Raw genomic sequence first — 61,280 nt, 5'->3', positions numbered from 1 at the left:
CTTGATTCTCATCCTGATAAGTTTTGCTACAGATTTCACGCTTGTCACGGATCTCTTTTTTTTTTTTTTTTTTACAAGGTCTAGCCTTTCTTAAAGCCCTTGAATGATTGTGGTGTGTCTACTCTGTTCTTTCTCTATTTTCACTGGTAAAAGGTTTTCCTAACAAATCCCTCTTGCAGCAGATTAACCTCACAATCTCTTTGCTTATATGCCAGATAAAAAGAAAACAAATTCCTTCTCTTCCTTGGAGGAGCTTTCTCGACATTTAAAGACTGTCATCATGTCTTCCATCAATCTTTTCAATGTAAAATAGAGACAGAAAGAACTCAGATAAATCCCACAATTCCTTGGATGTTTTCTCGTAAGTTATGTTTTTATTGCTGTGGTCTGAATTCTTTCCAGGTGGCCCTCGTATTTTTGAAATGTAGTACCCAGGTTGGACATACTGCTCCAAATAGAAGAGTAGAAGATCATTTCCCAAATTTATAAATCCAAAGTACTTGCTTTTTTTTTTTTTTTCTTTTTGCAAGACTGAGAGTTTTCACTCTTTCCTGGAGAGCTATTTGTGGGGTTTTGTTCCTCATTCTGTAATTTTTCAGTTGTTTATTCTTGCCTGAATATAAAACTTAACGCTTGTATCTCTTGAATTGCATAATTTTTGAGACCGTTTTGTTATTTGTCAGGATTCTAATACTGTCCTCCTGTTTACCTCTAGCCCTTCCAGTTTAATGTCATCTGCAAAGCTAGCAAACATCTTTCTCAGTCATCTAGATCACCATGAATAATTTAGCAGTATGGTAAGTGTTTTAAGTAGCATGAGGGTAAGAGGTGTCAGGAATTTCTTTAGATTCGGTGTATTTCATTAAATGTATACTACTGACAAGATTAAATGTATACTATTTACTAGAAGAAAAAGCTCCCTTTTCTCTCCTCTACCCCCCTTTGCTCTTTAAATGAAAAGAAAACCAAACAACTATTTCATTTTAGAGCATAAGCTTCTGATTTTTTTTAAAAGATGAAAGTTCATAGAGGAGTATTAACGTATTTTTCAAACTACAGCAAATACCTCAGTAACCTATACTTTGGTCGAAGTTGCTCACTCTTATAATTTTGGGACAGATTTTATTTAAAATTCAATTAATCTTTTCAGCAAAGAAAGTGGAAATATGCCAATGTAATTTGCTCCTATCTCAAAGTTGGGAGGCATTGTCAAAGAAGGAGCAAGCTATTATACCGAAAGGACTAGATGAGTTTGATGACGGGTTTTGCTGGAATGAGATGAAATTCAGAACTATAAATGAAAAGTCATGCACTTAGGGACAATTCTGATCTAGTACAGGAACACACAGCTGGAGAGTAAAAGGATCACAAAACCACAGAATGTTGGCAAGTTGCCACTTGTGCATTTTAATGCTCCAATTTAACATTGAACAAAGACAGTTAATTTTTACAGATTTCTGAGGAGAAGCTGGTAATCTGTTTTCCTTCTGATTTTATTAATCAGGACTGTCTGTAGATGAAGGGCTCCTAGAGAGCCAGGAAAAGACTGAAGTTCCTCTCAGCTCTGTCCCATCAAAAATCATTCACCCTCATGTAGAGTTTCTTTACGTGTGACACTGAACACTTCCTCAACTCTACCCTTTTACCCTTGAGTGAGTGTTTCAGCAAAGGATTAAAAGACAAAGTGCACTTCATGCTTTCAGACGTGCCATACCAGTGGGAAAGGGGATACCACTGGTGATAAAATTGCCATAAAAGGTACCCATGGCTTTAGGCAGGAAGCTAGACAGCAGTTGGAAGCTACCTATTACCAGAATTCTTCTTATTCTGTGTTTATATTTCAGGAAAATTTTGACCATGTTTGAACATTAGTCTTTAAATGTAGGTTACGTTGGATTGGGTTTTGATTGGGATATACTATTTGATTTGATCATTTTCCCTTCCTATCTCTACTGATTTTATCTATTACATTTGCTATAGCTATGTAGTATCTAATTATTTTAATATATTTTAAGGTTTGTTACTAGCTTCTCTAGATGTGGTCTCCTCTTTAGAAGTGTATATATTTCTCTTTTAGACTGCAAAGATCATATTGCATTTGCTGCCTTTTCTTTCTAAAATACTTGTTCTTTTCACCTTTCAGCCTAGTAAGACTGTAGATCCAAGCATTGGGATACAATGTCCCATTGGCTATTTCCTTTGTATATTTACTTTTCACTGTCCTTCCTAACACTATGCATGTGGATTGTATGGCACTGGTGGAATTAAAATTGAGAGCTTGGGTAATTTCATATCCATATGATAAGAAACAACTAATCATACACTTCAAGTTAATATGCCATTAACAGCAGAATGAAGGTCCTTTTCCATGTTGTGTGAATTAGCCCAGCTTTTCAGGTACTTGTTTTATTGCAACTTCAATATGCAGCTGCATAAACACGTAGTTAGAAGGTCCTTTACCCCTTCTGTGAATCTGTTCTGTCTCATAATCCTCTTATTTTGAAACTGCAGAGCAGCTCCAAGTAAACCACAGTCCCAAAAGTTTTCATCCAAAGCATTTTAACAACAAAAAATATTGGTTACATGGAATTGTTTTCAAAATTTCTACTGATTCATTGAATCATTTGTGAAATTAGAAAACCCTATCAAATAAAATTCTTTTTTATAATATATATAATACATATATAATACTTTTAATGTTTTATAACATTAAATAGTGTAATATTTAAATGATTCAAAACCAAATAAATACTGCCGATGTCGTGAAATTATACTTCTCATTCAACACATTTTTTCTTACTTGCTGAAAATTTCATACCCATTATTTTGATCCAGTCAAACTGTTCTTTCTCTCACCACAATTACCAAATAACAAAATTATCGATATTTGCCCCTCTCTTCATTGTCCTTTTTCAAAGCCACAGTGGCGTTTCTTCAGCTACTCTATTCTTCCCTGCTCCAACCTTTCTCACTTTAGAGTGACCCTTTGCTTTTCATTACTTTCCGTAGCTTTTTTAGTCCTCTTCACGGCTGAAGTAAAGGAGATGGCAGAGGGACAGAAGTAAATGATTGCCTGAAGGTCTGAATCCATAGATACAGGAATGTGCTGCTTGAAAAGTTTGAAAGATACTTGGATATGTGTGAGAGAAGGAGGGAAGGGCAGAAGGTCGATAGTGGGGAAAGAGAGGCTAAAGAAGTTGTATTAGTGTAGTGGGAGAAAATGTATGAAAATCAGTAAGCATAGGAAACACAGAGAAAGCAGGAGAGTGAAAGAAGTAGGATGGCATTGAGGTGGGTGGTGCCCAAAGGTGATGTCTTATTGATTTGCCACATGGAGGGGGCTTGCAGCGCTCCCGATCATCTGGTCTGAATTCTTGTACAGAAATCCTGTTCCTGCAGTGAACATTCAAAACTGCCATCCTTCCCTCGTTGCTGGCTCTTCCGCATTTAGACAGCATGCACATCAAATATATTGTATACATTTATTTTAGAAAACAGTTGCAAACTGTAGTTTAAACTAATCCAGACTGCTGATAATCCAGTGTCAGCAGCTGCTCTGGTTGTACACTGCCAGTGCAACCTCCATTTTTCTATTTCTCTTACTTTGCTCTCCCTCCTACTTTTCGTTCTGTGTCACCTTCCCAGTTTTAACAGCTATGGTCTCATCAGCAGTGGCTGCTGTATATTCAAAAAATTTTTTGAGAATACTGAGACCTGGCTGGTTATATAAAATCGTGTATTTCGGTCTCTGTATTTGATCTCAGCTTAAGCATGCGAAAATTCCTTACCATGTCTGACAAGAATTTATGGATGTATATCAGTACCATCTAGTGGTAACGAGAGTTATAGCACTCAGTAGGCTCTTGCAGGAAGTGACAGATTTGACTTCAATAACCAGGATCCTTCAGCAGGAAGTTAGGTGTGGTCTATAGCAAGAGCATTAAAAAAAAAAAAAAAAGAAAAAAAAAAGAAAAAGGCAAAGACATGATGGAATTTTAGCTGCAGTCTTCCTTGGTGCCATTCCAAACCCACATAAGTGCAAGATTCTTCACTGGTAATGAATTTTTAATTGTTTCCTGCAGTATTAAGACAGGATTATGCTTTTTTTTTTTTTTTTTTTTTTTTTTGTAATTAACAATAACATCTAACAGGATTCCGCTGCAGGACTTCATTTTCCTAATTAACCCTTCTGCTGCTATTAGTCAGTGCAGCTTCCAGCAGCAGTTTGCTACAGACCATCCATGACAGAATGCACCAGGTTCATTTGCCCGCAATGGAAAAGCATGCTCATAGGGAAACCTGCAGGAGTTGGGACGTGTGTGGATGTCTGTGTAGGTGTAAGTGGCTATGTGCATATGGTAGAAAAGGAGGAGAAAGCACTGTGCTGCAGTTTATTTAGCAGGCTTCAAAAATATGAAATTTGTTGCAGCTGTGCTAGAGTATGTGTATTTAGTGAGACAGTAAAATAGGATCATGCTGATTGTATTCTAACTATTGTGTTGTTTTAATTTGATAATTGTTTATTCGGTATATTGTCTTACTCAAAAGTTGTTACTATTTATTGCCTTTGCTTTGTTTTTAATGTGCTTACTCAGGAGAAGGACTCTTGAGAAGAATTCTTGAAGGCTACGGCAGAGATCCCATTTATGTTTTCAGATCAAAGTATTTGCATTGGGAATATTTTCCACTTGTTCTTTTTAACAAAACCGTCTGGAGACATTAAGAAGAAATGGTTCTGCTCTTGTTAGTGAAAATTGTGAAAAATATATAAAATTGATACGGTATCAGATGTAAAAGATCTAAGTGCAGTATGCAAAGATTGAAGAACATTTTTGTTTAATTCAGCAATTCTTCCAGTGCACAGTGTGTTGCCAGGCAGGGGATCTGAATACAGGTGCTTATGCCTGAATCTTGTTTCCTGAGCTGGCAGCTCTGCAAGGGCAGCATATTTGTACCTGAACAGAAGGAGCATCTCACATCGCTTTCAACTGATCCCTCTGGCCTTACATGGCAGTAGTGGATTCTAGGAGTCATTTCTGGTCTTTCTGGCTGGAGGAGGGTTGATCCAAAGTGCAGCTTTGAGGGTAATATAGAGATGAATTGTCTGGACTCTCACTCCTCAACACCGAACAGAAACATTTCAGGACTGTTCATTCCTCATGCTGAATGTGGTGGGAAATACCTCCTACTTTATTTATGGGAACAGATAACGTTGCCCTTGATAAAGGCAAGAAGACGTTATTATATTGTATGTGACATTTTTTATACAGTCTATAGAATTTGCAATCTACCGTCACAAGCACTAGGTGAATTTTAAACTAAATGTTTTAAGAATTGATATGTTCAAGACAACTCTAAGATCAGCTGCAAAGGAGAATGGTTTGTCTTGAAATAAAAACAAATGAAAAAAACTGTTTCACAGCAGCCTCCCCTTGGATGGTAATTACTGAATTTAACAAGATGTCCCACAGAAAATTCTATGAAGGTATAGTCCTTTACATTGTTTGTAGCTATTTGTGTTGCTCTAATTTTTTTCTGTGTTTTTTATATTTTTAGCACTTTTTTGTGAGCGAGGCTAAGCAGTAATTAAGAGGTGCAGGATGAAAAGATGGCACAATCAGTGCTGGTACCACCAGGACCTGACAGCTTCCGCTATTTCACAAGAGAATCACTTGCAGCTATTGAGCAGCGTGTCAATGAAGAAAAAGCTCAAAAATCCAAACAAGAACGCAAAGATGATGATGATGAAGATGGCCCAAAACCCAATAGTGACTTGGAGGCAGGAAAGACACTGCCATTTATTTATGGCGACATACCTCCAGGAATGGTGTCTGAGCCGTTGGAAGACCTGGACCCATATTATATCAATAAAAAAGTGAGTGTGTTGTATATTTTTGTCAGACTTTAAGAAGATTAAAATAAACCAAACCCTCTCAAAGGCAGAGTATTTCCAGTATTTCAGACCCAGTCTTTACGTATAATACATTCCTCCAGCAGTTGATTTAATTGGCAGAAATCTCAATTGTAAGAACAGAAGTTAGTAATGAAAGTTTCTGAGTCCTGGTCTGTGGGTAGAAATGCATTTAGGTTTATTTTAATATACTTGGCATTTTACTAAAGTTTGTAATTTTTAGTGTTTTACACACAAGAGAATTTAAGAAGTAGCACAGGGGTTATATTTGGAATTATTATTTCATTAATTGCTCTATTATAGATGTGAAAGAAGTAGACCTGCGCTATGAAACCCATCTCAAAAGTAGCTAGACACCTTCTCACTACCTTTCTTCACTGTCACGTGGAAAGCCTAGGTTGCATTCTCTTGTTCCTGTGAAGGATAGGGAAGTATGTAAAGGTAATTTCTCAGGATATGCTGAAGATCTTCCTCTTCCATGGAGGCATCATATATGCGACTTAGATAGTCTCAGTGAAAAATTTTTCATATCCTGACTTATATTGTTCTACGATTGTTATCAAAGGGGATTTGTGTAAAAGAGGGAAATAAATAAAGAGGAGGTAGGAATTCCTCTTGGAGTGTCAACGGAATGTTATGTAATTTAAAAAATATTTTATAGAGATGTTTATTTTTTTAAAAATAAAACCACATATTTTCTTTTTCTTGAAAGTAACAGCAACAACTGTTGTGGCCAACCACTAAAGTTCTGCAATTTAGACTTTTGACCAGATGGCCTTTGGTTTCCTCCAGAATTCCAGTTCCTTGGGTTTTGGTATCATATGTATTGCATCATCATTATTCTAACAGGAAAGAAGAAATTACTGATATTTTTTTGTTTGTTTTTCTGTCTTCATAATTTTTTTCTTCTGCTTTCTTTTCTTTCCTGTGGAAATTAGCTACTGAATAAAAACAAGTGAATTTTTAAAAAAGCAGGAAAGTAAAAAAGCTACTTCAAAGAAAAAGGAAGAAATCCCCCAAGAATTGCTGGGAGTCAAACTTGAACTAAGTAAAAAAGTACAAATGAAGATATTTCCTCCAGGAATTAAGGATATGCCTCATCACTAATATGTTGAAACAATAATAATATAGGCATACCATGATAAACTAAACAGAGAGTACAGCTTTAAAAATAATCAGCTACACCTTAAATAGTCATTCCAAAATTTCTAAAACTCAATTTATGCTATGGTGAATTGTGAGTTAAATTTGAAGACAAGGTTTTCGATTAAATATCATGTTGTGCTCCCTTACTAAAGTGATTTACCCTGTTGAAGCCTGGAAGTAAGGCAAAAGGAATTTATGTCAAAGTGCTGATCCTGTTCCTTCCTTCTTTTCCAGTTCTGCAGTAGTAAAAATCTAAATTCAGTGCTGGAAATCCTAAAGTTAGCACATGTATTATCATGCTTTGGAAACTAGAAAAGTAATTATCCAATTAACTGTGTATGTGAAGTAAAATCCTGCTGAATTGCTTGTTCCTGATTGAGAAATGCATAGCAGTTCTCCTGATCTTTTCCAAATGCGTAGTGATTTCCAGTGGGAGATGTAAGACTCCAAACTATAGATGCATTGCAATCATAATTTTTCCTATTATGTTTCTTGGTGTTCTTGCATATATTTGCATATCTTTGAACATCCTTGTTTAGGTCAGGCTCCATTTTAATTTTTAATATGTCTTGATGAGTCAGCATCGCTTCATCAGAGGTTTTGTCAGAGTAAAGGGAACAGAAAGCATATGAAAAACTCTGATTTGGGGGCAGATTTTCTTCAACTCCAGAAGCAATGGTAGCAAAGATAGTACATTACAGACCAATCCTTTCTCCTCTACAATAAAGGACCAGAGTGTGGCTTGAGAATCAATGGGTATCTGGGAATGCAAATAAGTTCAGTTTGGAGGAGCCGAAATTTATGATTTCAGGCAGGGGAGGCATCGTGTTTTCAGGATTCCAGCTGCTGTATTTGGCACACCTGCTCAGAAAGTAGAGCATAATCTTTACAAATGCTGCCCTCTGACTCCAGCTGAGGCAGATCATGGCTACTGGCAGTGCTCCAGGTTTGCGTGGCTTATGTTCCCTTTGGGCTTTTTAGCGCTGCCACAATGCCTAGATCCACTTACCTTCAATGAGCATGAACTTTCACCCATGAGTAGAAAGAAGAGATGATAGAAATAGATAGGAATTTCCTCAGATGCATGGAAATCTAAATAATTTTAAAATTTACTGCATGTTCAATAAAGGCTTTAGTCTTCTGTATTTCCCAGGTTTTAAGAAAACTATTGAATTTATAAATGCTTTTTAAAACGTTGGTAGTATGCATGAGTTATTGCTGAAACTGTGGAGAGGCAGTGGAAATACATGGGTTATTGAACTCTGCATTCGGTACAAGTAAATCATGACATAAGAAAAATAGAGTTGCAGGTATGAAACTCACTAGAAATGGCTGAGAAGCAATATGTTATTCTTTTCTTAGAGTACAGCAAAAACTATCCAGTACATTAGTGTTATGTTGAAAAACTGGTTATTGAACGCTCTCAACTTCCTTGTTTTAATGAAGATCACTCTTGAAATTTAGATCACTTTGTAGTACTGTTGTCTTGGTACTTTGATGTGATAATGCTGGTAATTTGATTCAAGGAATGTTGAAGTTTTAACGGCTTTCATTTTTTTTACAGTTCATCAGTATATGTATTATAAGACACAAAAAGTATACTAATTCTTCAAATATTACATACATTTGTACCTTATATACCTGTCTTTGTTTTCCAGCTAGCAATATCAGGATTACTTACAATTTCTAAATAAACTTACTTAAGTGTTATCATGCAATTGTACTTATAGTAATTTGGCTGGACTCTACTATGTGGACAAAGAGATTGTGATTCTAGGGGAGGTATAAATGGAAGAAAAGTTTGATCAAATATGATTAATGATGAAATGAATATGATTTGGAGTTTGAACTTTAACTTGCTTGTAACTTGGTATCTTTAAATGCTATTTTTCATTCTGTGCTTTTTTTTTTTTTCCAGACCTTTATAGTATTGAACAAAGGGAAGGCAATATTTCGGTTCAGTGCCACCTCTGCCCTGTACATGTTAACTCCTTTCAATCCTCTTAGAAAAATAGCTATTAAGATTTTGGTACATTCATATCCTTTTCAAGTGGTTAGTCTAAACTGCAGTGAGTGAGATGTTAGTATTTAAATCGTTCTGTGGCACATGTCCCAGGATCAGTATAGTCTATAGTGCTTTGTTCCTCTTCTCTCTACTATTTCTGTCTTCTGTTCTTCTTATTATTCCCTTTTTACATTTATGTTCATTGCTGGATCTTAATATAGTAATATCAGAAGCCAGACAACCAGTCATCGTCTTTTGCAATTTCTTCCTGTGTCTTTTTTCTTCCCCCACCAGTTTTCTCCCTTCCCTCACTTTTCCTGTAATCATCACATCTTTTTTCATCTTTTCCCCTCCTCCACATTTTTCATAAACTGCAGATACATTGCTCAAAATACTTTCAGTTCTTCAGTGACGCTTTGTGTTAAAAATCAAATCTTTGATCCCAGGTTTGTGCTTGCATGAATTTTTAGTGAAAATATGGTTTCATTATTCCTTTTCATTTTCTGATTCAGATCACAATTGCAGAAGGATAGGTTGATAAAACAGCTTAGATTTCTTGTTTTGTTATATATTCTCAGTCCTGTATCTGTACCTGTCTATTTTATTTCTTGATCATTATTGCATTATGCACTCATAACCCTGTAGATGTTTTAATTTCAGTCTTCAAGTAGGTCATGAGATTTCCACATTGCAGGTAGAGATTTACAAAGCTAAAACATCATAACAACTGATGCATTATTTTGTCTTTTTCAGTGTTTTGATAGCGAACTATAGTAGGCATCCCACTGGTCTGATCCCAAATGCTGATATGAAAAATAAGGGCATTGACTTCAGCACGTCTGCTTACTTAAGGAACAAATACAAATGTTTATTCACTTACATTTTACAAAAGTCTAACATCAGCACACTGAAAGTAGTTTTGTGTAGCATTATATATAGGGATCCTAAGATCATGTAGAATAAATCTTGAAAGGATTTTATTCTGTCTTGGTATAATGGAAGTCTGATAATTGCAATGGTTGTTATGTGTTGGATGTTATTATCAATGGCTAGCCTACAAATGACTTCAGAATCAATCATGACATTACATAGCCTGTTTTATATTTGCTTGCTACAGATTCATTACAAATAATTATTTGTCGGTTATAATGACACTCCTTAGCACGTTACAGAGTATTGTTCAATTATGTGGAATAATGGAAGATCATGGGACTGAGATTGTGGTGAAGAGCTAGCGCCACCAAAGTCAGAATGTTAAAAAGCATCGTTTAAAATTGTGGGAAGGTATATTCTAGTTATTTGCCCACTGATGAAAGAACAGTAAGGATTTGCAAGTCTGAGAGAACATTTCATCAAAATGGATTTTGAAAGCTTCTGTAAAATACAGCCTTGTGAAACACTCTTGTAACATAATATTTTTTATGTTTTTTAAACTACCTTTCTCTTCTGCTCTATTCATATATGAATAATATAGTGAGAAGCTAGATTCTGAGTAAAGGATTTGAAGTACATTTACTCAGCAGAAAACCCAAAAAATTGTTGAGTATAATGACACAGTTGTTTGACAGTTCAGAAGGCAGAGATATTTACTATCGTTTGAAGTTATTTTTGCATTAATGTAGACATGCAAAGAAAACTTCATGAGGGGAATCTCACAGTACTTCCCACCCCATTATACTTGGGTTTCTATCTAGGAGCACCGTGTGAACCTGCATTTTAGTTACAGAAGCTAGAGGTCTTCTCAAAATCGAGCTTTGTCCTCTTTCTAGTTGTAGATGATGGTGCCATCGTGTGGGCATGTTGTGCATCAGCTGTGTGGTTTTCATTTTGGTGTTTGTATTTTCGTTTCTAACAATGTCGTCATTCCTGAGAGTGAAAGGTTGTAGATCCAGAGTAGTTCTGTTAAAATCAGGGAGTTATTTATGACTTGGGCCTGTTCTGGAATTCTTTTTAGATTTCTATTTTTGAGAATATAATGTGCCTTCCTCTCCACCAACATTTATATTACAAACGCTCTATATAAAGCAAATAATAATAAAATAATTTTCTCTTTAAAATTTCCCTATACTCTCTCCTACTATGTGATAACTAGGTTTCAATATATGTATTATAATCATAAGCAAAAATGTTGATATATGCCAAATTTTAGAAGACGAAAAGTGAAGAAAATCAATTTCTCACTGTTTTGTATGCATGAAGTAGATCAGATTTGTCTAGATCATACAAAAGAAATGCTTTTTGTGTTATTCCACGAAATTAGAAGCTACTACTTCAAACTTTCACATTTTTATTCAAAAAAACATCATTTAAGGTCTTCTTAAAATGAATTCATAAAAAATCTTTCAGATTTTCTGAGTTTTAGTATGTGATTGTTCTCTTTTAGCTATAAAGTAGTGACTATGGAAGCTTTAACATATTCAGGGCTTTTCACTGAATGTTAACAGAGCAGTGGAGGGATAAATACCTCCTGATAGTGGAAATCTGCCAAAGCAGCATGTTATTTGATACTCTTTTTATGAGATTTTCTGGCTTACATTCCTTAACTCTTAACTTACATTATTCAGCATGCTTATCATGTGCACTATTTTGACCAACTGTGTATTCATGACCATGAGTAACCCTCCAGACTGGACAAAGAATGTAGAGTAAGTTAAATGAATTTTCTTTGAACAATATTCAGTAATCTGAAATAAACTGCTGTAAATTATTTTGTATTAGGAACGCATCCACTGGCAGCATCTACCTTGTTGGCATATCCTTTCAACAGCTATTCTGATGCAAGTTTCTTCTGTATAATATTAAATACATGTAGTAGCTGAATTTTATTGGCATTTGTAAATATTTTTGGTTGTTCTTGCACAGGATTTTGCATCTGAAAACACTATGTAAAAAAACAGTACTGAAAACAGTACTATGCCTGTTTTGCTGAAGGTAAAGTACTGGATACACGTATGCTGTAACAAGGTCGATGAGGGTTGGCACATTGCCAGCTCATGATACTAAGCAACATTTCAGCATAAAGATAACATTGCAGAAAGACATTTTTAGTCTGGAAGCAGATTCTGAAATCCTAACATAATCCATCCATGTGTTTGGTTATAACATGGATTCAGATTGGACATAAACATGCACCAATGAAATAATCAGGAATTTTGCGACTGTCTCATTGGTATCAATTATAGAATTTGAACTTAAGCTATGGGTTGTCATTTATTCCTTCTTCCTTATGGTATAAATTCTGCAGGTGTTTAAAGTTGGTTGTAACTTCCATTAAATTCTTATGCCGCTTAAAGAAAAGAAGATGAGAATAAAGCAACTAGAGTGCATAATGTGTAATGATAACACATATGTGTTTCTATAAACTCTGTCTTGCATATTTTCCTCAGATACACATTCACTGGAATTTATACCTTTGAATCACTTATTAAAATTCTTGCAAGGGGCTTCTGTTTAGAAGATTTTACATTTCTTCGAGACCCATGGAATTGGCTAGATTTCACTGTCATTACATTTGCGTAAGTCTTCTACTTTTTTTTTTAAAAAAAACCCAACTTTCCGATAGCATGAAATTAGTGACTAAAAATTGCCTCATATTTTGTCAGCCAGAACATTTGGAGCCTGGACTTCCTGCGGTTTCAATATGTTTCTTGTACCTCTTTTACACATTTTAGTATTTCTAACTAAACATGTGCTGCAGAGGACAGCATGGTGTGCCAGCCCATTAGGATTGTGAATGCCATCAGCCTGAACTGTTCATATCCTGTCTTCTTTCTTCATAGCAGAATTAAAGGAATCCTTTTGACTTCCTGCTATAAACTGACCAAATTAGATTTCAAACATCAAGTCCCTGTGGTTTATTTTGATAAAACCTAATTTCATTTTATGGTCAGCAGCATATTTATAAGACAGGCAAAATACAGTGAACGGTGAAGAGGTCTTGATCAAAGACCCAAGCAAATAGGATAAAATCTGCCTCAATTCTGAGTAACTGTGATTTAATCCTACAGGTATGTAACAGAATTTGTAAACCTAGGCAATGTTTCAGCTCTTCGAACTTTCAGAGTATTGAGAGCTTTGAAAACTATTTCTGTAATTCCAGGTAAGAAGTAGTTGGTGTAAGGTGTTAGGCCCCTCGTAACTCCGATTGTTATTTGTGTGCTGTCATTGTGTTTGTGTGTGAACTCCCCTATTACAGATATGTGACAGAGTTTGTGGACCTGGGCAATGTCTCAGCGTTGAGAACATTCAGAGTTCTCCGAGCTTTGAAAACAATATCAGTCATTCCAGGTGAGAGCTAGGTTAAACACTGAGGCTGACTTTTGTTCCACAAAGGCTGCACTCATGTTTTTAAAGCATACGCCTTGTTTGCTACACTTTGTTAACAAAATAAAAAAGCAGGAATCAAGACATGTAATTTTATTTAAATTGGTTCTTGCTTTTCTTATATTAATTGTATTTTCTTTTTTAAAAAATCAGCCTTTGAGTTTAACAAATTCTTGCATGAGATATTTGCAGTTAACAGCCTATGTGATTTGCATCTTATGACATCCAGCTTTCCTTTACATTTTTTAAATATAACTTAATTTTAAGCTTTCATACTGATGCAAATTTTATCATTTATTGCAGGCACTTGATATAGCAACTTAATTCAGTTTTAAGTCATGTATAAAAAATTAAATTCTAAAGGATAGCATGGGCCATGCATGGGTTATTGTTTTCAAGATGTCTTTCTTCTCCAAACCATCACCCCTCTTATATTTTAAGAAGATTATTATGAGGATATCATTCAAATATGCACTTATAATGTCTTTATAATGGGTTTACTAATGCAGAATACTTTTTAAACGGTTCATGTAAGAAAGGTTTGGGCAAGAAGCATCAGCATTAGCAAACAATGCTTTTCTATGTAGGGTTGAGATACAGCATGAATAATAAAATCACTTGGTTTGGCATAAAAAAATGTGTTTGGTATTACCTGTTTTTTATTTCTGTACACTATAAAATAAGCATAAACTTACAGCTTTTCATTCATCTTCACAAATAATAAAGCTTTTCATGAAAATTACTGTATCACAAATATTAGACTCCTTTAGTTGTCATTTTGCATGAAATATTTATCTTGTCAGGAAAAATCATGTGATTTTTTGGTGTGTTTAGTATCTGTTTAACCTCATAATAAAAATCTTTTCCCTTTGCAGGCTTGAAGACTATCGTGGGAGCCCTGATTCAGTCTGTGAAGAAGCTCTCAGACGTTATGATCCTGACTGTGTTTTGTCTGAGTGTATTTGCACTAATAGGGCTGCAGCTGTTCATGGGCAACTTGAGGAATAAATGCCTGCAGTGGCCTCCAGACAATTCTACTTTTGAAACAACTGTTATTTCCTACTTTAATAGCTCTATAGGTGAAAATGGTACATTTATTAATACAACAATGACAACATTTAACTGGGACGAATACATCGAAGACAGAAGTAAGAGCTGATTATATAATCTACTGCATTGATTTTCTGGATTTTTTTTTTTAAACAGATAACAAAAGCATCAGTACCTTTCCATAACAATTAAAATGGTGTCATCTGGCCAAGAGACATAAAAGCACTCATTTTGTGTAGTAAATAAAAGAACAGTCATAGTGTAGTTTAATATACTCATAATATTGTACTTGGTACCAAAATATCTTTTTACCTTTTACTGAACGTTACTTTTAGAGGAAATCCACATTGCAGCACAAAGCACGAATTTCCATGCTACCTTCAAGCCTCCTGAAATAATGCAACAGTCCTAATGTGGGATCTGAAATCGTATAGCTACATTAGTGCAAGATAACACCCAATATCATAAATCCACATTTGAATGTCAGTTAGCTCATGAATTCTGCCATTGCATGTAAATGCAGCTGCGTTTTTTCTCCTAGAACTTGGTGAGTGTCTCTGCATCACACTCCCTTGCACAGCACAGGCATGCCTTTGTGAGAGTACTGGTAATTTATCCCATGCTTCTTATTCTAGCAAAATAAGAACTAGGTTCCATATTGCATATCTTTTAATTTGTTTCTTATCTGTGGAAAATCAAGAAATTAGCATTTTGGTCTCCTTTGTACCTCATAATATAGTATTTTGACTGGTTTAGGTAGTTTATGTTACTACTGTGTTAACAAAAATTGTTTTAAAATTCAGATAGAACTATTCTGAATGTTTCTATAGTATATTGTTACTCTGTCTTTCACAATGATAAATAGTTTCAGTCTCTCTTATTTATCTATTCAGTCTATCCTATTCATTTTAGTGTATTTAGGGGTTTAGCTTTGTAATTAGGAATAATCTTGGGTTTTTTATAAAGTCTATATAAATGTTGTAACTGATGCCTGTTTCACTGAAAGTTAGGAAACCTCAGTTTAATAGCTAAATGCTTTTGGATCCAAATCTCATTGACTTATAATCTTTTAATATACTTATCGTCTCAGCATACTTGTAGTATCATAGAAATGTCGTCTTGGAGAAGATTTTGAATGATACCTATTCTTAAAAATATCTGAAAAACAGATTTCATTCCATTACCCTTTAGGCACCTCTGGTACTACATCACATAAATAGAAAGCTTTTTCTAAATATCTGACCTAAATTTTCCTAATTTCAGATTTAATATATTATTACTTCTCCTGTGGACTTAGAAATAAGATAATCATACACTACTTTCTATTAATCTTTATGATACTTAAAAACTGCTATCTTCTTTATTTCTGGTCTTTTCTAAACCAAGCAAGCCTATTTTCTATTTTGCATTTTCTGTACCTATTTTCACATTTTGTTTTTCTTTTTTGGACTCTTTCCAGTTAGTCTGGGATTTTGGTTTTTATTTTTTGTTTGCATTTTTTGTTCTGTTTTTTGTTTGTTTTTTTTAATTGAGATGCTCAAATTTGGTACTTACTCCTGTAATAAAGGTACAAATTAGAAGTAATTACCTCATGTGCAATATATGGAACATTCCTATTAACACATCTCAAAACTACATCATTTTTATATCAGCCCTGTATTGTTCATTCACAGTCGAACTTGTGGTTCGTGACAGTCACTGCATCTTTTTGTACAGCAGTGACTGTGGCCAGATCCTGTCTATTTTGCATTTACGTATTTGATTTTGCCTTGTCAACTGCAGCATTTTCCACTTGTCTCTGTTGAAATAAATCCAATGGCTTTTGGACCAGCTTGTCAGTTTGTAAAGGTCATTCTAAATTTCAATCATCTTCTCTCTTAGCTTGATGTCTTCAGAATACTTGATGCATTTTTTCTACTATTTCATGTCTTGAGTTGGTAATGAAACTTGTTATGAAAACTCTGTATAGCACAGATCCCTGGAGGATCTTCAGAAAGATGCCCTTATGAATTGACATTGAGCCACTGGCAACTGCTCTCTGAGAATCTTTTTTCAAATGTTTTGTGATGATTCCAGCCAGAACATATCTTCTTTATTTGCTTCTGAAAGTGTCATGTAGGACTTGTACCCATGACTCTTGTCCTATTATTAAGTTGGCAGGAGACAGGAATAGTTTTATATGTAGCACAATTTTTATAAACTCATATTGACTATTTTTATTACTTCATCATTATCATCTTTGTGTTGAAAAATTTATTATTTAAATGTTTTCTAAAATAGTGGGCTGAGAGTTGAGCTGACTGGATAGTTTAACTGGATCCTCTGCTTACCAGAGGGGGAGCTGTGCCACACCAGAATGTGAATTAGACCCACAGACAATTTTGAAAATCCAGCTTGGTGCCTGTCTACATCTTCAAACTTTTTAAGCTTTTTGAGTAGGGGTTGGATCTGTCTCAGGGCATGACTATGTGAGCACCAGAATGCCTGAAAATCCACTGTTTTTGTATCAGATATCTGAGAAAAGATTGCAGATGCATAAATTATGCACGTAATGTCTCTCTTTCTTTTAAATAAGCAGATTTTATGCTGCCTCTATCGTATACTGGTGGTGACAGAGTAGAAGAAGTCAATACAAACTGGTTGCAATTCCCTGCTTGTCTCTTTAGCATTAGCCCTCGGTTAGTTCATGCCAGCTAAGCTAGTTCATGCCAGCTAAGCTAGCCCATGCCAGCTGGCAGTGCATCTCAAGGAACCATCTGCTTCCTGGGAACAGCCAGAATATACCTAATTTTGGCAACAGTAGCCTAATATGCCACCTGACCCAAAAATCTCTACTAGAGATTCCCATTTTACCATAAGAATCCCAAATTAGGAATTGATGGCAAATTGGTTTTCCCTTTCTGCCTCAAAGAACAAAGAAAATAATGTGCTGGGGCTTTTTAAGTCTTCCATCTCTTTAATTTATCTTTTACTTAATTTTAATCGTTAACCTGTTAACAAAATACATACTTCAAGTACATTCCTCTGCTATAGAATTTGGAGTAGTAATTTTTTGTAATTTACAGTAAAATCTTGGTTTCTCCCTCAGCTGCTCAAGTCAAGATCCAGTTAGCAATTTCTTGTGCATATTGTGTTGTGTTCTCATGCTGTAAAAATTTCAGTACTTTTTCAAGTAATATTTTGATAAAATAGCATGTAACGAATAATTATAAATTAATAACACTAAATGGTATATATCAAAATGCAGGAACAAAGGCAGGGAATTGCCCTCATCCTGTGTCTTGTTTTCCTGGTATTTGTTTGCTCATTTGCTGACATACACAATTTGGTAATCCCACTATTGTATCTTATTCGTTTGGGTAGGTTACTGAGAATTAGCTGTACAACTGCCTATTTTCTAGAGAAAGGCCAACTTCAAGACTCCATAGAATGTAATTTTCCTGTCAAAACAGTATTTTCCATGCTTTTTTCATTCCTAAACATTATATATTGCAGTTAAACTGTTTGTTAGCTCTGCTTATTTCTTTGAAGTGTAAAAGTCTATATCATTGCTCAATTTCCATTAGGTATAAACGATGTCTTTCTCATTTATTTTTTTTTAAATACAGATCATTTCTACTTCTTGGAAGGACAAAATGATGCTCTGCTATGTGGCAATAGCTCAGATGCAGGGTAAGAAAACAGTCATAATTTTTCATTATGCATCAAGAAAAAATAATTTGCTACTTAGAATAGCTCAGGTGTTTAAGTATCAGCTGTACTGTAGAGTTGCAAATTACTGATGTTTTGCAATTGAAGCTCTACCTAAATATAACCATCTATGTGATTTGAGTTTACACGGGCACTTCAGCATCTTAGGCTGATTTTGTAACGGTAACCACATGAACGTTGTGTGCATAAATGTTGCTGCCAGCTTGCTGACAACTGTTTATCATCAGCTATACTAGTTGACATTCTTCTCTTCTCCTGGTGGATATGTGTTGATATGATAAATTGTGGGGAAGGGTAGACTACTATTAGATATCTTATTAAAGCATTGAAATATCATTAGGACATAGAATTAAAAATTGAAGACCAAGAAGACATATTTTTTCTTAGGCATGTAGAATAAAATATTACTTGTTTGTAATTTCATTAGCAACGGGTACTCCTGAACAATTTTGTGATTTACTATAGCATATCGTAATTTAGAGTAGTTGTTAAAAATAGCATTTCCTCTTCTTTTGTAGTCAATGTCCAGAAGGATATATATGTGTGAAAGCTGGTAGAAACCCCAACTATGGCTACACAAGTTTTGATACATTCAGTTGGGCATTCTTGTCACTGTTTCGATTGATGACTCAGGACTTTTGGGAGAATCTTTACCAGCTGGTGAGGACTTATTAAAATAAACAGCACCATCACCAATACCATTACAACATAGTACTTGCATAGTTATTTTCATTCACGTGTCCCTAAGGCCTTTGGGACAGAAATCATCTTGTATTTCATATATGTAAGCTATCTAAAACAATAGAGGCCTTGTTCATGATTTAGGTCCCCATGTGCTACTCAAATACATAAGAAATAGCTGCTATTTTATGAAGGTGGTTAAGCATTATTGTTTCTATTCACAAATGAGTAAATGAACTTTAGTTGTTAAAGCTTCTTACCCAAACATGCTGTAAATAAATGTTAAATTGATTTGCATTCTAGTACAAATATGTTGTCTTTGAAAAGGTTACATCTTGTCCCTGAACTAAACATACCATAACCTGAAAGGTAAGACGCTGGTTAGTAGCCCCACTAGGCTATAATATAGACATATAGTGGGGGCAGCAACTGCTACTACAGATTCTCATTTGTAGAAGTTCTGAAGTATTCAAGCTACAGAATCTTATTTACCTTGACCGTAGTAAACACAAAACTTGGATTTTTGCACATGTGGCCAGGATATAATACTTTATATATATGGAAAAAGTAACTAAATAGTCTGGTGCTAACACAGAGCAATCTTACAATGTATTTCTAGATTATAACACAGAAGCTGCCATATTATGCAACAGTATTTAAAAGTCTGATAAAAACGCGTATTATCTCTTTTTCCCCAGACACTGCGTGCTGCTGGGAAAACATACATGATATTTTTTGTTTTGGTCATTTTCCTGGGCTCTTTCTACCTGATTAACTTGATCCTGGCTGTGGTTGCCATGGCCTATGAAGAACAGAATCAAGCAACCATGGAAGAAGCAGAACAGAAAGAAGCAGAATTTCAGCAAATGCTGGAACAACTGAAAAAGCAACAGGAAGAAGCTCAGGTATCCCTGTGAAGTAAAATTCCTTCTTCCATTCATGATAGTGATCACATGCTTTATGTCCACATATTAGACTTCTTTTACTCCTGTGCTCCTAACAATATATTGCCTCCAGTCTTACAAATTCCTTTGTTTTGCAAACAATCTTTAATGTTTTCCATTGCACCATTTATGCTGGCCTGAGTGAATCTGTTAATTTGTGACAAAAATTATAACCAATAAGCTGAAATACTGGATTTTAAAATTGGAGATGTAAATTAAGTTTTTTACTGAGCACTTGAACAAGTTGCCCAGAGTGCTTGAGGAATCACCATCCTTGGAGATAACCAAAAGCTATCTAGACATGGTCCTGGGCAACCTGCTTTGGGTGACCCTGTCTGTGCCAGAGTGTTGGACACAATGACCTCCAGAGGTTCCCTTCCAACCTCAACCGTTCTGTGATTCTGTGAAATGGAGACGGAGATGGAGATGTGGGGGAAAAAAAAAAACAAACAGGAATTCTTATTTAAGAAACAGAAGCAAAACTATTGTAGGTGCTGTGGGAGAAACATTTTGCTTCAGCAACATTTTGCTTTTTCCACTCCTTCCCCAGCAATCACAGTGGAAAGCCGTAGTGTTCCAGTTTTAAAGAAAACTGGAAAAAGTGGAGAAACTGGAGAAAACACTTCTGTGGTACAGAAATCACGATTACATACTGCTTTGAAATTCCTTTTCATTTTTGAAGACTATTAAATCTTTAATAGGATAATTGGTAACGTCTGCTTGGCATGTGGCCACATAGAGCAGAAGTTGAACTATGTCTCCCAAGTCAGCAATAGAGGTTTTTTGGTTGGTTGGTTAGTTGGTTTGTGGGTTTTTTCACTTGTATTTACTTGTATTTATTTAAACGTTAATCAAATGCTCCACAAATGTTCAAAACTTCTAACAGAAACAAGTCTCTGATAGCCTGCAATTTAACTCAAATCTCTGATTATGATTTGCAAAACTGAGATAAACAATGTTATACCAGATCTTTAATAGACTAGAGAGTATCCAAAATCCAGCAAAATGGTGTAAGAAAGTGTTGCTTCCTGTTAACAGGGATTTTTCCTGTTGTTTGATCCTTGATTCCTTACTCTCACACAGTATTTCAGGTGAAAAATTCATTGCAACATCTTGCTCTAATCTAAAACAGATGATTGTTAACTTAGTTCTCTGACAGCACAGTTTTTCCTTGGGCTGCTCTAACTCCTGGTTTATGGAGCAGTGGCAAATTATGGTTCCTGTGGTATTTCACAAATTATACTTTTTATGATATGCTGGGTTCAGTGAAGTGGAATCATTGCTTTTATTTCAAAATCACTACTTTTTAAGAATGGCAATAAATTTAAAATAGTGAGTGCTGTGTGTTTGTATAAATGTTGTAAATTGCATATGTGCTTGTATGTATAGGCAGCAGCAGCAGCTGCAGCAGCTGACTCAAGAGATTATAGTGGAGTAGGTGGAATAGGTGGATTCTCCGAAAGTTCTTCTGAGGCATCAAAACTGAGCTCAAAGAGTGCTAAAGAGAGGAGGAATAGAAGAAAGAAAAAAAAGCAAAAAGAACAATCTGAAGGCGAGGAGAAGGATGGGGAAGAATTTCACAAATCTGAATCAGAGGACAGCATCAAAAGGAAGGGTTTCCGATTTTCCATTGAGGGGAATAGACTGACATATGAAAAGAGATTCTCTTCCCCACACCAGGTACCATAGTATTATTACCTCTTTAACACCTTTGTTGTGTACTCATCATATAAACAAAACCCTGTAGTTTTGTCAATTCTTGCAAAAGATACCACAGATTCTTTAATATCTTAAATCAAAGTATGACCAAGTTAATACTTTCAGCCAAAGATGAAACTGTAAGAATTTAAGAGATTTTGGTTTTATTCTGAATTTGTGTGAAAAAATCAAAATGTAGGTGTGAAAAATCAAAATAATGTGTATTAATTAAAATGAGTTGTATTTCAAGTTACGTAATGAAAATGGACCTATCTCCCCATCAAGATATATGTATTCAGCATGATCAGTGGCTTCAAAATTCAGTGCACCCATACAAAGGAATTTCATGTTTTAAATGAGAAAAGTACGAAATTTGGGATCAAAAAAAAACCCAGTAGAAATTGCATAAATGTTCATGTGAAATTTGACAAATTAATTGATGTGAGACCATTAATTGTGTTATCTAAGAAGGTGGAAATATCTGTGGCAATGTGCCCTTGCATGTGTTCTCTTACACTGAAACACCAGTGACTCAGACTGCCATCTGCATCTCCCATCCAGACACTTATTTCATTTGATAGTTTCGTTATGTTATCCCTTACACAGTTTTCAGAGCTCCTTTTCATTTGCCCACCTCCAGCTCTCCCCTCAGCACTTCAAGTCCAGATCTCACATCCATTCTGTCCTTTTTCTGCCCCTTTGTGTCCCTTAATATGCTTCTTCCTTTTATCCCCACCTTCTCGATTCTCCCTGGTCTTTATGACTTGCTTTCTTCCTCTTTTTAGTCACTATTACTAAACTTATTCCTTCCTTTTTAACCCTCTTCTGTTACCGTCTCTGGAAAGCCTGTTTCATCCCTAAATGGATCATGAGCATCCATATTTTCTTCATGTATCACTTCCTCGAGCTCACATTCTCAAAGAAGCTCAGACCTCTTCATCCAATATTTTGTTATTAAGGACTGTCCTCCTTAGACCAGACTGTGGTGGGAATATAATGTTTCTAGCTGCCTTTTTCTGCCAAGTTAACTCCTCCTTTCACTTACTTCCTAATGTACTTCCTTTTTTAATAGTACTACATCGTGGGTTTTTTTTTCCCTCTGGGTCTGCCACTGTTTTATGTTGTTAACTGTCTAACTAGTCTCTGTAAGACGTCATTGCTGAATTTAGTTAGTTCGTGATTCATTCTGTTCCTTATACAAATTTTCACACCTATATCTGTTGACTTCAGCTTTATGTTGAAGACCCACCTGATCCCTTAGGTGCATATTCTTGTTTGTGTCTTCATGCAGACTGCAACCTTATTCAACTACAGTTCAATTCATCCACCTTGTAAGAAATGAAGCATTCCTCATACAACTTGTTTCTCTTAGTTTTTAATCTCCAAGTTCATTTACAGCTTTTTACTATGACAGTCTAGAAATCTCCTCCCCTCTGGTTTTCCAGCCCTAGTTCCTTTTTGCTCTGGGTTCTAGCCACTGAACAGAAATTCCACTCACCAGTTTTTAATAACCTTTTCCTATACAAAACTCAGGTTTATATCTCATCTTTGACATTTTCCTTGACATTTCACTTGCCTTCAATGTAACTGACTATTATGTTCTTGAAAAATTATTCTTCCTAACATTCATGATTTCATCTCCTCTGAATTCTCCTGGTTTAGTTGTGCTTTAGGAGATCCTTTTACGCCTTTGACAATTCTCTAAGGGATTTCCACAAGGCCTTTTGCTAGTTCACTTCTCTCTATTTTTTTTTTTTAAACTCTACTCTAGACACACAACTGTGAATAATTTTTAACTTGGACCTCTTTCCATGTCCCAGTTACTGCTTTATTCATCAAGAATGTTGTTGCAAAAAGCACTAACCTATCTCATTGCTTTTATCTAAAGATATTTTTTTAATACCATAAAGCATATGTGCCTAAAGTTCTTCCCAACCCACCTTGTCTACTTACAGTAAATAAATCAAGTCCCAGCTTTGACTGACCCATGCCAGCATCCATAACCTCCTGTTAAATTTTCAAACTAGTTTCTTTGAGATCTTTCTGGTATGCTGCTCCCCTCATGCTTGGAAGAAGCTCCCATGAGTTTCTACAGAACTCTTCATTGCTTTCCTCAAATCCCTCTTTAAAACTCTCTTTTACCATGCTGCCTACAGAAAGCTTGACAGGGAAGTGACTTCAGGTGAGCTAAGACCACTGTTTATCATACCCATCAATTTTGCCTCCTTGTATTCCCTCTCTTTTGTATCCATCTGTTGTGTTACACGTAGATGATAAGTTCTTTGCAGATTGCCTTTTTGTTCTGCATTTTGCAGTACCTAGAACAATGGGGCTCAGGTCCATAACGATAAGTTGCAGAAGAGAAACAAAGACACTGCTTCGTTATTTATCATCTCTGCTGTTCAGGTCTTGGGTGAAATTAGGTGCTAATGCTAATCAATCAAGTCGAGAGAATCACTGATATGAATTGAAGTTAAGAACATTTATAATTATTTGCAAGATTAGAGCATTATTTTAACTCTGATCCTAAAGGATCCTCCCATAGCAGAACTCACATGAGTAAATGAAGATTAATGAGACTGTTCATACAAAATTACAGGCGTATCTTTGCATATTCAGGATAGCTAAGACTTCAAAAAAGAAATAAAAACCTTATTGCGGCCTACTTGACTAGTATCTGAAAAAATATGTGGTTTTTAAAGTAGGCAGTATTTGGGAGCTACCTCTATGTGCAGTCTGAGTCACAGGAAATTTGTCTAAAATTTTGTTTACTCAGCCTGTCAGACTAATGCCAACCTGGGGTAAATAGTGTCTAGATGTGCTTGCTCAGTTTATGAACAGTTGGTAATAAAACAGGCAGAATGGCAGAGAAAACAATTCTGTCAAGCAGTTTCTTTAACTCTGATTAAACCAATTGATATCATATATCCAAAGCAGTAAAATAACTAGTCTTTGTCTGTCACTTACGTGCTCTTTGTTTACTATCCAAAAGGGAGTGTATTGGTGGGGGGACTGTACCAGTTCATTTCTTTGTAGATGACCTTACCCTTTAAGACGTATTAACACTGTGGCTTTTTTCCCTGTATGAAAACATTATATTTAAAAGGATTTTCATCTCATAATCATTGTTTTTATTTGCCTACAGTCTTTGCTGAGCATTCGCGGCTCCCTGTTTTCCCCAAGGCGCAATAGCAGAACAAGTCTTTTCAGCTTCAGAGGTCGAGCAAAGGATGTAGGATCAGAAAATGACTTTGCTGATGATGAGCACAGCACTTTTGAAGACAATGAGAGCAGAAGAGATTCTCTCTTTGTTCCTCATAGACACGGTGAACGACGCAACAGTAACATTAGTCAAGCCAGTAGGTCATCCAGGACAGTACCTCCACTTCCAGCGAACGGGAAGATGCACAGCACTGTGGATTGCAATGGAGTCGTTTCTTTAGTCGGTGGGCCACCAGCTCTGACATCACCTACTGGACAGCTTCTGCCAGAGGTGATGATTGATAAAGCAGCCACTGCTAGCAATGTAAGAAAGTCTGCAATAGCTCAGGCATGATGTCCTCTCCCTGTATGATCAGCTACTGTTTCAACAAAATTTAGTCACTTGGGAATGATTCCCTTTCTGACCAAGCTGTGAATGCTCCTTTCATATATTCCAGTTATAAGCTAAATTAGAAACTGAAAATAAATGCTAATTTACTGGATATTAACAGAATAGCGTAGTAAACCATTGAATATATGTAGCGTATGTAAGTCTTATAGCCACTGATTCACTATGCTAACTGAACACTGAACTGGAAGAGTCTGTATTTATATATCAGACAGGATATCAAAATGAAAAAAAAAATTATATTGATTTAATGGAATATATTAAATGAGTATTTAACTTCCCACTGACCATATCTGAAACTTTTGATATAATACTGATAGTGCAACTTATATGGGTTGTGATAGTGTTCCTGTCATATGGTTTATTTTTCTAGGTGGTTTTTTTTTGGAGATGTCAACATTATTACATTTTTTCTTTTATTTTATTTGAAAACATGTGCTAGGAAATTGATAATTTTTTCTAAATTAAGAGTTATCTTAAGAAAATACACTTACTCTTTGTGCTTTTACTGCCAGCTGTGCGGGCTATGCATTTTCATGTTTAGAAAAAGACTTACTGCCTAATTAGAAAGATATTTACAGCAGAGCTCATTGACAAACATTGTGGAACTTTATAGTCTAAAAAGTGTTTATTGTCTAAAATCTGTTCTAATGTCTCAGCCCTATTTCAGTAAAATACTTTAAAACATATTCATTAAGCACAAGAGCAATCCTACTGATGTATTTGACTATTTGATATCTACAAAGTTAGGCATACATTACTCTATTGCAAAACGGTGACAAAGAGCATGGTGCAGGACAGCAGAGTATCTTAAACAATTATACTTTTATAATAATTTACAATGTTATGAAATGAACTATCAATATTTTATCAGTGTTTTATTTTCAGGGCACTACTACAGAAACTGACTTAAGAAAGAGACGGTCTAGTTCTTATCATGTTCCTATGGACTACCTAACAGATCCTAGTGCAAGGCAAAGAGCAATGAGTATAGCCAGCATGCTTACAAACACAATGGAAGGTATGTAACATAGAATTTTTGTATGGCAATGCCATAAAGTGTTATTAAATGTATGATACATTAAGTAGTAGTGGTGGTTTAAGGCAGCTATTTCAGTCTAAAGGGTAAAGCAAGATGAGATTTGTGTATAGAGGTAGGTGTTTTTTTTTTTTAAAGATGGACTGATATATTTGAAAAAGCAGTCAAGCTTTCAATATACGCATAGGTTTGAGGCAGAAGTAGCAAACTTCCAAGTTAAATGCAAGCAGAAAGCAATTGATCAATGCAGTGTTTCTCTAGAGAAGTTACGTTTTGGAATAAAAGCTCTTTTCAGATTACTGAAACACCTGTGCTTCTTGCAGTAGAACAATCCCCTTCTACTGATTCAGTAGACATGCTATTTCACAAATGAAGGATCACTTTTTTTTTTTTTCTGTAAGGCTAAATACAATGAATCTGAATGATGGAATTAAGCAACTACTTGTAAGAAAGGACAAAACATTACTTTGAGGCTTAAATGACTATGCCCAAAATAGCAAATGGGAAGGTAATAATGAGCAGTTTTACACATGTGGACCATAATACTGTCTAAATAGTTGTCTGACTTCAAGGTTGTTCTAAATGTTTATCTTTCATGAAGAAAATTTTAAATATTTTATTCATTCTATGTAAAGAATCATAGAATGGTTTTGGTTGGAAGAGACCTTAAAGATCATCTAGTTCCAACCCCCCTGCCATGGACAGGGACGCTTTTCCCTAGATCAGATTGCTCAAAGCCTCATCCAACCTGGCCTTGAACACCTCCAGGGACAGGGCATCCACAACTTCTCTGGGCAACCTGTTCCAGTATCTCACCACACTCAGAATGAAGAACTTCTTCCTTATATCTAATTGAAATCTATCCTCTTTCAGTTTAAAACCATTACCCCTCATCCTATTCCTACACTCCCTGATAAAGAGTCCCTCCCCGTCTTTCCAGTAGGCCCCTTTATGCACTGGAAGGCTGCAATAAGGTCTCCTGGAGCCTTCTCTTCTCTGGGCTGAAACAACTCCAAATCTCTCAGCCTGTCATCATATGGGCAGTGCTCCAGCCTTCTGATCATCTTCATGGCGCTCCTCTGGACCAGCTTCAAAAGGTCTGTGTCTTTCCTGTGCTGAGGACTCCAGAGATGGATGCAGTAGTCCGGATGGGGTCTCACGAGAGCAGAGCAGAGGGGGAGAATCACTTTGCTCAACCTGCTAGCTTTTGATGCTTCTTTTGATGCAGCCCAGGATGAGATTGGCATTCTGGGCTGTGAGCACACATATTCAGTTTTTCATCAACCAATGCCCCCAAGTCTTTCTCTGCAGGGCTGCTTTCAATCCACTTATTTCACAGCCTGTACGCCAGATTTCTGAGACAGATAACTATTTTGCATCCTATGTAGTGTTTGCTTGTGAATGGTTATTTTTATCTATTAAATATTTAGTATTCTTTTTACATCAAATTTAAAACATAGTGGGTCAGAGTATTCTTAATTGTCGTTTCTTTTGACTGACAGTAGCGCTGTTTCAAAAGGTCTACAATATCAACACTGTTTATCAACAGTACCTTGGAAAACAGCATTTAGGCCTCAAGGAAATATCCAGGTCATACTGCAATAAAGAGATATGTTTAAAATGTTATTTTTGTTTCTCTCTCTAGAACTGGAAGAATCCAGACAGAAGTGCCCACCATGCTGGTATAAATTTGCTAACACTTGCTTGATCTGGGACTGCTGTACTCCCTGGCTGAAAGTCAAACATATTGTAAATTTGATTGTGATGGACCCATTTGTTGATCTGGCCATTACTATCTGCATTGTCCTAAACACCCTGTTCATGGCCATGGAGCACTATCCAATGACAGAACAGTTTAGTGGTGTGCTTTCAGTAGGAAATCTTGTAAGTCTTTCATGATGTACCATGTATGTCAAATGCATTTTTCTTAAATAATTCTTCTGTGACCTATGTTATATGTTTAAAAGAAAATATTTACTAGATATCTATAGGCTTGAGATGGTTGAATTTAAATTTAAGCTGTACTGATTCCTTCTTTGTTGACATTTCTGGATTTTGCCTTGCTTTATGTAGCAAAATATAGTAAGATTTACTGAGTCAACATGCATTTTGATTTTTAAAACCTTCAGCTTCTGTCATTGAAGCTGGTTAGATGAATTTATCTAATATTTTTTCTATAATGGATACTTACAAATCATAAGAACTTTCAGTTCCATTCCCACACCTATTCCTCTCCTCACTAGCACCTCCTGAGGTCCTGGGTGTTCAGGGAACTGTAGAGGAGAAAGACCCATGTAAGCATGACAGATATACTGCAACTCTGCAGGAAGTGGTGAAGTGGCATGACAGTGCCTTCTGCAGGTCATCCTGAAGAAGAATAGTTCTGCCCAACTTTCAGTATATTTTTTTTTCTTAAGAAAATAATTGTCCCTCTCATAAACTTATCTTTATCCTGGGAAGCAAAAGATGTCCCAAGGGCAAAGAGAGATCTAAGGAGGAAAAACCGAGCCTTAAAAGAGATTCTGTGTATTGGTATTTATACATGTATATTAGCACGCTAGATAAAAACCATATTTTTCCCATTTACCTCTTTTTCTTTGGAAATCAAACATTGTGATGCATATGTAAGCTTCAAATCTGAATAATTCCTAATCCCAATGTATGGCAATATAGAGAATATATTCAGATTTATCATGGATTGCTTGCTGGAGATAAAACTTACCAAAAGTTGATAGCGTTAGTTGGGGTTTTTTTAAATTTTTCTCATCAAACTGGAGTAAGAAACTATCTTTCCTTGCAGGTGTTTACTGGAATTTTCACAGCAGAAATGTTTCTCAAGATAATTGCCATGGATCCTTACTATTATTTCCAAGAGGGCTGGAATATTTTTGATGGTTTTATAGTGAGTCTTAGTTTAATGGAGCTTGGCCTTGCAAATGTAGAAGGATTATCTGTCCTTCGATCATTCCGATTGGTAAATATACTAAATAAAATATGTTTCTGTGTTATATTTTTGTATTTGTGCATGTATGCTGTGCATTTTTCATTTGTACATTATATATTTGGCTAAGACAGATGATCTTTTCATAAGAACTTACAAAATACTAAATTGCATACCCACTAGATGGCATGTATCTATTATGTTAGGTTCGTTTTACATGTGATCTTAGTAACGTCTGTTTCTTCTTCAAGACATGGTCAGCATAAATACTGTTGTTGCAGTGAGTGTGCTTTAAGGATTAACTGGTTTTAGTAGCAGTATCTTTTCAAGTCTTTTCCTACCAAGTTGAGGGAATAAAAAATGCGTAGTTAATAAAAGTTCAGTGACAGTTTTAGCTGATGGACTTCCATTACCAGTTTGCTTACATACTAAGTTTTAGAAGAGAGTAGTGTTGAAGTTTTTCTTTGGATAGGGGTTTTTCATCACTACCAGCCTTCTTCTTACCATCCTCTGCAAGAGTCCATCCAGTGTCTAACAGCTTTTCTGTTCAGAAGTCACTACAATTTCTCTGTCTGTTATTAGATATCTCTGTCATGAATAGGACTTAAAACACCTTGGTCTTGCTGAAGACTAGGCTTGCATGCAATTTGATGTTCAAATCCTCTTCTGAAAGACCAACACAGTAAGAGACATGAAGCTAGAGTTCTAGTCATCAAGCTGAACTTTTGCCTTAATTAAAGCAAAAAATGTTTAACTTTAAATAAAAGTTAACTAAACCCCTTTTAAAAAAGGAGGTTTAAATTCATCCATTTGCTGATTCTCTGTATAGCATTATATTGGATTTTGCGTAAAGTCTAATATCGGTCTGGATTGACTTCTCCCTCAATAGTAGAATTCTGTTTTTAACTTTGCATCTGTGTATTTTATTTATGTCTCATTCCATGACATGATATTTAGATTTAGATTCCTTTTAGTATTCTCCTCTTTCAATTGTCTGAACACTTGCTGTATCGTTCCAAATAATTTCATTTTTGTCTGTTTCAATTTGTTCTTTAATATAAGACTTACCTCTGTGTGTTTTTCTCAATGTTGTATGACAAAGTTTTTAAGACATGTTATGCTTACTTTAAATGACAGAAAAGATATTGTTAAAGATACTTCTGAGTAACTTGTCATTAACAACTCTAACCTGTTACCCTTTCTAGGAAAACCATTTCTTTAATCTCTCTGCCAGTTAAGGTGAAAGAGATCTGGAAGTGTCTATACACTTACAGTCCTGTTAAACTGATCACATTTCATATGTGCTGGTTTATTTTTAGTAATATCGTCTTAGAGTTAACTAAAGGAGAAAGACTGTTTTGTCCAACTTGTCCAACAAGTACAACTTGTTTATAGATATCTAAAGTCACTGAAAGAGGCAGTGTGAACTAGAGACTTTGCGATAATTGCAATGTAATTGAAATGAGCATAGACACAGTATTTTTGATTTTTTATTACTTGAATCAGGACTTAAAAATGCTGATGTCTATATTGTACAAAGAAATGGAAACATAAATTTTGTAACTGAAGTTTTTAAAGGTTACATGAGACATGATTTAGACACAGGGTAACTGAAATACAAAATATACAGCAATATTTTCATTACAATTAGTAATATGAGTAAATGCATACTATTCTTCTGTTTTGCAGCTTCGAGTTTTCAAATTGGCAAAATCTTGGCCAACTCTAAATATGCTGATTAAGATTATTGGCAACTCAGTGGGGGCTTTGGGGAATCTGACCCTGGTACTGGCCATCATTGTGTTCATTTTCGCTGTGGTTGGGATGCAGCTGTTTGGGAAAAGCTACAAGGAATGTGTCTGCAAGATCTCTAGCGACTGTGAACTTCCACGCTGGCACATGCAAGACTTTTTTCACTCTTTCTTGATCGTATTTCGAGTGTTGTGTGGAGAATGGATAGAAACAATGTGGGACTGCATGGAAGTTGCTGGCCAAACTATGTGCCTTACGGTCTTCATGATGGTCATGGTGATTGGAAACCTAGTGGTACGTAATCAGTGAGGATTTTGTAAAACTATTAGAACACATTTCCTATTTTTCATGATGGAGAAATTAGAGATGAAGAGTGGAGAAGGACTTTAGGAGATCATGTAATTCATTTATGCTTTCTCTAAACGAGGTTCAAATATACCTTGATCATTTATGAAAAATGTTTGCCTATATTTTCTTTTAAATCTTCAGTAAGTTTATAACGTCTTCAGTAAGATCAGCGCTGAATTATGCTTATAGTTAAAAATGCCTTTAAAAAAAACATTTAACTTAAATCACCTTTTACAGCCAATTAAACTGACTGGTCTGAATAGTGATGGAAAACAGTTGGTCTTCATGACAATGTTTATTACTTAAAGGCTTACTATTTCCACTTTCAGTCTTTCTGAAACAAAATAAGCCTAGCCGTTCAATTTTTTCTCATAGGTGATGATTTCTAAAATACTTATCTCTTTTGCTACTGGCCTCTGAATTCTTCCCAAGCAGCATTTTGGATGGACACTCAAGTACCGAACAATGTGGAATAATTATACTTCCATGTCTTACACTCAATATTCCTGTGATACATCCCCAAATGACACATGAAATTTCTGTAACAGCATTGCTTTCCTGATACAACCTTTATGCCCTTTTCTGCAGTGCTTCCACCTTGCCAGTTTTCACACCTGTGTATGTACTTTTCATTTTTCATAACCAACGTTTCCACACTAATACTTCAGAATTAGATGCCATATTGATTTTGAATCATTTTGCCAGTTTACCATGGTTATGCCTAATTGTAAGTCTTCCCTGTTGAGTGCTAGCATCCCTTCTCTCTTTGGTATCATCCACAAATTTTATAAATATGCTTATCCACAGGCGTAAATACCAAGTTTAACCAGACTAATGTGAGACTTCTGTGGTACACCTCCTAATATAGTCTGCAAACTTGAACAGGAAGAATTGATAAATATAATTTAAATATAATTTTTAATCAGTTTTGCACAGTCATAATTACATGTAGTCCAAATTTCTCTTGTATGTTTGTCAAATGTCATGCGAGAAAGTCTGAAAGAGTTTCCTAAAATTGAGGTGTATCACATGTGTGGACTCTTTATCTCTTAGCTAGTTTTCCTACCCAAAACAAAAATAGACTGATATATTCTTGGCAAATATATGTTTATTACATTCTGAATTAAAGACACTGAAACTATGATCTGTTGAACTGTAGAAGACTGGAGTCTGCCTGCGTTCCCCTCGCCTATGAACACTACAGCGGATTTAGCTTGCATGAATTACTACGTTATGGTATATCCTGCCTCCTTATGTCATCCTCCATTTCGAGGAGCAGACCTGCATTACTTCCAGTATAGAGGAGAAAGTCAAGGAACAGCTCAGATTTTCACCTGTATTAGTCAAGTTAAACAAGCTAAAAATGTTTTTGGCAAGTTATAATAAAATATGGGGGACAGGGATTATGGACTGGAAAGAATAGCAAGAATGGGTTGAAATAAAGTGCTAGCTGTGAAATAAAAATTACATCATATTGAACAACCCAAAATGGAATTACTTTCGTGACTTAAAAATAAGAGATCCAGTGTATCTTTTCTTTACTGTCTTCTAGGTACTCAACCTCTTTTTGGCCTTGCTGCTGAGCTCATTTAGTTCAGACAACCTCGCTGCTACAGATGATGATAATGAAATGAACAATCTACAGATTGCTGTGGCAAGGATTCAGAAAGGCATAGATTATGTGAAGAGAAAAGTGCGTGAATTCATCCAAAAAGCCTTTGTTAGAAAGCAGAAAGTTTTAGATGAAATCAAACCTCTTGAAGACCTAAATAACAAAAAAGACAGCTGTATTTCCAACCACACAATAGTAGATATAGGCAAAAACCTTGCCTATGTTAAAGAAGGGAATGGAACTACCAGTGGTATAGGCAGCAGCGTGGAAAAATATGTTGTTGATGAAAGTGATTACATGTCATTCATAAACAATCCAAGTCTCACTGTGACAGTTCCAATTGCTGTCGGGGAATCAGATTTTGAAAATTTAAATACAGAGGAGTTCAGCAGCGAGTCAGACCTGGAAGAAAGCAAAGAGGTAAGACTATTTCTATATTTAAAATACCCTGATGCTTTTCTTTTTTTCCTGAGGTTACTAGTGTTGAATTTAAATCTTTGTTTAATTCCTGTATAACAGTATATACAAACTTATAATGGTATTTAAGGTAAATTGATGTAAGGTTCCAGGTTTTGAATGAGATGGTAATACAGTATTGCGTTTACAGTAATAATCAAGATGTGTAAGACAATTTTTTTTTGAAAATTAATACTTTTTTCTGTTTTATTTAGTTAAATCATTAACAAGGATATGAACCAATTTATTAGCCCTGGATACCAAAAATCTTACAAAATGTTTGGGAGTTGTGCAACAAAGTTATGAAGCTTTATGTCTCAATATAAGATCTTTTCATGCAGCTACCCATTGTTATTTTTAAAGATTTAAGATATTAGAATCTGTTACCTACAGGGAGCATAATAAAGTGTACCTCCTTCTGGCACAATGTGGTGCCAAATGGACAAATCTGAGCTAGCACTTGAGGATGCTGAAGCCACTATTCCTGTGTTAACCCAGTACTCTGCCCTGCACAGCTGTACACGGTGGAGGCACACCACCTCAAGTGAAGTAAGTCTAGGCTTAGTACCAATGCTACTTCATTCAGAATTAGCACGGGTATTACTGAACAGTACTGCATCCTACAGTGTAGACATAAACTAATATAAAAGTTTTCGTAAGTGATTTCCTTGCATTTGAATCTGAGGATATGAATATGGATAAGATTCTAGTAATTCTCACCCTGAGATCTTTTTTTGTACAGACTGCATCATATATTTAGTAATATTTTCCTGTTTCGTATCAGAAATGTCTTTATTGTTCTTTTAAAAATATTTATTTTTTGCAGATTGTTTGTATTAGTATTTGTCTTATTCTTCTAAACTATGACTTGGGTGTAGAGGAAAACAGAAGTTGTGGTAGTTTAACCTTTAATTGTTCTGTGTAACAAAGAGGGTGAAAGATTCTTTGTCTGAATGTAGGATTTTGGTTGGTTCCATTCAATCTTTGTACACAGGATAAGAAAATGAATCTTCTTCAGGCACCTTTACACCACACAGGGCTAGTGCATTGTTCTGTTCTTCCATTCTTCTGCTGTTCCATTGTTCTATTGTCCCATTGTTAACTGTTTCAAAACTTACTGCTGCCAAAGGAACAGCAAATTCTACTGCTAATCTGGTCAAATTCCACCTATCAGCGAGATCATCCATAGTGATTGCATATGACAGTAATGGCACAGGTTATTTTTCTGTCTTTTTATAAATCATGTAGTTTCTTGGTATAGGCCTGGTCCTTCTGGGTTTGTTCTTTTTTACCCACTAATCATATTAAAGTCCATTTATCACTTTCAGCCTTTTCCCTGCTTAGCAACTAGTCATAGCCAGAGGATGTACTGAAAGTTTGGGAATAAAGTTTCTTAAGTTAAAGTTCATTACTAGGAGACAGAATACTTTGGATTTCTTCATCACAAAATATTTATTGCTATCTTGGTGGAGTAACAAATACCTATCTGTCATTCTGTATTTGTCCGTAAAGTTAGTATAGTATCTCTATCAGTTTCAAGGGTGCTAAACCTATCATTTTTCATAAAACATTCTAAATGCCTGTTAGTTTATTCTGCAGATATATTGTGACTGGCAATGATGCTTCAGATTATATTACTGTATGAATGACACTGAAAGAAAATCTGACACAGATACAGTCTGATATGTTGACTGTGAAGTCCTGGTACAACCAATATGCACTCAGGAAAACTCTCCTCTCTTCACTTCTTATTTTGAGCTCCCATCCATATCAGTTTAATGTTTCTGATTCTGATACTACCACTGCTCACGGTAGTAGTAAACCATGTTTTAAATTGTACTATATGCTTTTCCTGTGCTTGTTCTTTTTTTAAAGGTTATGAAATTATGTACATATTAACTGAAATTTTATCAAAATAGATTATAGTGCTGATAATTTTCAATTGGCAACTTCCCTGCAACAGGTAATTTGGAAGTGTAATTGGATTCTACTAATTTAAATACTATATGTCATTAAAATGACTGTGAAAGAAGTAATTTAAATATTTTCATTAGTGATTATTAGATTAATTAGCTGCTGAAATCTGTTTTTAAAAATGTAATCACAGGACTGTTTTGTACTAGCGGAGTATTCTCCATTTCTTATGCTGAAGCTACAATTGTTGTGCAGAAGATAATTTGTGATTCACTGAACAGTGGTAGTAAGAAGGAACATGACTTTTGGTAGTGCCTAATGATAAAGGCATCTGTTTTGAGAAAGACATCTTTCCCTGCTACAAAATGTGTTTATGTTTTTTTAACAGATAGTAGTCAGCAGCTAAAATGTAGAATCTGCCTTGAAATAGGGACCAAATCCTGAATTTCCCGTACGAATTCTGTGATCACCAACGTTCTCCCTTTTGCATTTTTTTGGCGTTGTTTTTTTTTTTTTTAGTCCACTCAGTCTTTTAACTATTTACTGCCCAAGAGCATTATGTCAGTGGAAGATATGGAGGATGTACCTTATTCAAACCCATAGGCTGGTGGTTAGCAGGGCTAAGTATGACCACAATGACAATGGTGCATCTATTTTTTCACTGTGTAACAGGATGGTATGACTGCTGACTGTCTTCATTAGCCAAATCTTTCTTTTTCCCAGTGGAAGAACCCCGATTGGGTTATTCTATAAGGTGACAAAAATATTGGTTTGAATTCCTATAGGGAAAATTTTAAAGCAGATTACCATGCATTTGAGACATGAACTCCAGTCATTAAGCTTCTGCCATAAAAGAAAGGCTTTCTCCTCCAGATACAAAATTTAAAAGAAAACAGCGTCCTCACTGCATTCTTGGGTGCACTTAATCCTGTAAACGTGTGTGTTAATCATGCTTCAGAAACTGCAAACTGATGAGCTGGTAAGACAAAGAAATGCATATTCAGTGAGGAATAAGCTAATGCCAAGCAGTTTTGACTGGTCAAGCCTGAAACCCTTCTGAGCATATTCTGGACCAAAATTTCATAATCTTACAGAAGCTGAAGGTGAAAAATTGAAGGGAAATGTTTACAAATTTCAGGCATCCTCAAAAGAGACACAACAGTTAAGCAAAGACATTGTGAGCGTATTTCTTATTTAAGTGTCTATATTTCAAATAGCTTTTAATCACAAAAGTGCTTTTTTTTATCATAATCCCAGTTCCTAGTCTTCACTAGGGAATTCTTCTCCTCTATGGTTTTTGACATAGAGAAGAGTGATGGCTTATTAGTCACAGGAACAACACTCCTGCCATGAGAATGATCCATAGCAAAAGACAGCATTTTTTAAATTAAAAAAAAAGTGACTACAAAGGGATTTTTGTTCAAGGCTTCTTCTTTTTGTCATGCCATAATGTGCCTCACATTTCTGCCCTCTCATGTTTTCCCATTTATACGATTCTGCTGTTGCTGAGTATTGATTCACCTGTCACCTCACTGCTTATACCCCAAATTAAAAGAGCTGAACTTAGAAACTGCCACCAAACCAAGTTCAATTAGCAGTGTCCCAAATGAAAGGCGACTTAGGCATCCATGTGCTGTGAGAACACTGTACAAGATAGCCAGGTGCTGACAAGTGTATGTCTGTGTGCTTTTGCTTTTCTCTGTGTGTACACATGCACATATTCACTGCGGCATAGGACAACGAGCTGAATTTCTGCAAAGTAATTATAATTTATTAGCAAGTTTTAATTAAGTATAGTAATGTTTGGTGAATTCTTTATTAGAAAGTACATCTTTTCAGTATTTTGATAGAAATGTTAACTAGATTATGCCTTTCCAGAAACAACACATTCAATATTGTACATACTAGTAGGTGTGAGTTTACAAGGAATTTTCTAGAAAATTGCTTGAAACCTAAACCAGAAGTAATTGTGTCCATAAGAATGGTAGAGGGGGAATACAATGTAATAAGGGAATTGGAGAACAAATCCTAAATAAAACTTTACCATGGAAGTAGGGCCATTAACAAATATGAGGCCACTGTGCTGAGTCTGTTGTCCTGTACATAAAGGTCCATGGACCTGAGCTGCATTACTGCTATTCAGTGTAGAAGCCATAAAAATAATTTTTCCTTTTTAGGTCCTTAAGTACTACGGGGATGGTTTATATAGAAAACTTTGTAGTGCATGTATAGCTGTGTAATAGTTAGATTTTAATGCTAAGAGTAACTTTTAGGCTAGTAATTACACCCAGATATACCAAGTTACAAGATAATTTAAATGCCTTGAAAGATATGGGATCTCCTAATGCTGTTGCAGACACCTTAATAATGTGTATTTTACTTTAAGCAGTATTCAGTGCAAAAAAGCAGAGGTGCTGTGTCCTGAACTTCATTTCCTACCATTCTTACTTCTCACAGGAGTAGAACCAAGCTGGATCAGTCAAGCGGGCAGCTCTGGTGCCTTTTAGCGAGGCAGAGCATCGTGTCACCAATTTTACACAGGTTACCTAAGCAAGTTATACATCTATATGTATATACTATATACTCACTTTTTAACGGGTATTGACTGGCCTGCATGCTCTTCAGCTATGATCCTGTCCCATTCATCGCAATAAAGTACAAAACGCACAGCTGCTCTCTGCTGAGTCACGGGACTCGCATCACAGCATGGTCAGGCGAGACTGGCAGCCCCAGTATTTCTGTGGTTCAGATGCTATAGATACCATGATATTTTAATAGTATTTTGCAGTGCATGCTATGTGCCTTTCCCAGTCTTGATGGTAAAGTTTACAGGATTCTATTTCTGAAGGGTTTTCTTTCCTTTTGAAGGAAGATAGAATATGTAACATGTAAGCTATGTTTCTCATCAGAACCTGATATAAGTCCATCTGTAAATTGTGTTGATAACGAAAGGCTGCTAACTGTTTTGGAAAACTTTCATACTACTGTGTTTTAGCTTATAATGGAGGTAACGTGCAAACTCATGATAGTCACGTTTATTGTTCGCATTTTTTTTTCTTAGAAATGCTTTTCTTCAGTACTTGTATAAACATTTAGTTATTTTGGAGATTAATATGCAGTACTTGAAGCAACATCGAGCATGAAATTCATTTAATTTCCACAGTCAAAGCATGTGACTATCATTTGGTTAAAAAACCTCATACAAAACTGGTATTTGGCTGATTAAACATTCAGAGATCAGTTCTGCTCTTACTTACGCCCACACTTACAAGTGTAGAGGTGCAAAGAGAAAACTGATAGCAAGATCTGGCCCAATTCACTCTTACCATAGCTCTTTAATTTATGCTCTCAAATTGACTGCCTCCCCTAAAACTGTCTGCCCTGAGAAACTTGAACTTATTCTCATCTTATCAGTAATATATGAAGTTCAGCAGTCTAGTAAATAAGCTACTCATTTTGGACCAAAAGGTCCTCAGCTTCAGTATGATTTACATCTCACCTGTGGAACATTACCATAATATTTACAACACCATAGTTGTATGATGCTGCTTTCAGTTTGGTAAATCAGTAGAGTTAAAACATACTTATTGCATAGCTTTTTGTCTTAAGTTTTGTAAAGAAATAATTTATCTGATAAGTCATATTTTGATTTTAAAGTATTCATAATTCAAAACCCCTTGATATTCTGAAGAATTTAGGCTTTCGACTGTGAATTGGTCACATTGTATTGGCATATTGTGATTCATAGTGGATGATATTAAGTTGTTAATATTGGAATTAATTAGAATTCGCTTAATTAATCCTTACAAACAGCAGTCCTTTGCTCTGTTTCAGAAATATCCTTTCACTATTGCTTGTGTGAGTTAAAGAGCCTTTTAAAGTAGCTTCCAGCGGGAGTGCTTTTGCAAATATTTCCACTGCTGCTTATGATGCTTTTGCTTTCATCCAACATTCTTGCAGATATTTGCATTTATCAAATGCTCATAAATAAGTAGTTCAAAGGAATTATGAATAGCAATAAAGTACAGAGTGGACTATAATTTAGGGATTCTATTTTTTTGCAGTATTTGCAGACAATAGTCATCACAGAATTGTTTTGCTTTGATTTACAATGGTCTGTCTTTTTGAACTGATAGAGTTATTATGCCTGACTGTATAAGCACTAGAAAGAGTGACATCCAGATTCCACTTAATGATATCAGTGGAACTACAACGATATTCACCCCTTGGTCAACTTTATAGCTGTACTGAAAAAGACTGGATAAGTTTGGTTATAATACTGCATTTATATCACAGAACATCTCATTTTCATACTGACAGCCAAACAGCACTGAGAAAATAAAAACCATATAATTTCCATTATTTAACATTTTCACAGGTATTTGGGAGGAAGTAAAATTAAAAGCAAAAGCAAAATGGTGGTTTCTCTTGGTGCCATCTTACTGCTCATGTCTGTTCTGCTCTTTGCTCCTTCAGTCCCTTAAATTCTGATTTCAACAGCTATTAGTGGCATCCTGGCCGATCATGAAATTTCAGGCTTTGTTAAAAATGTTTAACTGAGAGCTGTTCAGCTACTCTCAAGTAATCATCTTGGAAACAAACAAATAAATAAATGTTAGAAGCTCAAAGTGGCCTGGCTGTAAGTGAAGCAGAATTGTATGAATCTATGAGATGTTGTCGAGGTTCAGAAAGTAATTATGTCAAAAACTTCCTGACCTAATCTTGGCTGCTGCTTTTTGCAATGCTGCTCTGGTAGGCAAGCTGCTTTCCACTTTTGTTTTCTATCTTGAAAGCTAAACTAAAATCTGTATCTCATATTGTACTGTATTGCTGACTAAAGCATGATTGGCAATGCTGTTGGTGGATGTGATGTAAAAGATATATAAATCTCTATAATAATCAGTATATTGCTGCTTTAGAACCATGTAAGTACTTTTTTCCCCTTATTGTCTTTTGTGAAAAGGAGATGCAGAATGTATATTCTGAGGTTTGGAAAAGTAGATTTCTCTGAGAATAATTTCCTTAGCATACTATTCAGAAAATATCTAATGTAATAACTCTCGAATAGTGTCTAGTACTTGACCCTGATAAGTCTCTTACAATCTGGGTGACTGAAAACTTTTGAAGCCCAGAAACATGGTATAAAAAAGACTTAAAAAGGACTTAATGTTACATCAAAGACAACATTTGGGTTTGATGATTATTTTATTTCTACAGGTTCATTTAAAAAAAAAAAAAAAAGCTATATATGTGTTAAGTACATAGCACTGCCTAAATCCAGTTTTTGTAATGCTGGTGAGCAGAGAAGAATTTATCAGGTAAAAAGGTAACTCTGAGATTTGTTAAGGTAAAGAACTGGGACATATGCAGCATGCCTAACATATCAGGGTCTGCAGGCAGGGGTAGCCTAGCCATCCAGCTGGATTCCGTATGTGTGAACACTGGCAAGTCATAGTAAGTGGTAGGAAAAGTATTCCTATGTTTTAAAGCATATGGACAGAACATAATCGGCAATAACATGTTTCATTCTCAGGTGATTTTGTGTGGAATACATAGAAATCAGTACAGCATCCCCGGGTCAGTTGCTTTATACCAGAGCAGAAGTTTGCTATGAAAAAATATATGATTGTGACTGAAAAGTTTTCCTAGCATACTGAACTTAACTGATTTGGTAAAATCTTAAGGTTTTGTATCATAAAACCTTTCTAGCTGTTTGTAATGCATACTAAATTTTATAAACATTGTATAGAATGCCATACAATAAAGTCAATGTTAAAAATAACAAAGAAACAAACAAAAAGGTAATGATTTCTGTTGATTTTTTTTAAATTTTTCCTCCCCAAATGATACAGAATTATTACGGATTGAATTTATTGAATCATTTTTATAATATGCTTCATGTACAATCAGATTGGAGCTAAATTCAGGTATAACAGAACAGCATGCTAAGGAAATACTCTATTACCTCAACAACAGAAGACTAACTGAATTCTCAGTGAGATAAGGCATTTAATTGTTCTGTTTCAAGTATCAGCTGCTGTTGATTCAATTTAGAATTTTTCTCTTTAGCTTAACTCTTGTGATTAATATTACAGCTCTTTAAAAGAAGCATACCAGATTTTCAGTGAGAAGGGACTTCTAAGATACAACTCACCATACATACTGCCCAACATAAATAAAGATGGCTTTCTGATGTTCCTGATAATTGCCTGTTCTACTGTATCATTTTCTACCTATTATGCCTGATCTTTCTGATCGTTCCTTATATTGGATATCTCTAATCTTCCCTCTTGAGTTAACTGTTAAGTCTTATGCAATTTCAGTAATAGGAATTCATTACACCTTCTTAAAATTAACGTGCTCATTAAACTAACTGTGTAATATCTGAATTACTGAAATCTTCATTTTTTCTGTAAAAGAATGGACAGTAGGTCTTTCAAACTTATGGTTTAATCAGTTCATAATTTTTGTTTGCTCTGCTACTTACTACAGCATTCTGCTAGAAATGCTGTCTAGATCGGAATGATGCAAGCAACATTTTAAGATAACTATACATAATACAGATAGTCACTTCTCAGTTTAAAAATTATTTACTGTATTATATTGATAAACATTAGTTTTTAACACCACATATAAATTTCTTCGGCATGTACCTTGCATTTATGGTATTTCTGGCCTTTCCTCAAACTGATTATTGACTTCCACTGATGTTTAAATGCTGTGGTCCTTATTTATGGACTACAGTATTTTTCCCATACTTCCTAGTTTCTTCATTTTAGAGGCAGTATTCCACAATGACCAAACTGCCATGCATTATCTATAATTTGAATATGTTGCAATAAGAAATTTGTAAATAATAATCTACAGAGAAGTGTGTATCCATGTCTTTGTACATTGCACCTAGCCTCATAGGTGCTAAAGCTCATGCACAAACATGAGACATGAATATTTAAGCTGAGATTTTCAAAGAAACATAAAAGAAATAGGTCTGCAGATATCACTGAAATTATGTGCATAATATACCGTAGAATAAATGTTTCCATTTGTTTGGTCTTCCTCTAAAATGTGGGCTACAATGTACCATGGTACACAGGAATCTAAGTAAAGCCTATGTCAAAATCACAACATGATATATTGTCAGTGTGATTCGATAAAATCGGAGTGGGGGAGAAAGGAATTAATCTTCTTTTTGTTTGAAGAAAACTTAATATTGTCTGCAATGTAAAATTCCATTACAGTCTTATGGTACTGTCTGTATTCACATACTAATATCATTTATGTTTCCTTTACAATAAAAAGTATAGCATTTGGAGCTTGTCAAACATGTTTTAAAGGAATAATGCCTCTAACTTAAGTTTTAAGTGTCAGCAAAGATGTATCTTTGATGTTACCACGGACCATCTCTCTGTCTAATACTAATTCCCTATAGACTGTATTGTAAATCTGCTTACATCATTCCCTTTATAAAATTAGCTACTTATCAATGCAGCCATTTTACTGATGTTATACTCCACATAGTGATAACATTAGAAGAATCATAGAATGCCGTGATCAAACTACTTTTACTTATTATAGTACTCATATTTGTCTGTTGCCAATATAAAGTGATGGTGCGAAAGAATCATTTTGAACATTTGTATTATATTATCAGTCTGATTCATTGGTGCACTATTGTTTTATGCCAGTATTGTTTTAAAAGCATTTGTTTTCACTTTAGTCCTCCAAAAATAAGATTTTTTTTTGGCTTTTATAGTTATTGGACATATATGTGTACTGTACCAAAGTAATAAGTAGTTTCAAAATGCACAATAAATTCAGAAAATGCATTGGCAAGTGAGAATGCAAAATATCAGCTACTGCTCTTAAAGTAATGTGCTACTCTTTTGGAAATAAAGAGACTTAAAACTATCCTATACAACTCGTAACATGTGTTTTCATGTCAATGATAATGAAAAGTTTATAGTCAAACTTTTTAGATTTTACAGACTTGATAGAATAACTTTTACTTGAGACATGAAAATACATCTGTGCAGCTTGCTGTTGGTTTGGTCATGACGTTGGAAAATCATTTGTATTAACAAATGCTATCTGAATCGTAATCTAAAATGCAGCCACATGATTGGAATAATTAAGCAGTACAAAGTGTGGAAGGCACCAATTCCTAACTTACTGAAATTTCATTTCGAAATTCTCATGTGTGGCTCAGAATAGTAGTCTAATAATTTCAGCAATTCCTTGTATGAAAATATAAAAATATTTTCAATAGGGAAAATGCACATGATGTAGTTTCTAATCTTGTGACCTCACCTGTAGTAGAGCAATTTGGCATTATAGATTGTAGATAAGAAATTATTTTCATGTCAGAGCACGGAATATATGCAAAATATTTTGGTATGCGTTTCAAACGTGAACTTCTATTCAAAATAAATGAAATTGAAAAAAATAATTATGTGGGGTTTCATTCACAGAAATTAAATGCATCCAGTTCATCAGAAGGCAGCACAGTTGATATCGGACTACCTCCAGAAGGGGAACAGCCAGAAGCAGAACCTGAAGAAGCTCTGGAGCCAGAGGCTTGTTTCACAGAAGGTAGGTGAAGCAAAATACATGCAAGGTGATTAGACCTAACTCTGTTGATTTGGGCTGGACTCTTATTTTTATTCAAAATCAAAAATAAGATTTGTAATTATAGTTGTATTTTCTGTTTGTAGTGGTAACTCTTTCAGAGGTACTACCACAGATGTACTGTTCTCTTGCTTGCTCTCTCTCCTTGGAAGGTATTACAAGAGTTACAAAGCTTTAACTTCAAATATTGAAACAAAAATAATCAAATAGGAGATACTTATTTTAAAACATCTATTGCAGTATTACTGAAATAGGCCAAATGACTTCTGTTCATTGTGATTCCTGATAAATATTTACCTTATTCTGACATTGCGAAATTTATTATTGCACTTAGGCTGTGTGCGGAGATTCAAATGCTGTCAAGTCAGTGTAGAAGATGGGAAAGGGAAAATCTGGTGGAATCTTAGGAAAACCTGCTATAAGATCGTTGAACACAACTGGTTTGAGACCTTCATTGTCTTCATGATTCTCCTCAGCAGTGGTGCTCTGGTAAATTCAGTGTGGAACTACTGTGTCTATTTTAAGCAGCAAGCATTTAGAATTACAGTTAATTATATAGCTGCAGGTAACATATCGGATTTTAATATCCAATTCATAAATGTTCTAATGCCAACATATATCAACAAGTATTTGACATGTATTGTAGGATATGTAAGAGTTTGCTCACAGGCTATGAAACAAATGGTTTAGCAAATTCAAAATGTAGTGTTAATGGAAATAAGATATTTGTTATATCAGACTGGTATTCACATGTCTTCATATTGATGATAATAGGTGTTTTTTTTTGTCTTATACACATTTAAAATAAACCACAGCTGAGCTAGGAACTTATCAACAGGAACTTGAATTGTCAAACTGAGATGTAAGGTGCCAACATGATTCCATCAGGTATTTTAGCAGATTGAAGTTAAATCAGGTGTGCTGAAGTAATTAGTTCCTCATAGCAGGAGCAAACTGTAGTGTACTTGCTACACTTGGGTCAATGCACAGTAATTCACTGTCAATGTAGACATTCTCTTTTGAAAAGAGAGTTATTAATCTCTGTTCAGGATTGCTCTGTGCGTTAGTGTGTATAGTTTGGTTTCAATTATTAGTTCCTCAAAAATTCTATATCACAGAGTCATTATTAAATTCCTCATACAATTTTGATAAAAAGTGGTAACTGCCACAAAGGAAATCCTTATGTCAGTAAGCCACTGCTGTCCACGGAAATTAATTAAAATGAGATTTGGAGAATAAGTTTCCTGGATCACTGTTCAGCTCAGCTGAAAGCTGAATATTGCGCTTGAACCCAGCTTTATGAAAAGACTACAATATGGAGTGAAAGAAAAAGCTGTGCTCGAGGGAAGGATATATGCCTTATCATCACATATATCTTTCTAATTCAAATTCTTTCTTGGCTGCTATATACCACGCTGCAAGACATTTGATTATATCTTCAAAATTTTTTTTCACAGGCATTTGAAGATATATACATAGAGCAACGAAAAACTATCAAGACCATGCTGGAATATGCTGACAAAGTTTTTACTTATATCTTCATTCTGGAAATGCTTTTAAAATGGGTGGCTTATGGCTTTCAAACCTATTTCACTAATGCGTGGTGCTGGCTGGACTTCCTGATTGTTGATGTATGTATTCTTTTTCACGTCCTGTATGACAGGCTCTAAAAATCAGAATATTACGTTTTCAGAAAATATTAAGTTTTCTGTTCTGTTCAATGGGAACTCTATTTTAAAACTAATGTTGTGGTATAGTTTTTAATGCTGTTCAGGAAAAAATTTAGATATATTATTACTTTAGAGATTTTTTGCTGATATTCTCTAGTTTTATTAAGTTGTAATGCTTTATTTAAATGATACTTTTTACTACTTTTTTTCATGGTGTGGAGAGGATGCTGTTCATCCTCTTCACTTTTACTGTATATGGAATTTAAATGTTTCAAAGCAATTTCTTTAAAGGTTTCTAACATTCTAATGAATTACTTTAAGTGTCCTGTCACTTACTCTGTGTAATATGAAAGGAAAATACTGCTAGGAACTCTTCAGTTCCATTCTACTATTCAGTACTCTGCACTTTTCACTGCATCATATGGGTGACCTTAAAGAGCCACTTGGAGAACTGTAGATGAGCTCGCTTAGAATTGGTTCTCAAATTATTTCCAAAAGGCTGCACCACCAAGGAGCAGATACACATTGTCTGAAGGAGACCTAGTGAGAAGCACATTATAATTTCAAGTTTACATGCTCAACAATGTATGCACAGTACTGAGTAGCATAAATAGAAGTCTATACAGATCTTTAACCATATAGCAGACATTCATTTCCCTTCCATCCCCAATAGCCTGACTACATCTGTCTATGCTAATAGGGCATCTCTTAGTTCCACATATGTAATTCCCATGGAATGCAAGGTAAGAATGTGTCTTGAGTCACTTGTTCGCTCATTCCGAAAAGCAGCAGAATTCTATAGAAATCACCATGTATCTCCCTAAAACTACAATATGATATTCCATGAATTCTTTACTATACAGAGCTTGGTAAACTTTATAACTTTTAAATCCATAGCAGCATTGCAGATCCTATGATAAAACATGACTGTATGCACACTTAGTGTTCTGTGGTTGAGTCTGTACCTTTGTAAAACACTTACTGGCTCAATCATCAGATCTGTAAATTATCATGACGAATAGAGCTTTAGAGATGTCCTGTGGACAATACTTTACACTATCATTATATGCTTATTGTATTTATCAACAAACATTTAATTCTTATTCGATAATCTGTTGTTTAGTTACTTCTGTGAACTTTATAAATAACTTCATTAGTTTTTCATGGCAATCTTACTGATGTGCAATTTTTTTCATGGAAAAAATCTCTGAAGCATTTTTTTTAAATCTTTAGTCAGAGGATTGTGATGACGAAGCGAAAAGATTAATTTGGAAATGAAAGAATTAAGAGAGAACAGGAAGAATGGAAGAGAAGGGCATTAAATGGAGGGAAATAGAAGACGGTTTGAGGTTTTTTTCTTTACTAGGGCCACTCCTTCCTAATGGTTTACTATAAATACATTTCTAAAGATTATTGATGAAAGATAACTGTATTATTTATTTTACAGCTATTCTAGTTTATTTACTCATCTGCCTGCAGACCAGACCAGCGTTATGCAAGCGAGAATTGATGAAGTGGTTAAAGGAGTCACAGGGAATGTAATGAAGTGTGGATATGCCTAACAATGAAGCTTCTACTATTGTCTAACAAGCAGTTGGTTATCAGTCTTGATTAGTCTGGTTAAATCTGAACAGCACTGGTAGCTATGGCTGTTGAATAAGATTTTCTGGACACTAGAAAGTTACATTTGACCAAAGGCCAGGTCTGGATGTAGTTTTGGAGAGCTTTTACATTTTCATCAAGTTCTGAAGATATCATGGGAAGTCCTGACCTAAATTGACCATTCCAATTCACCCAACTTTTGGGAATTTTCTTTTTTGCATGTGACTTCAATTTTCTTTAAATACCACCAAATGTTGACTGGTTTATTTGAATTTAGAAGGCATTTTTATACCGTTCTACCAACATGATTTCATCAACAGGTACCTAGAATATACTTCTATTCTACTTTGTCTGACTTGAAAAATTTCCTTTCTGCATTATAGAGGGATGCCTGGAGAAAGAGGTCCAGCCCTGAATCTTCTAGAGAAGTTCAGGGCACACATCATTCCCACCATATGTATTGAAAGGATATACAAGATGAATGAGCTATATTGCCTTTCTGTTTTTGTGTAGGTCTCTTTGGTTAGCTTAACAGCTAATGCCTTGGGCTACTCAGAACTTGGTGCGATTAAATCCCTTAGGACACTAAGAGCTTTGAGACCTCTAAGAGCCTTGTCGCGATTTGAAGGGATGAGGGTAAGACAAAATGAAAGAATCTGAAATAATGCATGCATACAGAGAAAAAAATGCATGCAGAATAATCAACAACAAATCCATGCAGAAATGCTACACTATCATCCTATATATTTTACATTTATCACTAACATATAAGCGAAAGGCTTCATCTGCTTATATGAATTCATGTGTTATTGCACACATTATTACACTTATTTAGGCTCCTTGGCCTTTCACCCTATTTCATATTTTCCTGGAGGGCCCAAGGATTTATCAACTGCATGGATCTATACAATGTTACTAGGAAACTGAATTTATCCCATACAAATAAATCCTGCTATAGTCAGAACAGTTTTAAAAAAAACAATACTTCCTCATAAAAGTGTGTGCACATATGCACACATACATTTTCATCATGCATAGTCTATCAAATATCTTTTAACCTACTATTCAGTAAATATTAATTGGGATTTTCTGTTACAATTTAAACGTTTTTTAATGAATTCTTATGTTAATAAGTAAATTGGCAGCATTAAAATACCTTCTTTCTTTCAGATTAGGACTATTGCATTGTATTTAAGATAACTTTTCTAGTATATCAAAAACGGAGCTGGCTTTATGATTTCTGGCCTAAATTGTTTGCTTACTGCTTTCCATATTCATTTTTAAATGTTGATTATAATCTGTAGAGCACTAAGCAGCCTGAAAACATACCAGAAGATTTTTGCTGACAGAGCTGGGTATATTTGAGAAGTTACTGTCCCCAGCTGTTTGTTATCACCGTATCAGTTACAACAGCTGAGACCCTCAGCTGCCCAGCTGGGCACTCTCAGTCTATTCCGGTGTAAAGTCAGGTTGATTAGTTTAGATGACTCTTCAGTGCACTGAAATGGACATAGACCTTCTGTACTCGGCTATGACATAAAAGCTCTAGAAATGTTTCTCTTAGGGGCAGTAGTAAACAACTGGACATGGTAGATATTTCTAGCTCCAGCCACAAGACGATGCCTGACTTAAACCTTCAGGTTTAAACCTTCTGTCTGCCTTGGACTTATTGCCATAGATCCAGTCAGCAGATGCACCTGAGCTGAAACCCTATTAATGTAATTCAAAGGGATTCCTGGGTGAGCTCCCTACTGCAGTAACTGACCTTTAGCACCCCAGGTTGTAAGCTGATTAGCAAATTTATAAGTCAACTACAAATTGTTGAGTTTCTGAAGAAAATGTGATGCTTTATGTGATGCTCTATGTATGTGGAAAGTAAAAGACTTCAACCAAAAAGGAAACAGGCTTTGATGAAAGGTTATAAATTCAAATTGAAAATACTACTTCCTTGCCTCCAGCAAATTTCTGGAACTTTGCTGAAGCGAATTTGAAAATTTAGGATTTTTATATCAGATATAAGGCCTATCTAAAACCTCAATAGTATCTCACTAAAAAACACATTAGTTGTTTTTTTATGAGAATGTTTAGCAAAAAACTGATACAAAATATTACAAATTTTATACGCACAGTAAATTGCTTAAGTGGCAATTTAATATGGCAAGGAAAAAACAATCACTTTGTCATGAAGGTTTATGGGTAATTGTCAATCCCACAACTTCCATGTTGGTGTAAACTTTACCTGCTGATTTGATTCTGATCTGCTAACTGTATCTCTTTGTAAAATACACAGATAAGAAGGAGATTTATGACTTCAGCGAGAGATATAATAAAAAGTAAAGGATGAAGTTAGATAACTTCAGACTAGAAAAGCAACCTGTATTTTTATTAGTTGGGCAATTAACCATTGAAATTTTCCTATGGATATTATGAATTTTGCCTTACTTAAAGTAATTATTTTCAGGCTTAATGTCCTTAAAGATACAGTAACTCAAGTTGGTGAAGAAATTAGTATGAGATGATTTTAAGGTCTGATACACAGATATTCAAGATATCTGCTCATAACATAGGAATTTCTTGATGTTTAACATCTATAAACTGAAAATGGAACAATATAGTATGGTGCACATATGTGCATAGGCACTTAAAATTACTTCCAGTGGGCACTATACTTCCTATATACAAGCAAGAAATTTCGTTCTGCACATGTAAAATATTGTAATCCACAATACTGTTCTCTAAGATCAGGACTTCTGCCTGCCCAAACTAACAATTAATAGAAAACATTGCTCCTATGGAAAGTATGATGTTTCCCCTGCATCTTCCCACCACTACTATTGCTAGGGGAAATACGCTTTAATTTGCACTTGGGACTTGATGAAAGTAGCCTGTCGGAGTATAATTAATCTGCCTATGCTCTGTCCCAAGCAGTATCACTCGCTGCTATATGGTACTAGGCACTTACTACCTTTTTTTAAACGAGTAAACAATGCTTTTAATGTCTTTCCAATGTTTTCCCTGCTTTCACTTGCTGTCAGGCCTTGCCCTCTTTTCTCACACCCCTACTACCAATGGAAGCTAGGAGGTGTCTGGATCAGTGTTTTCAGTGATGATCAACAGCATGTTTTGAGTGTCTTAAAATGACTCATATTACAAGCTGGTCCTGCTATAGCTTCAGGACTCAGACTGAAAACAGAGAAAGTAGGTCAGCTGTAGAAATCCAGCAATTAAAGAAAGAAGAACATGACTGGACCTGCAGCTTTAGCAGAAAGAGGAACAGAATTCTCGGGTGTAATGAGACTGAAAGCTCGAGGACAAATATTTTCACTTCATTAACTATCCTTTTATATCTCAATAATTATTCCTGATGGATGATATTATTACATTTAAGAAATCTACTTATATTTTTAAGTAGAAGATTTGAGATAACTTTAAATAAAAAGAATGTAAAAATAATAACTAATATATATTTGGAAAATATTCCTGAACTGGGAAAAAATGATGTCGCCATTTATTATTCCAGTCAAGCTTCCCACTAAAATCAGTGAGCTCATGGATTTCCAATTTAAACTAATTCAGCATTATTATTAAGCTATTCATTTGTTTAAATCAAACTGCTCCTCATGGCCTTCCACAGTCAGGTCACTGACAAAGCTGAGAGCACAGGTCAGTCAGCTTAAGACAGCACTGTTGAAGTAGTCAGAAGAGATTTATCCATTAGTCAGGGAATCCCCTCTGCCTGGCTGATAACTGATACAATGCTGTATTATTTTTGCTTAGTGATTTATAATAGGTATCGCTAAAGAGATTTTTACTATGAATAAGAAGATATTTTGTTGGGTTTTTTTTTATTATTTTCCCATTAGAAAAAAAACATTACAACATGTGATTTAAAATATGTGGAGAAAAAAAAAAAAAAAACAGAAGATTTGGACTTTATCCACCATTCTGTGCTTTTATAGAGTCATAGAGTAATTTACACTGAAAGGAACCTCATTTGGTCCAGCTCCTAAATTTAACATAACAACAATTTCATTGAAGTCCCATAGGATCTTGAATATATGTATCACCTCAAAGAGGTATTGTTTTGGCAGGAATTGAGCCCTGAAAGTAAACCAAGTATTTCTCCTTTCCTTTAGCCCAAGTCTACTGTATGGTATACACAGTGGTGGTTCTCACCTACTGTAACATTCAAAGGTTTTCTTTCCTATTGTGTAACGTGGCGAGAAATGAAAGGTGATCTACCTAGATAATTAATTTTACAAGTAATTAATTGATAAAAATCATACAATCATAGAATCATAGAATGGTTAGGGTTGGAAGGGACCTCAAAGATCATCTAGTTCCAACCCCCCTGCCATGGGCAGAGAAATCCTCCACTACACCAGGTTGCCCAAAGCCTCATCTAACCTGGCCTTGAACACTTCCAGGGATGGGGCATCCACAACTTCTCTGGCAACCTGTTCCACTGCCTCACCACCCTCAATGTAAAAAATTTCTTCCTTATATCTAATCGAAATCTCCCCTTTCACTTTAAATCCATTGCCCCTTGTCCTATCACTACACGCCCTTGTAAAAAGTCCCTCTCCAGCTTTCCTATAGGCCCCCTTTAGGTACTGGAAAGCTGCAATAAGATCACCCTGGAGCCTCCTCTTCTCCAGGCTGAACAGCCCCAACTCTCTCAGCCTGTCTTCGTAGCAGAGGTGCTCCAGCCCTCAAATCATTTTCGTGGCCCTCCTCTGGACTCGCTCCAGTAGCTCCATGTCCTTCTTATGTTGGGGACTCCAGAGCTGAACACAGTATTCTAGGTGGGGTCTCATGAGAGCTGAGTAGGGGGCAGAATCACTTCCCTCGACCTGCTGGCCACACTTCTTTTGATACAGTCCAGGATACGATTTGCTTTCTGGGCTGCCAGCGCACATTGCCGGCTCATGTTGAGCTTCTCATCCACCAGCACTCCCAAGTCCTTTTCCTCAGGGCTGCTCTCATTCTATTCTCCGCCCAGCCTGTACTTGTGCTTGGGATTACCCTGACCCACGTACAGGACCTTGCACTTGGCCTTGTTGAACTTCATGAGGTTCTCACAGGCCCACCTCTCCAGCCTGTCAAGGTCCCTCTGGATGGCATCCCTTGCCTCCAGCGTGTCCACACCACCACACAACTTGGTGGTGTTGATAAATGATAAATGTGTTGATAAATGATAAAATGTAATAAAATGTAATAAAAATGTAATGCCAAAATATTTTACGGGCTTGAGCTACATATTTGTATTTCAAATAGGAACAAATAGCAAAGTGTGCTAGAGAATCTGTTGTAGTACCTACATCATATAACCTAAAAAAATTATACATAGTCTCATCTATGTAATACTTTATGTCCTACATTTTTACAACAAAATCTTCTTTAGGTTCTACGGATCTGATTCAGTTGTTTTGGCAAAATTGACAGTGGTACTCCATAGTTATTAAATTTCATATTGTTAGACTTACTTACAAACATTTAAAATAGGAGTTTAAACTAATTTAGCAGTTCATCAATTTAATCATTAAATAAATCATTCTCATTCATACTGGACCTACTTTCTCCCTAATATTACTTTCTTTACTATTTTATTTTTATTCTGGCATGTTTTTAATCATCATTCATGATCATACATGAACTCATTTTCATATTTTTCTTTCCTGAAGCCTGATATTCCCCAAAATTCATTTGGGAATTAAATCAAGTCTCTTCCTTCTTCAAGTTTTATCTGTCACTTGCCTGAACATTACTGGCTTTTCTGTGTTCAGATACTCAGTTGGTTTCCTGGTTTGAATACATCTGCTTTTGTGGTGTTATATATAACCGTCCGAATGAACTTGCATACATCCTTGAATTTTCTTTTACTTAAATGAAGTCTTAAAATTACTTTATATTAAAAATATGCTCAGTGATATTGATTTGGACTGTTTATCCACTAAAACATGTAATAGAATAAAGTTTGTTGTGTTTGATGCAATCAGTCACTAGAAATATTATGGATATGTTTTTGCAGACATACCTTAAGTAAATATTCTAAAAAGAATTAATAAATGCTGAATTTTTCTGTGGTGTTTTTTTTTAGTTTGTTTTACCTACTTATTCTTCTTTTTCCTATTCTTTAAAGCTACAACTTGCTACTGTTTGTATGTTTTTCTTTTAATTATGTCAATGTTTTATTTTTCCTCTATACTGCTTTCCTTACTTGATATTCTCAACAACTAAAAAAGTGTAATAGATATTAGAATTCAAATAGAGTGTTACATTTAAGAAAGGCTGATGAAGCATTTGTAGGATACTAGTGCCTGTATTCTTACACTGTCTGTCTTTGGTATCATTTGTACTCTAGGTGGTTGTGAATGCCCTCTTAGGAGCGATTCCATCCATTATGAATGTGCTTCTTGTTTGCCTTATATTCTGGTTAATCTTCAGTATCATGGGAGTAAATCTATTTGCTGGAAAATTTTACTACTGTGTTAACACTACAACTGATGAGAGATTTGATATCAGCCAAATCAACAACTATAGTCAATGTGAGGAGCTCATAAGAAACAATGAAACTGCCCGATGGAAGAATGTGAAGGTTAACTTTGATAATGTAGGCCTTGGTTATCTTTCTCTGCTTCAAGTGGTAAGTCACCACTCTTTAATTTCTATTTCTCTTTCTGTATCTCTGTTGTTTGTTTGTAACGGTAAAAAGAAATTTTTGATTGTTTCTTTCATATAGAAATCTTGTCTTTCACTTCTTGGTTTGGAATTATAAAATGTGGGATAAATCCATGACTCTACAGGAATAATACAAAGCATAGAGGCTATGCTGACTATGAGAAAAAAAAACATAATTCAAACTTGATTCACCTTAGCTGCATTGCATCTATATCAAGTACAGCTACTTTGCTTAAATAGAGGAAATAAGTTTTATATCAGATATTACTCATAATCGATAAAAGTACTTAATAGATGCTGTGTCCTCTACAGTCAGAATTTGCTTGCAGATATGTGTGTATATGAATCAAACATACAATAGAATGCAAGAGTCACGTATTAACATTGCGCTGTGCTGATGTTTATAATGAGCGCCACAGATGCTTCGTCTTCAGCTCTTAAACAATGTTTCTGACAAGCCCTTTTCCAGTAAACACCAGTGTTCTATTTATAGGCTACATTTAAAGGATGGATGGATATCATGTATGCAGCTGTGGATTCTCGTAATGTAAGTATAGTCCCTTGACTTCCTTTGTTTTGACTGTATGAGCTCCAAGATTTAAGAATGTAATTTTAACATCTTTCAGAAAGAACAGTAAAAATGAGAGAACAAGGAGTTATTATAGTTTTGTAGTTAAAGAAAATGGAAACCATAGGAAAAACACAAGAGATGAAGAAAGCAGAGGAGAAGTCCTAAAGGATTCCATGTTCTCTATGGTGCAGTTGGATCAAAATTGCCCAATTCCACAGCAGACTTAACTATTGTCATGAAATGCCTTTTGCTCCTCTCATTATGTGCATTGAGGCATTATTTACATTTGAAAACAGGCATCAAGACACAGCTTAGAGATAATTTTTTGTAACACTGATCTTTTTTTAAAGTTGAGACTTTCATTGTGCTCTGCAAGCCACCTGACTCCTTTCTTCAGGGTACAGTCCCTATTCTTAACTTGGTTTGTGCATTTCTTACCCTTTTGCCTTCCCCTTGCTCCCTTCGTGCAAGTTGTCCTCTAGTTCCAAGTAAGCAACTGAATAAAATATACTGGTAAAGCTCCAGCTTTTTTTGGTAAAACTCACAGCGGGAGGCCCATTGTAGTATAGTAAATGTGCATAGCTGTACCGAGAAAATATGCTTACTCTAAACATGGCTTGGATGCCTCTGTTCCGTAATCCAGGGCAGTTTCCTAAGTGCAGTGAAAGCTCCACAAGTCCACACCAGGGGCCTCCCATGAGGTATACAGAAAAGCCTGCAGCTTTACGAGCTGTTATTTCTGGCTGTCAATAGACTCAGATAGATGATGCTATACTAGTTTAAACCAATTGTGTCTTCAGTATTTTTATTCAATGCTCATACAGGTCAGTTACATTTTTTTAAATGAAGTATCAAGTTTGATAGCAAAGTTCTTTGTCAAGCATGTAACTTTCATAGATTGAAGAGTGGGATGGGGATGTGGGAACTTGACCGTAAGAAGCAAAGATCGGAGTGACAGAGCCCTAAATTCTGTCCAGCAGATATTTGATTCAGTGCTCACAGTTAAACCAAGGCTTAGTTTCTCTGCCTTTTTTGCAGGTTTTGGATCAGCCTAAGTATGAAGATAACCTGTATATGTATCTTTACTTTGTCATCTTTATCATCTTTGGATCATTCTTCACCTTGAACCTTTTCATTGGTGTAATCATAGACAATTTTAACCAGCAGAAAAAGAAGATAAGTACTTCATCATTATTCTGAAAAGAAAGCTAAAAAAAAATGCTTATTTTTGGTCCACAGACAACTTTATTCATCTAATATTATTTTTTCATTTTATGATAAATTATTCTGTGCTCTGCATATTAAATACATTAAGTTATTAATGCTTAAGATTTGGCTTGATGAGGATTTGGTGGACAAGCGACAACATATGTCTGTCTATGGTTAGTGAAATACTCAATGTCATCTGTGTAAAGATGTGGATTTGGGGCTGCAGTCTATAACAGAACCCATAAAAAGGCTAACCACTGAAGTAGCTAAATGTAGCTATAAAACCTCTTAGCTATACTACATTGATGACTCAGAACTCAGCAGTATAGATTTCTGAACTCTAATAATAAACATTGTGCTATCTTAATCGGTACTCTAGTCTTCGTATTTTGTCAAAATTGACTCAAAAGGTATCAGTATTTCAGCTGCAGAACTTAACTAAAGTATCTGGCTACACAAAGTGTTATTGGAGTGGAAGAAGTGCTGGATCCATCTGCTGAAATGGGTTGAGATGGAGAGAAACTGGCTTTTTTTTCTACTCGTTCCACATAGTAGTTCTAGGATCTCCTGCTTCAAGTCCTGCCCCAGTAGAGGGAGAAGAAGAGGTTGTGAAATATGACCTTCTGGATACCTTATAATTCTCCTTTGATATCATAGATGTCAGTTGCCAAAATTTACTCCAGAGGGAAAACAAGAGAAGGGGATTGGAATACTTAGTAGTAGTTTGTGTCTCTGTAATAACTGATGGAATTTAGCAGAACAAAGGAAAAACACTTCTCCCTCCTCTGTACCTCCCCTCTCCCCAGTGAAAAGCAGAGTTCTACCACAAACAATGCAAGTTCAAGAGCCTTTTAAAAAAAAAACCCTAAACATTAAGAGTGGAATATGTAAAGCAGTTATGATACCAAAGTACTAATAATCATGATAAAAGGAGATTTTTATGTCTGTCCTAACTTTTCCCACAGATAAGAATATGAACAAGAGCAATTATTACTATTCAGTATCTTTGTTTATAAGTAATCACTAGAGATATGTGATTGTAACCAGTTTTTGTCTCTTTGGTTTACTTTGGAGGTCAAGATATTTTTATGACAGAAGAACAGAAGAAATACTACAATGCAATGAAAAAATTGGGTTCAAAAAAACCACAAAAGCCTATACCTCGACCAGCAGTAAGAATAAAAATATTTTCTTTTTACATTTATTTTAAAATGGGATTGTTTCAATTATGCCTTAGGCTGAATTAAGTTGTAAGCCAAAAAAAAAAAAAAAAAGTGATATAAGAAAAGGCTTATTTTATGCATCTGAAATCAAAATTATTTCTCTTTCGTAGTCAGAATATGGAGGACTCTTCTCTTTCCTTTTCCTCCCTCATTTTCTCTTTGCTCATGGCAATGGCATTTTATGTGGCATTTTTCAAAACACTGGTTTGATTAGAACAATTAAATGTGGTAGTGTATTTGTCAAAATACGTGAAAGCCTTAGGGCACAGGCTTTCTCAATCATCGAGGAAGATTCTGAAACTGTTATATGGAGGCAAGTTATCATACCATCGCCTGAAAAAAAAGTCCTGTTGCACAATCCACACAGTGGTTTGTTCGCCTGAGCAGTTTGGAGCAGGATTTGGCTGGGGCAGAGAGTGATTCCAGCTCTGCAGTTCTGCTTTGGATTGTGGAACCTGCTCAGCAGCCAGTCCAGCCATCAGTAAATTCTCTATAGCTGAAAAATGGAAGATATTGTTTTAAAGGTTATTTTGGTGGCATGAAGAGCCCTAAACTCAGAGCTTGGAAACTTTGTCAGTTTTCTGGCAAATGAAGTGCTATTAACTCTCAGCCTGCTCACGTCCCCACCCCCCTTGCTCATTTTTTTTTTTAATTTTGCCAAACTAAGTGTTCAGTTAATGGTCTGTGTCACAAAAGGTTACAGCGAACTGGTTCAGGGTGGCAGAGTCTCCTTCATAACTTAAAACCCCCACACCATTCGTATTTTGAAATTATCCCTTTAATGCTATAAACACAGTAGTTGCATTTCTATTTAATTTGTGTTTACACATACAAACTGGAAAATTCATACAAATGAAGGACTTCGTGGAAGACATGAAATCTCCTTTATATTAGATTTAAATAATTTGTAGCAATTTCAAATAAGAAATTTTACCTGATGCATATCATAATGAATGTTCTTTTTTCCCCCCCAGAACAAATTCCAAGGCATGGTCTTTGATTTTGTAACAAAACAAGCATTTGATATCAGTATCATGATACTTATCTGCCTTAACATGGTCACAATGATGGTAGAAACAGATGATCAGAGTGAAGACATGGAAAACATTTTATATTGGATTAACCTGGTGTTTATTGTACTTTTCACTGGAGAATGTGTCCTGAAATTGATTTCACTTCGCCATTACTACTTTACTATAGGCTGGAATATTTTTGATTTTGTGGTTGTCATTCTCTCCATAGTAGGTAAGAACAATTCATTTTTATTAAAGGGCTAATTCTGTGGAAACGGAAACATTTTTGGCATGTAAAGTCTATTTACATTTTGGTTCAACATTGTCACTAGAAAGTCTAACCACACTTTCTTTCTTCAGATTTCATATTATCCATAAAATAACGTAATAGTATGGGAATAATTTCTTTAGCAAATAGGTTCCATACACTGTCTCTCTTCTATTAGTTGAAATTAGATCTTTATTCTGAATTCAGTAGAAATTTCTCAGCATAGAAACAAACCCAAACATGAAAGGCAATTTTGATATAAACTTAACAGTGGCAGTTGCAGAAAAAGATTCCAGCAATCCAGAATCCAAGAGCAAAATCTGTGTGGGACTGGCATTGGGCTAGCATGCAAGCACCCCAGCCAGCAGGGTAAAACTCTCAGCTTACTTCACGGTTTTGTTTGATCCTGAGAGGTTTTATGCCTGAGCTAGAGTGAGCAACCAGAGAAGCAGAGCTGAAGCTAAGAAATTCATGGCTCCACTAATGTTTGCTTTATCCAGAGCAGAAAAGCTGAAAGAACTTGAGTAAAAATTCTGTCATTTTGACTTCTCAGAACTCCTTAATATGCAAATTGGCTTTGCCATTTTTATATGGAAACAGGATGTAGTTAATTTCTGCTTTGAAGCACGTAATATAACGCTCAATTCTTCTACTCTTCAGTGAGTTCTAAGAAACCTTTTTATTATCTGTTTATGTTGGGAATTGCTGTGTCATTAATACTAAACTTGTGGTCACATTATTTCATGTTTCATTAAGAAGTTGCAGTTCTCTTCAAACATATGTATTTTCTTTCAATACCATAACTTGATTATATGGCATCTTAATACTACTATAAATATGATATTTCTTCAGATTAGTTTAGATTATTTTAGTTACAGTTAAACAGAAAGCTTTTCTTCTGGTCTCAGCATTCACTAGTCCACATACACTAGTTATCAGTTTGTCCTGAAGAAGGTTTGTGTTGTGCATTTGTGTGTCTGTTTGTATATGTAGTCATACAATTAATACTTAGAAATATCATTGATGCAGTTTTTCATTATCCTGAAAATTACTTCAGAATTTCTATTGGGATTTATGGGTTTCCAAAGCAAACCAAACTGTAAAGGTTGTCTAAAAACAACTGAATGGCGAATTTCTTAAATCTGTTCAAATATCCTATTCTTCTTAAAGTTTTACAGTGTTTGTAGGATAAATATTTAGCAGTGTTTTTTAAATGTAATAATATTCTTTACTAATTTAACTTGTTTTTCAACAGGTATGTTCTTAGCTGAGATGATTGAGAAATATTTTGTATCCCCCACACTGTTCAGAGTCATCCGACTTGCCAGAATCGGCCGAATCCTGCGCCTCATTAAAGGCGCTAAGGGAATCCGCACTCTGCTTTTTGCTCTGATGATGTCTCTTCCCGCTTTGTTCAACATCGGCCTGCTGCTGTTCCTGGTCATGTTTATCTATGCGATCTTTGGCATGTCCAACTTCGCCTATGTTAAGAGGGAAGTTGGGATTGATGACATGTTCAACTTTGAAACGTTTGGCAACAGCATGATCTGCCTGTTTCAGATTACCACGTCTGCTGGCTGGGATGGTTTGCTCGCCCCAATTCTTAACAGTGGGGAGCCAGACTGTGACCCCCATAAAGATCATCCAGGAAGCTCTGTGAAAGGCGACTGCGGCAACCCTTCCGTTGGGATTTTCTTCTTTGTCAGCTACATTATCATATCATTTCTGGTAGTGGTGAACATGTACATCGCTGTGATTCTGGAGAACTTCAGTGTTGCTACTGAAGAAAGCGCTGAACCCTTGAGCGAGGATGACTTTGAAATGTTCTATGAAGTCTGGGAGAAGTTTGATCCCGATGCAACACAATTTATAGAGTTCAGTAAACTATCAGATTTTGCAGCTTCGTTAGATCCTCCTCTTCTTATAGCAAAACCAAACAAAGTCCAGCTTATTGCAATGGATCTGCCCATGGTAAGTGGCGACAGAATTCACTGCCTTGACATCTTGTTTGCTTTCACAAAGCGTGTTTTGGGGGAAAGTGGGGAGATGGATGCCCTCAGAATACAGATGGAAGATCGGTTTATGGCAGCCAATCCGTCTAAAGTCTCCTACGAACCAATTACAACCACATTAAAAAGAAAGCAGGAAGAAGTATCTGCTGTCATCATTCAGCGTGCTTTCAGACGTCATCTTTTAAGGCAGAAAGTCAAAAAAGTTTCATGTATATTTAATCAGGATAAAGGTAAAGATGAGGATGATCTGCCAGTGAAAGAAGATATGATTATGGATAAACTAAATGAGAACTCTACTCCAGAAAAAACAGATATGACCCCATCCACAACCTCCCCACCTTCTTATGACAGTGTAACAAAGCCAGACAAGGATAAATATGAAAAAGACAAATCAGAAAAAGAAGATAAAGGTAAAGACAGCAGGGAAAGTAAAAAGTAACACAGAATTCTGTTTGTGATAAACTGTTTACAGCCTGAGAAAGTATGTATTTGTGTCAACAGGACTCCTGTAGGAGGTATATGCCAAACTGACAGTTTTTACATATATAAATATATATATAATTATATATATATATAAAAGGTCAGTGCCTATAAGAAGACAGTGACCCCTCGTCATCAAACTGCAACTCTGTAAAACAGGGTAACATCTTGACAGGAGGTTCTTGTTTTTATTACCAGCTGACACTGCTGAAGAGAAGATAAAATGGCCAATCAGACTGTAGGGACCAGTTAAAAAACAAGGTGCGAGCCTATGAATCTCTGTGTTTAACATGAAACACACAGTAAAAAAATTGTATCCACCGTTTGCATTTCAACAGCCACATTTGCCATATTTTTACGAAAATCAGTGTTGGTGAACTTATCATTTTTTAATTCACAGGTTGTTTACTATTATATGTGACTATTTTTGTAAATGGGTTTTATGTTGGGGAAGGGGGTATGAGAACCAGGTGTTCTGCTCTCGGATTCTCTATAATGTACAGCCAGAAGTGATCTGCATGAAGGCATGCTGCACTTGTAGTTCATGCATGGAAAAACATGACGTCGCACAAAGCAGCAGAGTCTGACTACTTCCATGTTTCAGGGTGGCTCTATATTTTGAGGTGCTTAATAACAGTATCCATCTAGTATCTCATCCAGACAAATCTTAATGTGCCTGTAAAGTCCCATAGAGTCTACAATAATAGAACAGATGTTTTATTTTTTCATAAGTCATTTAACTGTAGTTGAACGAACTCTGCATAAAAAAAAACCTACCGAGGGAC

At 35.5% G+C, this 61,280-nt stretch overlaps 1 protein-coding gene across 8 annotated transcripts; it reads left to right on the top strand.

Moving 5' to 3' along the window:
• Positions 1-5,602: 5,602 nt before the first annotated feature.
• Positions 5,603-60,454, top strand: LOC104370831 (sodium channel protein type 2 subunit alpha). Of its 8 annotated transcripts, none has more exons than XM_009980103.2 (26): positions 5,603-5,875; positions 8,976-9,094; positions 11,618-11,707; positions 12,449-12,577; positions 13,258-13,349; positions 14,261-14,533; positions 18,044-18,107; positions 18,665-18,806; positions 19,526-19,732; positions 21,161-21,451; positions 24,615-24,995; positions 25,968-26,100; positions 27,764-28,002; positions 28,919-29,092; positions 30,749-31,105; positions 32,712-33,191; positions 43,610-43,730; positions 44,101-44,255; positions 45,224-45,397; positions 47,552-47,674; positions 53,403-53,684; positions 54,213-54,266; positions 55,329-55,466; positions 56,567-56,671; positions 57,697-57,967; positions 59,259-60,454. In XM_009980103.2, exons 1-26 carry the CDS (start codon positions 5,609-5,611, stop codon positions 60,452-60,454), a joined length of 6,057 nt encoding a protein of 2,018 aa, XP_009978405.2. In that variant the 5' UTR covers positions 5,603-5,608. The 8 variants fall into 8 exon arrangements, with proteins under 8 accessions (XP_009978405.2, XP_086472268.1, XP_086472270.1 ...); XM_086616142.1 differs by having other exon boundaries at positions 5,609-5,875; positions 14,261-14,455; positions 18,002-18,107; ... (1 more) ...; positions 21,165-21,451; positions 24,615-24,962; XM_086616144.1 differs by having other exon boundaries at positions 5,609-5,875; positions 24,615-24,819; positions 25,954-26,100.
• The last annotated feature ends 826 nt before the right edge of the window (positions 60,455-61,280 follow it).

The sequence above is a fragment of the Tauraco erythrolophus genome, chromosome 8 (assembly GCF_009769465.1).
Source record: "Tauraco erythrolophus isolate bTauEry1 chromosome 8, bTauEry1.pri, whole genome shotgun sequence".
Taxonomy (NCBI): domain Eukaryota; kingdom Metazoa; phylum Chordata; class Aves; order Musophagiformes; family Musophagidae; genus Tauraco; species Tauraco erythrolophus.
Note: the sequence above shows the minus strand (reverse complement) of the source record. Positions and strands in the feature narration are given on the sequence as shown.

Bases quoted from the DNA above. Each gene is read 5' to 3' on its own strand.
- LOC104370831 (XM_009980103.2), top strand. From the start codon at position 5,609: ATGGCACAATCAGTGCTGGTACCACCAGGACCTGACAGCTTCCGCTAT. The intron at 47,675-53,402 runs GTAAGACAAAAT...TTTGTACTCTAG, and splicing joins CGCGATTTGAAGGGATGAGG to GTGGTTGTGAATGCCCTCTT. The intron at 54,267-55,328 runs GTAAGTATAGTC...CCTTTTTTGCAG, and splicing joins CAGCTGTGGATTCTCGTAAT to GTTTTGGATCAGCCTAAGTA.